This window comes from Myotis daubentonii, chromosome X, assembly GCF_963259705.1.
Source record: "Myotis daubentonii chromosome X, mMyoDau2.1, whole genome shotgun sequence".
NCBI lineage: Eukaryota > Metazoa > Chordata > Mammalia > Chiroptera > Vespertilionidae > Myotis > Myotis daubentonii.
In genome coordinates, this window is record NC_081861.1 from 97,811,998 (window position 1) to 97,884,086 (window position 72,089).

General features: G+C 43.9%; 3 protein-coding genes across 3 annotated transcripts; all 3 read left to right on the top strand.

The window, feature by feature from the left end:
* Positions 1-6,328: 6,328 nt before the first annotated feature.
* On the top strand, positions 6,329-6,844 carry LOC132224191 (CCHC-type zinc finger nucleic acid binding protein-like). Its single transcript, XM_059679296.1, has one exon. It carries the CDS (start codon positions 6,329-6,331, stop codon positions 6,842-6,844), a length of 516 nt encoding a protein of 171 aa, XP_059535279.1.
* Positions 6,845-22,450: 15,606 nt separating this feature from the next.
* LOC132224213 (CCHC-type zinc finger nucleic acid binding protein-like) lies at positions 22,451-22,966 on the top strand. Its single transcript, XM_059679314.1, has one exon. The coding sequence runs from the start codon at positions 22,451-22,453 to the stop codon at positions 22,964-22,966; it is 516 nt and encodes a 171-aa protein (XP_059535297.1).
* Positions 22,967-38,702: 15,736 nt separating this feature from the next.
* On the top strand, positions 38,703-39,218 carry LOC132224195 (CCHC-type zinc finger nucleic acid binding protein-like). The gene has a single exon (XM_059679300.1). The coding sequence runs from the start codon at positions 38,703-38,705 to the stop codon at positions 39,216-39,218; it is 516 nt and encodes a 171-aa protein (XP_059535283.1).
* The last annotated feature ends 32,871 nt before the right edge of the window (positions 39,219-72,089 follow it).

Here is a 72,089-nt window from a genome sequence, read left to right on the forward strand (position 1 = left end):
ACACAACAAGGCACCATGTACCAGGCACTATACACAAATATATTCACAATATTAATAACCCCAAATAAAGGTGACCACCCGAATTAAGAGAATTAGTGGATAAGGAAGAAGGAAAAGAAAAAGATAAAAGAGAAAAAAGAAAAGAAATGTTGGGACCAAAAAAAGGAGTGCAAAAAAGGAATTGGGTAAAAGGAGGGGGGGAAATAAAAGTGAGAAAAGAAAAGAAAAGAAAAAAAAGCGAAAAGAGAGAATGAAGTTGAAGAAGGGAAGAGACTTTTTATATGAGGAAGATACTCCTATAGAACCGCTACTAATCCCAACAACTTCCAGCAACAGCTCCCTGGAGATGAATCCAAACTAGAAACAACCAAAAATATAACGATGAAAATAGAATGGAGAACACTACTCCCAAAATAAAATAAAGAGAAAATAAAATGGCACTTTAAAAAATGGTAAAATGGTAGCAGTAATAATACTGGTAAAAAATCAGAAGGTAGTAATTAAAAGGGTAAAATCAGGTGATGGAAAAAGAAGAAAAAAATTGGTTTCTTAGGTAAAAGGTGAAAAAAGAAGAAAAAAAAAAAGCAGTAGTTAAGGTCCTTCAGTTCTTCTATTCTTCAGTGTGGCTCGCCTTAGACCTGCCAGGTATTCAGGAGAGTGTTGAGTTTTCCTGCGATACACTGTTCCTCTGTGTTGTAAACCACAGTCCTTATTTTAAAGCAGGCCATATTTGTTTCCCAGACTCCCTTATTTTGTGTTTAGCAAAGAGTCAGTTTGTGGGTCAGCCTCTGGGTGGCAGTGTTCTGGGGTTGGCCTCTGAGGCTATAGGGCCTCTCTGTCCAGTGGAAGATCACTGCCCAGAGCTGGCTGCGTAATACTTAGTTACCGGCGCTGTGTTGTTGCTGGGATTGAAAATTCCTCTATAGGCAAGACCCTGTTAACTCCCAGGGACTGATCAGGTTATTTTAATCCTTGATTTCATTCAGGGTGGAATCTGGGTGTGGCTGTGCTCCTTGCCTGGGGGCTGGGGGGCGGAGTCTCACTCTCCTGAGAGAATGGCTGCCCCATTCCTCGGCTCAGAGGTGTCTCAGCACTCAATTCACCACCACCTCTCCCGGCCCCCCTTCTCTCCTCAGTCTCTCCCCAGATTCCACTCCTCCGCACACTCTCCCTCTCTTCAGCACAGGTGAGTGTCTGTATCCGAGATGTCCCATGAACAGGATTCAGTGAAAACAAACAAACAAACGCCGGCCGGAGAAACGGGGAAGGCTTGGTTTCTGTAAGCTTCTTCTCTTACTGGGACTGCATGGCCTGGTCAGCTCTTCAGGCTGTCCCCTTTAGGCTCAGTCCTCCGTGATCACAGAACACAGCTCTCAATTCCCCGGGCGGCTCCAGGAATCCCGGGGTTCTCCAATCCTCCATCAGGGGCTGTGCCTGTCCCAAGGGGCGCGGCATTCTGCCACGCTGTCTCCCTCCGACACTCTGGCCTCAGAAGTCTGGCAAACTTTCCTGCCCAAATCCCTGTTTTTTTGTACCTTTCCAGGGGAGTTATGCTCTTCCCGGCTAAAAATTGTCTCACCAGCTGAGCAATTTCTCCAATTCGGGGTGGGTGTTATTAGTTTCTGCTGCTCACTCCATTTGCTCCGGGACACGACCTGGGATGCATCTGCCTATATCGCCGCCATCTTCCGTCTCCTAGAATCTACTCCTCCAAATTAAACTTACTTTTGATGACTTTAAGGCAAGGGGAATTTCATACAGCCTTCATCTCTCAATGTTCAGGAATTCCCAGACAAATTTGAGGCTGAGCACTTGGAAAATACTTCTGCTCTTCCTTTTTGACTCTGTGTACTTTCCAAATGGATCACAGTCACTCTCCTTGGCTCAGTGTGGCACCATCAAAAGACTTAAGAGTTCCTGCCTTCTCCCTGGGGAGGAAAGAAGACTGAAATATACTTTCAGAGAACGAGGTTGCCCAAGGGACTGATTCTGTTTTGCCTGAATCTAAGCACTAACAGGAAAAGATGTCAGCTTGGGAGCTGCACAGAACAAAGGTGGCAATTTGGACTAGCCGCACACTTGCTAGCCAAAGTCCCTCCCCCCAGCTCAGCATATAATGAGCAGAAAAAAATCCTCCACTCCCAGCTTTTCCCTGAAGGTGTAATGTGCCTATAGGCCCAATTTTCAAACTCAATAATTTGGTCCTCTGCTTCTCCTAGTCTACGGTTGGAACCTTCTATTGTGTTTTTTATTGTAGCTGTATCACTTTTGATTTCCTCTTGATTCTTACATAAGTTGATTTTCTCATCTAGCTGGTTTAGGAACTATATGATCCTTACTCTGAATTCTTTTTTTCCGACCTATTGCTTGCCTCTGTTTCATTTAGTTCCTTTCCTGTTAACTCCTCTTCTTTCCTTTGGGGGTTGTTTCTTTTTCTTCCCATTTTTGCTCTCTCTTTCTGACCCTGGGCACACTGCTTGGGGTTTGGGAGGTTGAGTAACTCTCAGGGCAATGGTCCAGAAATCATTAGCCTATAAAGCTGGGTCTGCCTTGAATCTCACACCTATATTGTCTCTTCTGCATTTTGTTCCCTTTTCCCATGCATCTGGTACCTCTGTTGCCTGCTTCAGATGCTCAGGGTAGTGAGAGAGGGTGCACAGTTCCTCTGATGTGTGACTCCCTGTGAGTACCCAGAGCCCTCTGACATGCAATTCACTGTGCAGCCCTGACACCCGTTGGCAGCGCACTTGTGGCACAGTCCTGTGGCCCCTGGCTAGGCACACTGGCTTGCTTGGGGTCAACCTGGCAATACTTTCCCATGGCCGGGAGTCAGGCATGTGCTGGATTGCTTTAGGTAGCCCCTGCAAGTCTCTCCCAGGGGCCAGGGCAAGCAGGTGCATTTTGCTCTGTGTCACACAGTCCTGGCTTTCTTGTAGCCTGGTGTGAGACCTGTGCTGGGTTGCTCCAGTTCACCCCTCCTTATCATGGGGCCTGGGCTGGTTTCCCTGTGTCACTCAGATCGCTCTCCCATGTTACCCGGAGTGAGGTGCACATTGGGTTGTTCCAGATGGCCCTGGCAGGACTATCTCGGGTTCTGGGGTGGAATGGGCATGGGTTGCTCTGTGTTGCACATTCAGAGCTCCCCTATGGTGTGTCCTGGGTTGCTCTGGGTTGCCTCGACAGCAAGTCCTGGTGCTGGGGGTGGAGCGGGTGCAGGGTGGCTCTGGGCCAGCCTAGCAGCATGGTTCTTGGGTCCAGGGTGGTGGTGAGGAACAGGGTTCCTCCTGGCTTGCTCTCACTGTGGGATTCTAGGATGCTGTGTCCCAGTGGCTGGAGAGGAGGCCTGGTTCAGGAGCTCACTCTTGTGGCCCTCACCCTGCAGACTACTGGGAGCCTACCAGGAGGTACTGCAGCACTCACTGCCAGTGCACGGTGGTGCTTCCATGTGGTTTATGGCTGGCAAGCGGTGTTCTCTAGGCAAACTCTGACCTTCCTTATTGAAAACTGTCTCCTCAGCTGTGTCTAGTTTATTAATTCAGGGTGGATGTTCCCTGATTTAGTTGCTTTTCTGGCCTGGCCCTAAGAGGAGGGGCACAACACTGCTGCCTATTTGGCTGCCATTTTCTATCCTCTAGTGCTTTATTTAAGTTGTAATTTTTATCTGGTTGTAGGAGGCTGTAAGTACAGGCATTTACCTACACTGCTGTCTTGGTTATCCACCCAATGTAATTTTTAAAATGGTATAAAGTTTGGCTACATAAACAAACCTTGAATAAGATTGTGAAATATTTACACCTGGTTGTTTTTTGGTGGTGGGGTTGAGAGATGATATACCCCATACTTATCAGTGAGACTGAAAGCTTTTCCTTTAAGATCAGAAACAGGACAAGGATGACCATTCTCACAACTTCTGTTGAACAATATACTGGAGGTTCTAGCAAATACAAAATGTTAAGACAATCTCAAGAGATTAAAAAACACACATTTGACATAATTCAAGAACCCTTCATGATAAGAACACTCCACAAATTTGGAATGGAAAAGAACTTCCTCACCTGGTAGAGTATGTATATTTAAAAAACCATGGCTAGCATTATACTAGTGGTCTTAAAGCCTGAAAGCTTTCCCCCTAAGATCAGGAACAAGACAAGCAAGCCTGCTTTTATTACTTCTATTCAACATTTTACAGAACTTCTCGTGAGGGCAAGGAAGAGAAATAAAAGAAACCCAGAATGTCAAGGATGAAATCAAACTATCCCTACTTTCAGATGATAGAGTCCTGAATACAGAAATTTCTAAGGAATCCTCTAAAAAACTATAGGGACTATTAAATCAGTTCAGTTTAGCAAGGCTTCAGAAGTAAAGATCAACATACAAAAATAATTATCTTTCAATAAGATAAAAATAACCCAAAAATGAAATCAGTAAAATAATTTCCATTTAGAACAGCATAAAAAAAAGAATGAAATCTATAAAAGAAATTAACAAAAGAGCCCAGTCAGTTCGGCTCAGTAAATAGAGCATCCACCAGGCAGACTGAAGTGTCCCAGGTTCAATGATTCTGGTCAAGAGCTCATACCTCAGTTGCAGGATCAATTCCCGCCCCTGGTTGGGGCACTGGTGGGAGGCAACCAATTAATGTGTCTTTCTCACATCAATGTTTCTCTCTCTGTCTGTCTCTCCTTCTCCCTTCCACTGTCTGAAAAAATAATCAGTGGAAAAATATTCTCGAGTGAGTATTAACAACAAAACTAACAAAAGATGTGTGAAACTTATACACTAAATACTTCATAGTGTTTTATAACATATTAAATAAAAATAAATACAGCAATATCCTCTGCTCATGTACAGGATGACTTAATATTGTTGGGGTACTACTCCCCAAATTGATCTGCAGCTTCCAAAATATTTATCCAAGGGAGAGAGAGAATGGATTTCTTACTTCATGTCTCAGTTAAAACTGCTTGAAAAAGCAATGCTTTGTATACTACGGACATGTATTAATTTAATAAAAATATAAACTTAAAGGAAGATATAAACATGATAAATAATGAGGTTAATTATAAGCATATATCAAATTTTGAACCACAGAATTTTTACCTCTTGAAATCTTTCCTGCAATAGCATTTAACTGTTTAGTAATAAGACTTATTTCATCACTCTATGTGGGAACCACTCATGCTCTTTGGCCCTAAACTTTAATTTTTGAAAATGTTTTTCTTTGTCATTGCATTTATGGAACCAGTTGCATATCCCAATCAGGTCATATTGAAAATAAAGATCAACTACTACATTCATTATTCTTTTGTCTGTGTTTTACCAAATATATTTGTACTGGCTGTCTAAAAGATTCATATACAAATCATATAGCTAAGTAGTAACTTAAAGAAAAATATTGTGAATTTTAAAAATTACACAACCCAAAATCATTTCAAAATTGTCAAATACAAAGAAGAGAAAGAAGGAGAAAAAACAGTCATATTCAATAATATAACCCTCAAGTAGCTTTTCTTGATTTTTCAGTGTCTAATTTTCCATATTTATTTATCTAGAAAAATGGAAAACATATTCACAAATCTTTATGACGTTTGTATAAGATGTAAACAATTTGGAAAACAGAAAGGAAATCTGTCCAATATGTAAATTGTAGTTTTATAATTTATTTCCCAAGTAATTATGGGTGTTTTATACTGATTGCTCCACTCATGTTATGTTTAATATCTTAAATGGTGGTGATTATGTTGTAAATTAAGATTACTGCAATAAAACTGCATAATGAGTAAATGTTCTCACTGCAGCACTTTGCAGATTTTTTTCTATCTAATGTACCTCATCTTTATGGATATTTGTATTTTATTTTTTAAAACAAAAATGTTGGATTACTCTAATTGGGTATAATTTGTTTCTTTCATTTACTCCATTAGATACATCTCTCACATATTTTTCCTAAGACCTTAGCACATCCATAAAAACTTGTCATCGACTAGACCACAAAGAAGGCTTAAATCTTAATTAGAAGAAACTCTACCCATCACATTTTTTGAACAGGGAAAGAATCAAACTCAAACTTAATGACCCAAGCTTTTATTTAAAAAAAAAAAAAAATGGAAAACGGCACCCCTGCGCTTTTGGCTTCAAAGACAGGAAGTCAGGAGGCAATAGCAGTTGGAACTCCCGTGACACAAGAATGTGGCTCTACGCAAGCCTACTGTGACGTCATGGAAGCTCCTGGAGAAAAACAGCCACAGCTTTCTAAGTCACACTAAGGGGCGCTGTGTGGGAACCTCTGGGGCAGTGGTACACCGGTTCACTGGAAGATCTTATAGCCATGAGCAGTAAGGAATATTTCAAGGGTGGCCGCTCTGGCCACTGGGTCCGGGGATGCCCCAGAGGGGAACAAGCTCCAGGGAGAAGAGCTAGTGGCCGTGGCAGAGGTTGTCAGTACAGTTCTGCCACCCTGTCTGACATCTGTTACCGCTGCGGTGAATCTGGTCATCACGCTAAGAACTGTGACCTTCACGAGGACATCTGCTACAACTGTGGGAGAAGTGGCCACATCGCCAAAGACTGTGTCGAGCCGACGCGTTCAAGAGAGCAGTGCTGTTGCACTTGTGGCAAAGCAGGTCATCTGGCTCGTGATTGTGACCGTCAGGAAGAGCAGAAGTGCTACTCGTGTGGTGAATATGGTCACATTCAGAAAGACTGCGCCCAAATCAAGTGCTATCGGTGTGGCAAGAACGGCCATATGGTCATCAACTGTCCCAAGACAATGAAGATCAAGTGCTATCGTTGTGGAAAGTCTGGGCATATAGCCCGGGATTGCCCCACTGAAGATACAGCTTAAATTTTTCCTTTGTGGCCCCCCCCCTCCTTTTTGCTGATTGATAATTGTAGTATTTTCTCTGAAACCTCTTCATTGACCAACGATTGATAAATGAAAACTACTCCTAGGCCAGTTAACTTTAATCACCATCTTTAAAGGAGGAAAAGGTTTGTGGAAGTCTTATAATTAATGTTTCTGCACCACTAGTGAATGCGCTTATTGAACAGTAATTCTGAGCCTAAGGCAATTTCTAGGTCCTTTTGATGTATTTTTATTTAAGCTTTAATTAAGACCTACTGTGTGCCAGCTACTATTGCAGGAGTTTGGGATACATCAGTACATAAATCAGACCAAGTTTGAGGACACGGACCTAGAATCTATGAAGTAAAATATGTAGTGTCTCAGATGAAGATAAATTGCTACAGAGAAAAAGAACACCAGGTAAAAGGATAGAAATTATGTGTGTTGGCGGGGGGGCCACACGTGATTCTGTTTTAGAGAAAAAGGCACCCTGAGGAAGCGACATTTCCTCAGAGATTCATTGCATAAATAAAGCTGATTCTAGAAATGACTGTGATCTTGACAAAGTAACTCTAATTTATTATGTATTGATTGCTTTTAATTATCTGACTTCATTACCTTTTAAGTAACATTAAAAGAACTTTATCTGATCTTCCCTAGTTTAATTAAACCAGCAACATATGTATAATGTGTTTAAAGAGCTTATAGGGAAAGAGAGCAATGAGAAAAAAACCAACTAAATAAAACAAACCTAAGCAGCAAATTGTGGACATAAATATATTGATGGCAAAATTTGGATTTCTATACTTTAAAAATCTAAGACCATAAAAATTAAGATTGAACATAGATTGGGCCTTCAGTAATTTCCAGAATACACATATTCATAGATACAATATTATATTTATATTTAGGAGTTTCTGGAAAATGTGTTATCACAGATATGAAAAAGTTCAGTTTCATAGGCTGAAATCTATTTTTAAAAATAGTATCTGAAAAACAACTGAATTTCTATAAAATATAAAAGGCACTTTGAAACTGTAAATAAAACCTGGGATAGGGGGAGGATACTATTGTGCCATGGCCCGCCCCGTTCCTCCACCGCAGCAGCCACTGCCGCTCCCGCCGCCTATTGTAGTTTATTTCTAATATTATGCCATTGTGATCTGAGAAGATGCTTGAAATGATTTCAGTCTTCTTGAATTTCAAGAGGGTTTGCCCGTGTTCCAATATGTGGTATATTTTTGAAAATGTCCCATGTGCACTTGAGACGAATGTATATTCTGTGGCCTTGGGGTGAAAAGTTCTCAAGATGTTAAGTTCATCTGATCTAGTGAATCATTTAGGATTGCTGTGTTTTGGGGGTTTTTTGCTGATTTTTTGTCTGGAAGATTTATTCAGTGATGTCAATTAGGTATTAAATTTCCCTACTATGATTGCATTACTGTCGATCGCTCCCTTCATATTTTCTAGAAGTTTTTTTTTTTCTTTGTGTATGTATTTGGGTGCTTCTCAATGGGATGCATATATGCTTACCAGAGTTATTTCCTCTTGTTATATCAACCCCTTTGGTATTATGAAGTGGCCTTCCTTATCCCTTGTTATGGCCTTCACTTTGAGGTTTATTTTGTCAGGTATAAGTGTTCGTACCCCAGCTTTTCTTTAATTTCCATTTGCCTGAAAGATATTTTTCCATCCCTTCATTTTCAGTCTGTGTGAGTCCTTTGTTCTGCAGAGGGTCTCTTGTAGACAGCATATATATGGGTCATTTTTCTTATTCATATAGCCAATTTATGTCTTTTGATTGGAGCTTTTAGTCCATTTACATTTAAGTTTGTTATTGATAGGTACTTGTTTGTAGTCATTTCTGCTCTTTATGTCTGTGTTCCTTCTTCCCTTTTTATTTCTTCTTTTTACAACAGTCCCGTTAGCATTTCTTGCATTGCTGTCTTGGTGGTAATAAACTTCCTTAGACCTTTTTTGTCTCTGAAGCTCTTGATATCCCTTTCAATTTTGAATGACAGCCTGGCTGGACAGAGTATTCTTGGATTCAGTCCCTTGCTTTGCAGCACTTTGTATTCTTGATTCCATTACCTTCTGGACTGATGTGTTTCTATTGAGACATCCTTTGATAATCTAATGGGAGATCCTTTGTAGGTAACTCTCTGTTTCTCTTTTGTAGCCTTTAAGGTTCTCGCTTTTTCATTAGTATTTGCCACTGTAATTATGACGTGTCGTTGTTTGGGTCTTTTTGGGTTCATATAGTTCGGTACTCTGTGTGTTTTGTGTCTTTCTTTTCTTCCCTAAATTAGGGAAGCTTTCGGTCATTATTTCTTCAAATAAGTTTTTAAATCCTTGCTCCTCTTCTTGTCCTTCTGGCACCCCTATGATACATATATTACTTCATTTCATGTTTTACCAAAGCTCCTTTAGCCTCTCTTCCTACTTTCTAATCTTTTTTTTCTCAAATTGCTGTTGAGGTTGGTTGTGTTTTTCTGCCGTATTTTATTTTATTGCTTAAAGTATTACAAAGTGTATTACATATGTGTCCGTTTTTTCCTCCCTACCTAGACAGTGCCCTAGCCTCCCCTCTCCCCCAGTGTCTTATGTCCATTGGTTATGCTTATATGCATGCATACAAGTCCTTTAGTTCATCTCTTACCCCCCTACCTCCTGCCCCCCAACCCTCCCCGGCCTTCCCGCTGCAGTTTGACAATCTGTTTGAGGCAGCTCTGTCTCTTTATCTATTATTGTTCAAAAGTTTATAATGGTCTCTATTATCCATGAATGAGTGAGATCATGTGGTATTTTTCCTTCATTGACTGGCTTATTTCACTTAGCATAATGCGCTCCAGTTCCATCCATGACGTTGCAAATGGTAAGAGTTCCTTCCTTTTTCGAGCAGCATAGTATTCCATCGTGTAGATGTACCACAGTTTTCTAATCCATTCATCTACTGATGGGCACTTAGGCTGTTTCCAGATCTTAGCTATGGTGAACTGTGCTGCTATGAACATAGGCGTGCATATATCCTTTCTGATTGGTGTTTCTGGTTTCTTGGGATATATTCCAGAAGTGGGATCACAGGGTCAAATGGGAGTTCCATTTTCAGTTTTTTTAAGGAAACTCCATACTGTCTTCCATAGTGGCTGCACCAGTCTGCATTCCCACCAGCAGTGCACAAGTGTTCCTTTTTCTCCACATCCTCTCCAGCACTTGTCGTTTGTTGATTTGGTGATGATAGCCAGTCTGACAGGTGTGAGATGGTACCTCATTGTTGTTTTGATTTGCATCTCTCGCATGATTACTGACTTTGAGCATGTTTTCATATGTCTCTTGGCTTTCTGAATGTCCTCTTTTGAAAGGTGTCTATTTAGGTCCTTTGCCCATTTTCTGATTGGATTGTTTATCTTCCTTTTGGTAATTTGTACGAGTTCCCTATAAATTTTGGAGATTAGGCCCTTATCAGATATGACATTGGCAAATATGTTTTCCCACACAGTGGGTTTTCTTGTTGTTTTGTTGGTGGTTTCTTTTGCTTTGCAGAAGCTTTTTATTTTGATGTAGTCCCTTTTGTTCATTTTCTCTTTAGTTTCAAGTGCCCTAGGAGCTGTATCAGTGAAGAAATTGCTTCGGCGTATGTCTGAGATTTTGTTGCCTTTGGATTCTTCTCGAATTTTTATGGTTTAATGGCGTACATTTAAGTCCTTTATGCATTTTGAGTTTATTTTTGTGTATGGTGTAATTTGGTGGTCTAGTTTCATTTTCTTGCATATATCTGTCCAATTTTCCCAACAGCATTTATTGAAGAGACTATCCTGGCTCCATGGTATGTTCTTGCCTCCTTTGTCAAATACTAATTGAGCATCTTTTTTCGGGTCGATATCTGGGCTCTCTATTCTATTCCATTGATCTATATGCCTATTCTCGTGCCAGTACCAGGCAGTTTTGAGAACAGTGGCTTTGTTATACAACTTGATATGTGGTATTGAGATCCCACCTAATTTGTTCTTTTTCAGGATTGCTGCAGCTATTCGGGGTCTTTTTTTATTCCAGATGAATTTTTGGAGAGTTCGTTCTAGATCTCTGAAGTATGCCATTGGTATTTTAATGGGAAGTGCGTTGAATTTATAGATTGCTTTGGGTAGTATGGGCATTTTAATGATGTTGATTCTACCAATCCATGAACACGGTAGGTTCTTCCATCTGTTTACGTCTTCCTCTATATCTTTTTTCAACCTCCTGTAGTTTTCTGAGTAGAGGTCTTTTACCTCTTTAGTTAAGCTTATTCCTAGGTAGCTTAATTTTTTTTGGTGCGATGGTAAACAGGATTGTTTTTATAATCTCTCTTTCTGAAAGTTCACTATTGGTGTATAGAAATGCCTCAGATTTCTTGGGGTTAATTTTGTATCCTGCTACATTGCCAAATTCATGTATTAAGTCTAGTAGCTTTTTGATGGAGTCTCTAGGGTTTTGTATATATAATATCATGTCGTCTGCAAATAAGGACAGTTTTACTTCCTCTTTTCCAATTTGGATGCCTTTTATTTCTTACTCTTGCCTAATTGCAATGGCTAACACTTCCAGTACTATGTTGAACAGGAGTGGTGAGAGGGGGCATACCTGTCTTATTCCTGTTCTTAGGGGAAATGGTGTTAGTTTTTGTCCATTGAGTATGATGTTGGCTGTGGGCCTGTCATATATGGCTTTTATTATGTTGAGGTATGATCCTTCTACTCCCGCCTTACTGAGAGTTTTTATCAAAAATGGGTGTTGAATTTTGTCAAATGCTTTTTCTGCATCAATTGATATGACCATGTGGTTTTTTCTTTCAATTTGTTTATGTGATGTATCACGTTTATTGATTAGCGGATATTGTACCATCCTTGCATCCCTGGGATCAATCCTACTTGGTCATGGTGTATGATCTTTCTGATGTCCTGCTGGATCCGATTTGCTAAGATTTTGTTGAGGATTTTGGCATCTATGTTCATGAGGGATATTGGCCTGTAATTCTCTTTCATTGTGTTGTCTTTACCTGGTTTTGGTATTAGGGTGATGCTGGCTTCATAGAATGAGCTTGGAAGTGTTCCTTCTTCTTGAATTTTTGTAGTAGTCTGAGGAGGATAGGTTTTAGTTCTTCCTTGAATGTTTGGTAAAACTCCCCTGTGAAGCCGTCTGGTCGTGGGCTTTTGTTTGATGGAAGCTTTTTGATGACTGCTTCAATTTCTTCCAAAGTTATTGGCCTGTTGAGATTTTTAGATTCTTCCTGATTGAGTTTTGGAATGTTGTATTTTTCTAGGAATTTGTCCATTTCCTCCATGTTGTCTAGTTTGTTGGAGTAGAGCTGTCCATAGTATTTTTTAACAATCATTTGTATTTCTGTGGGGTCTGTTGTTATTTCGCCTCTATCGTTTCTGATTTTGTTTATTTGGGTCCTCTCTCTTTGCTTTTTGGTGAGTCTGGCTAGAGGGTTGTCAATCTTGTTTATCCTTTCAGAAAACCAGCTCTTTGTTTCATTGATTTTCTGTATTGTTTTTTTGGTCTCTAAGTCATTTATTTCTGCTCTAATCTTTATTATCTCCTTCCTTGTGCTCACTCTGGGGTTTTCTTGTTGCTCTCTTTCTATTCCTTTGAGTTGTAGAGTTAGATGATTTACTACCATTTTTTCTTGTTTTTTTGAGATAGGCCTGTAGAGCTATAAACTTCCCTCTCAGGACTGCTTTCGTTGTTTCCCATAGGTTTTGGATTGTTGTGTTTTCATTGTCATTATTTTCCTGGATGTTTTTAATTTCTTCTTTGATCTCATTGGTAACCCAATCAATATGTAATAGCATGCTATTCAGCTTCCAGGTGTTTGAGTATTTTGGGTTGTTTTTTTTTTCTATTATTATGCCATCGTGGTCTGCAAAGACGCTTTTTATGATTTCAATCTTCTTGAATTTGGGGATACTTTGCTTGTGACCCAATATATGGTCTATTTTTTTGAATATGTGTTATGAGCACTTGAGTAGAATGTATATTCCGTGGCATTGGGGTGGAGTGTTCTGAAGATGTCTATTAAGTCCATCTGATCTAGTGACTCATTTAGGATTGCTGTATCTTTGCTGATTGTTTGTCTAGAGGACTTACCTAGTGCTGTCAGTGGTGTGTTAAAGTCCCCTACTATGATTGTTTCGTTGTTGATCGCTCCTTTGATATCTTTCAGGAGTTTTTTTTTTATGAATTTGGGTGCTCCTGCATTGGGTGCAAATATGTTTACCAGGGTTATATCTTCTTGTTGTATTGATCCCTTTAGTATTATGAAGTGGCCTTCCTTATCCCTTGTTATGGCCTTCACTTTGAGGTCTATTTTGTCCGATATAAGTATTGCTACCCCAGCTTTCTTTTCCTTTCCATTTGCCTGAAAGATATTTTTCCATCCTTTCACTTTCAGTCTGTGTGAGTCCCTTCTAATGAGGTGGGTTTCTTGTAGACAGCAGACTTATGGGTCATGTTTTTTTTTATCCATTCTGCCACTCGATGTCTTTTGGTTGGAGCATTTAGTCCATTTACGTTTAAAGTTATTATTGAAAGGTATTTGTTTGTAGCCATTTCTTTTTTTGTGTGGCTGTTTTCTTTCTGAGCTTTTTATTTTTTTTTAAATATATTTTATTGATTTTTTTACAGAGAGGAAGGGAGAGAGATAGAGAGTCAGAAACATCGATGAGAGAGAAACATCGATCAGCTGCCTCGCGCACATCTCCCACTCGGGAAGTGCCTGCAACCCAGGTACATGCCACTGACCGGAATCGAACCCGGGACCCTTCAGTCCGCAGGCCGACGCTCTATCCGCTAAGCCAAACCGGCTTTGGCGCTTTTTATTTCTAATTTTTATACCAGTCCCTTTAGCAATCCTTGCATTGCTGGCTTGGTTGTGATAAACTCCCTTAGCCTTTTTTTGTCTGTGAAGCTTCTTATTTCCCCTTCAAGTTTGAATGATAGCCTTGCTGGATAGAGTATTCTTGGATTCAGTCCTTTGCTTTGCATCACTTTGTAAATTTCTGTCCATTCTTTTCTGGCCTGACGTGTTTCTGTTGAGAAATCATTTGACAATCTAATGGGAGATCCCCTGTATGTTACTTTCCGTCTCTCTCTTGCAGCCTGTAAGATTCTCTCATTGTCCTGAGCATTTGCCGTGGTAATTATGATGTGTCTTGGTGTGGGTCTTTTCGGGTTCACTTTGTTTGGGACTCTCTGGGCTCGTGTGACTTTTTTCTTTCCCACCTCAGGGAAGTTTTCGGATATTATTTCTTCTAATAGGTTTTCTAATCCTTGTTCATCTTTCTGTTGTTCTGGTACCCCTGTTATTTGTATGTTGTTTCGTTTCATGTTGTCCCAAAGCTCCCTTAGGCTCTCCTCCTGTCTTTTAATCTTTTTCTCCAATTGCAGTACAGTTTGGGTGTGTTTTGCTTCCTTGTCTTCTAGTTCACTAATTCGGTCCTCCGCTTCTCCTAGTCTACTCTTGATACTTTCAATGGTGCTTTTCATTGCAGCTATAGCACTCTTCATTTCTTCTTGGGTCTTACTTAAGTTGTTGATTTTTTCATCTGTTTCTTCTAGATTCTTCCATATGTTATTGATTTTTTCATCTGTTTCTTCTTGCTTCTTGCAGAGGTTGTCGATTTTTTCCTCCATCCGGTTTATGCACTCTAGGACCCTTATTCTGAATTCTTTTTCTGTCATGTTGCATGCCTCTGTATTACTTAGCTGCTTTTCCGGAGAGTCCTCCTTCTCTTTCCTTTGGGGGTTTCTTTGTCTACCCATGTTTGATCTCACTGACATATCTAGAAGTTGAGTCGTTCAGTGGTTGCTCCCTTCGTGGCAGTGACTCCTTGGTCTGTGGTTGCTCTTTGGGCAATTGCGGTAGAAGCTGCTCCTCAGTTGGCAGCAGCTCCTCTGGTGGGTGCTCTTCACGGCTGTGGTGGCTCTTCTGGCTTATAGGGCGAGGTTTCACGTACAGCCGCTGTTCCTCAGCAGAGGGTGTGGTGCTCAGGATGTTGCTGTTGCTTGGATCTGCTACGTTGATTTAAAGGCACAAAATACAACACAACAAGGCACCATGTACCAGGCACTATACACAAATATATTCACAACATTAATAACCCCAAATAAAGGTGACCACCCGAATTAAGAGAATTAGTGGATAAGGAAGAAGGAAAAGAAAAAAAGAAAAGAGAAAAAAGAAAAGAAAAGTTGGGACCAAAAAAGAGTGCAAAAAAGGAAGTGGGAAAAAGGAGGGGGGGAAATAAAAGTGAGAAAAGAAAAGAAAAGAAAAAAAAGCGAAAAGAGAGAATGAAGTGGAAGAGGGGAAGAGACATTTTATATGAGGAAAATACTCCTATAGAACCGCCACTAATCCCAAGAACTTCCAGCAACAGCTCCCTGGAGATGAATCCAAACTAGAAACAACCAAAAATATAACGATGAAAATAGAATGGAGAACACTAATCCCAAAATAAAATAAAGAGAAAATAAAATGGCACTTTAAAAAATGGTAAAATGGTAGCAGTAATAATACTGGTAAAAAATAAGAAGGTAGTAATTAAAAGGGTAAAATCAGGTGATGGAAAAAGAAGAAAAAAAATTGGTTTCTTAGTTAAAAGGTGAAAAAAGAAGAAAAAAAAAAAGCAGTAGTGAAGTTCCTTCGGTCCTTCTATTCTTCAGTGTGGCTCGCCTTAGACCTGCCAGGTATTCAGAAGAGTGTTGAGTTTTCCTGCGATACACTGTTCCTCTGTGTTGTAAACCACAGTCCTTCTTTTAAAGCAGTCCGTATTTGTTTCCCAGACTGCCTTACTTTGTGTTTAGCAAAGAGTCAGTTTGTGGGTCAGCCTCTGGGTGGCAGTGTTCTGGGGTTGGCCTCTGAGGCTATAGGGCCTCTCTGTCCAGTGGAAGATCACTGCCCAGAGCTGGCTGCGTAATAGTTAGTCACCGGCGCTGTGTTGTTGCTGGGATTGGAAATCCCTCTATAGGCAAGACCCTGTTAACTGCCAGGGACTGATCAGGTTATTTTAATCCTTGATTTCATTCAGGGTGGAATCTGGGTGTGGCTGTGCTCCTTGCCTGGGGGCGGGGGGGCGGAGTCTCACTCTCCTGAGAGAATGGATGCCAAAGTCCTGGGCTCAGGGGTGTCTCAGCACTCAATTCACCACCACCTCTCCCGGCCCCCCTTCTCTCCTCAGTCTCTCCCCAGATTCCACTCCTCCGCACACTGTCCCTCTCTTCAGCACAGGTGAGTGTCTGTATCCGAGATGTCCCATGAACAGGATTCAGTGAAAACAAACAAACAAATGCCGGCCGCAGAAACGGGGAAGGCTTGGTTTCTGTAAGCTTCTTCTCTTACTGGGACTGCATGGCCTTGTCAGCTCTTCAGGCTGTCCCCTTTAGGCTCAGTCCTCCGTGATCACAGAACCCAGCTCTCAATTCCCCCGGCGGCGCCAGGAATCCCGCGGTTCTCCTATCCCCCGTCAGGGGCTGTGCCTGTCCCAAGGGGCGCGGCATTCTGCCACGCTGTCTCCCTCCGACACTCTGGCCTCAGAGGTCTGGCAAACTTTCCCGCCCAAATCCCTGTTTTTTTTGTACCTTTCCAGGGGAGGTATGCTCTTCCCGGGTAAAAACTGTCTCACCAGCTGAGCAATTTCTCCAATTCGGGGTGAGTGTTATTAGTTTCAGCTGCTCACTCCATTTGCTCCGGGACACGACCTGGGATGCATCTGCCTATATCGCCACCATCTTCCGTCTCCTAGAATCTACTCCTCCAAATTAAACTTACTTTTGATGACTTTAAGGCAAGGGGAATTTCATACAGCCTTCATCTCTCAATGTTCAGGAATTCCCAGACAAATTTGAGGCTGAGTACTTGGATAATACTTCTGCTCTTCCTTTTTGACTCTGTGTACTTTCCAAATGGATCACAGTCACTCTCCTTGGCTCAGTGTGGCACCATCAAAAGACTTAAGAGTTCCTGGCTTCTCCCTGGGGAGGAAAGAAGACTGAAATATACTTTCAGGGAACGAGGTTGCCCAAGGGACTGAATCTGTTTTGCCTCAATCTAAGCACTAACAGGAAAAGATTTCAGCTTGGGAGCTGCCCAGAACAAAGGTGGCAATTTGGACTAGCCACACACTTGCTAGCCAAAGTCCCTCCCCCCAGCTCAGCATATAATGAGCAGAAAAAAATCCTCCACTCCCATCTTTTCCCTGAAGAGGGGAATGTGCCTGTATGCCCTATTTTCTAACTCAATAATTTGGTCCTCTGCTTCTCCTAGTCTACTGTTGGAACCTTCCATTGTGTTTTTTATTGTAGCTGTATCACTTTTGATTTCCTCTTGATTCTTACATAAGTTGATTTTCTCATGTAGCTGGTTTAGGAACTATATGATCCTTACTCTGAATTCTTTTTTTCCGACCTATTGCTTGCCTCTGTTTCATTTAGTTCCTTTCCTGTTTACTGCTCTTCTTTCCTTTGGGGGTTGTTTCTTTTTCTTCCCATTTTTGCTCTCTCTTTCTGATCCTGGGCACACTGCTTGTGTTTTGGGAGGTTGAATAACTCTCAGGGCAATGGTCCAGAAATCATTAGCCTATAAGGCTGGGCCTGCCTTGAATCTCACACCTATATTGTCTCTTCTGCATTTTGTTACCTTTTCCCATGCATCTGGTACCTCCGTTGCCTGCTTCAGATGCTCAGGGTAGTGGGAGAGGGTGCACAGTTCCTCTGATGTGTGACTCCCTGTGAGTACCCAGAGCCCTCTGACATACAATTCACTGTGCATCCCTGACACCCGTTGGCAGCGCACTTGTGGCACAGTCCTATGGCCCCTGGCTAGGCACACTGGCTTGCTTGGGGTCACCCTGGCAACACTTTCTCATGGCCCGGAGTCAGGCATGTGCTGGGTTACTTTAGGTAGCCCCTGCAAGACTCTCCCAGGGGCCAGGGGAAGCAGGTGCATGTTGCTCTTTGTCACACAGTCCTGGCTTTCCTGTAGCCTGGTGTGAGACTTGTGCTGGGTTGCTCCAGTTCACCCCTCCTTATCATGGGGCCTGGGCTGGTTGCCCTGTGTCACTCAGATCGCTCTCCCATGTTACCCGGAGTGAGGTGCACATTGGGTTGTTCCAGATGGCCCTGGCAGGACTATCTCGGGTTCTGGGGTGGAATGGGCATGGGTTGCTCTGTGGTGCACATTCAGAGCTCCCCTATGGTGTGTCCTTGGTTGCTCTGGGTTGCCTCGACAGCAAGTCCTGGTGCTGGGGGTGGAGCGGGTGCAGGGTGGCTCTGGGTCAGGCTAGCAGCATGGTTCTTGGGTCCAGGGTGGTGGTGAGGAACAGGGTTCCCCCTGGCTTGCTCTCAATGTGGGATTCTAGGATTCTGTGTCCCAGTGGCTGGAGAGGAGGCCTGGTTCAGGAGCTCACTCTTGTGGCCCTCACCCTGCAGACCACTGGGAGCCTACCAGGAGGTACTGCACCACTCACTGCCAGTGCACGGTGGTGCTTCCATGTGGTTTATGGCTGGCAAGCGGTGTTCTCTAGGCAAACTCTGCCCTTCCTTATTGAAAACTGTCTCCTCAGCTGTGTCTAGTTTATTAATTCAGGGTGGATGTTCTCTGATTTAGTTGCTTTTCTGGCCTGGCCCTAAGAGGAGGTGCACAACACTGCTGCCTATTTGGCTGCCATTTTCTATCCTCTAGTGCTTTATTTTAGTTGTAATTTTTATCTGGTTGTAGGAGGCTGTAAGTACAGGCATTTACCTACACTGCTATCTTGGTTATCCACCCAATGTAATTTTTAAAATGGTATAAAGTTTGGCTACATAAACAAACCTTGAATAAGATTGTGAAATATTTACACCTGGTTGTTTTTTGGTGGTGGGGTTGAGAGATGATATACCCCATACTTATCAGTGAGACTGAAACCTTTTCCCTTAAGATCAGAAACAGGACAAGGATGACCATACTCACAACTTCTGTTGAACAATATACTGGAGGTTCTAGCAAGTACAAAATGTTACGACAATCTCAAGGGATTAAAAAACACACATTTGACAAAATTCAAGAACCCTTCATGATAAGAACACTCCACAAATTTGGACTGGAAAAGAACTTCCTCACCTGGTAGAGTATGTATATTTAAAAAACCATGGCTAGCATTATACTAGTGGTCTTAAAGCCTGAAAGCTTTCCCCCTAAGATCAGGAACAAGACAAGCATGCCTGCTCTTATTACTTCTATTCAACATTTTACAGAACTTCTCGTGAGGGCAAGGAAGAGTAATAAAAGAAACCCAGAATGCCAAGGATGAAATCAAACTATCCCTACATTCAGATGATACAGTCTTGAATACAGAAATTTCTAAGGAATCCTCTAAAAAATTATAGGGACTATTAATTCAGTTCAGTTTAGCAAGGCTTCAGAATTGAAGATCAACATACAACAATAATTATCTTTCTATAAGCTAAAAATAATCCAAAAATGAAATCAGAAATATAATTTCCATTCACAACAGCATAAAAAAAAGAATGAAATCCTTAAAAGAAATTAACAAAAGAGCACAGTCAGTTCGGCTCAGTAAATAGAGCATCCACCAGGCAGACTGAAGTGTCCAAGGTTCAATGATTCTGGTCAAGGGCTCATACTTCAGTTGCAGGATCAATTCCCGCCCCTGGTTGGGCAACTGGTGGGAGGCAACCAATTAATGTGTCTTTCTCACTTCGATGTTTCTCTCTCTGTCTGTCTCTCCCTCTCCCTTCCACTGTCTCAAAAAATAATCAGTGGAAAAATATTCTCGAGTGAGTATTAACAACAAAACTAACAAAAGATGTGTGAAACTTATACACTAAATACTTCATAGTGTTTTATAACGTTCTATCTAATAAAAGAGAAAAATGGTAATTGGCGTACGACGATACACTTTTCATTGGCTAATCAGGGCTATATGCAAATTAACTGCCAACTAAGATTGGCAGTTAACTGCCAACAAGATGGCGGTTAATTTGCATATGTAGGCACAATGCAGGGAGGCGAAAGGGAAAGCAGGAAGAAGCCCCCTGCCACTGACAGTGATAGGAAACCCAGGGGGGAGCTAAGAGCTGGGGGGCAGGGCAAAGGCGGCCCTGGGGCCGCCTTTGCCCTGCCCCCCAGCCATGATCGAAGAATCAGGCGCCTTTGCCGCCCTGGCCAGTGATAGCAGGAAGTAGGTGTGGAGCCAGCGATGGGAGCTGGGCACGGTCGAAGCTGGCAGTCCCGGGAGCTAGGGGTCCCTTTCCTGGGAATAAAGCGGAGCCCATGATCGCGGGGCCGCTGCAGCTGCGGGTCCCCGCTGCCCGAGCCGGACGTCTCAGCCCGAGGCGTTAGGCCTTGGCAGGGGCCGAGCCTGCAACCACGGGGAGCTGGAGGTCCCCTGCCCAGGGCTGACACCTCTGCCGGAGGCCTCAGTCCTGGTCAAGGGGCCAATCCGGTGATTGGTGATCGGAGGGTGATGAGGGTCAACACCTCTGGCCGAGGCATCAGGCTTGGGTGGGGGGGCGGAGCCGGGGATTGGGGGGATATGATGGTCCCCTTGCCCAGGCCTGAAGCCTGGGTCAGAGGCGTCAGGCTTGGGCGGGGGGTGGAGCAAGCGATCAGAGGGAGATGAGGGTCCCCTGCCCAGGCATGATTCCTAGGCCAGAGGTCTCAGGCCTGTGCGGGGGTCAGAGCCAGTGATCGGGGGGAGATGGGGGTCCCCTGTCCAAGCCTGACACCTCTGGCAGAGGCGTCAGGCCTGGGCCAGGGGCCAATCAAGCGATCAGAGGGTGATGGGGGTCTACGCCTCTAGCCGAGGCATCAGGCCTGGGCTGGGGGCAGAACCAGTGATGGGGGGAAGTGAGGGTCCCCTGCCCAGGCATGACGCCTCTGTCAGAGGCGTCAGGCCTGGGCAAGGGGCCGATCCTGCCATTGGAGGGTGATGGGGGTCAACGCCTGAGGGCTCTCAGTATATGAGAGGGGGCAGGCTGGGCTGAGGGACACTCCCCCCCCACACACACACCCAGTGCACGAATTTCGTGCACCGGGCCCCTAGTATTAAATAAAAATAAATAGAGCAATATCCTCTGCTCATGTACAGGATGACTTAATATTGTTGGGGTACTACTCCCCAAATTGATCTGCAGCTTCCACAACATTTATCAAAGGGAGAGAGAGAATGGATTTCTTACTTCATGTCTCAGTTAAAACTGCTTGAAAAAGCAATGCTTTGTATACTATGGACATGCATTAATTTAATAAATATATAAACTTAAAGGTAGATATAAACATGATAAATAATGAGGTTAATTATAAGCATATATCAAATTTTGAACCACAGAATTTTTACCTCTTGAAATCTTTCCTGCAATAGCATTTAACTGTTTAGTTATAAGACTTATTTCATCACTCTATGTGGGAACTACTCATGCTCTTTGGCTCTAAACTTTAATTTTTGAAAATGTTTTTCTTTGTCATTGCATTTATGGAACCAGTTGCATATCCCAATCAGGTCATATTGAAAATAAAGATCAACTACTACATTCATTATTCTTTTGTCTGTGTTTTACCAAATATATTTGTACTGGCTGTCTAAAAGATTCATATACAAATCATATAGCTAAGTAGTAACTTAAAGAAAAATATTGTGAATTTTAAAAATTACACAACCCAAAATCATTTCAAAATTGTCAAATACAAAGAAGAGAAAGAAGGAGAAAAAACAGTCATATTCAATAATATAACCCTCAAGTAGCTTTTCTTGATTTTTCAGTGTCTAATTTTCCATATTTATTTATCTAGAAAAATGGAAAACATATTCACAAATCTTTATGACGTTTGTATAAGATGTAAACAATTTGGAAACAGAAAGGAAATCTGTCCAATATGTAAATTGTAGTTTTATAATTTATTTCCCCAGTAATAACGGGTGTTTTATACTGAATGCTCCACTCATGTTATGTTTAATATCTTAAATGGTGGTGATTATGTTGTAAATTATGATTACTGCAATAAAATTGCATAATGAGTAAATGTTCTCACTGCAGCACTTTGCAGATTTTTTTCCATCTAATGTAGCTCATCTTTATGGATATTTGTATTTTATTTTGTAAAACAAAAATGTTGGATTACTCTAATTGGTTATAATTTGTTTCTTTCATATACTGGATTAGACACATCTCTCACATATTTTTCCTAAGACCTTAGCACATACATAAAAACTTGTCATCGACTAGACCACAAAGAAGGCTTAAATCTTAATTAGAAGAAACTCTACCCATCACATTTTTTGAACAGGGAAAGAATCAAACTCAAACTTAATGACCCAAGCTTTTATTTAAAAAAAAAAAAAAAATGGAAAACGGCACTCCTGCGCTTTTGGCTTCAAAGACAGGAAGCCAGGAGGCAATAGCAGTTGGAACTCCCATGACACAAGAATGGGGCTCTACGCAAGCCTACTGTGAAGTCATGGAAGCTCCTGGAGAAAAACAGCCACAGCTTTCTAAGTCACACTAAGGGGCGCTGTGTGGGAACCTCTGGGGCAGTGGTACACCGGTTCACTGGAAGATCTTATAGCCATGAGCAGTAAGGAATATTTCAAGGGTGGCCGCTCTGGCCACTGGGTCCGGGGATGCCCCAGAGGGGAACAAGCTCCAGGGAGAAGAGCTAGTGGCCGTGGCAGAGGTTGTCAGTACAGTTCTGCCACCCTGTCTGACATCTGTTACCGCTGCGGTGAATCTGGTCATCACGCTAAGAACTGTGACCTTCACGAGGACATCTGCTACAACTGTGGGAGAAGTGGCCACATCGCCAAAGACTGTGTCGAGCCGACGCGTTCAAGAGAGCAGGGCTGTTGCACTTGTGGCAAAGCAGGTCATCTGGCTCGTGATTGTGACCGTCAGGAAGAGCAGAAGTGCTACTCGTGTGGTGAATATGGTCACATTCAGAAAGACTGCGCCCAAATCAAGTGCTACCGGTGTGGCAAGAACGGCCATATGGTCATCAACTGTCCCAAGACAATGAAGATCAAGTGCTATCGTTGTGGAAAGTCTGGGCATATAGCCCGGGATTGCCCCACTGAAGATACAGCTTAAATTATTCCTTTGTGGACCCCCCCTCCTTTTTGCTGATTGATAATTGTAGTATTTTCTCTGAAACCTCTTTATTGACCAAAGATTGATAAATGAAAACTACTCCTAGGCCAGTTAACTTTAATCACCATCTTTAAAGGAGGAAAAGGTTTGTGGAAGTCTTATAATTAATGTTTCTGCACCACTAGTGAATGCGCTTATTGAACAGTAATTCTGAGCCTAAGGCAATTTCTAGGTCCTTTTGATGTATTTTTATTTAAGCTTTAATTAAGACCTACTGTGTGCCAGCTACTATTGCAGGAGTTTGGGATGCATCAGTACATAAATCAGACCAAGTTTGAGGACACGGACCTAGAATCTATGAAGTAAAATATGTAGTGTCTCAGATGAAGATAAATTGCTACAGAGAAAAAGAACACCAGGTAAAAGGATAGAAATTATGTGTGTTGGCGGGGGGGCCACACGTGATTCTGTTTTAGAGAAAAAGGCACCCTGAGGAAGCGACATTTCCTCAGAGATTCATTGCATAAATAAAGCTGATTCTCGAAATGACTGTGATCTTGACAAAGTAACTCTAATTTATTATGTATTGATTGCTTTTTATTATCTGACTTCATTACCTTTTAAGTAACATTAAAAGAACTTTATCTTATCTTCCCTAGTTTAATGAAACCAGCAACATATGTATAATGTGTTTAAAGAGCTTATAGGGAAAGAGAGCAATGAGAAAAAAACCAACTAAATAAAACAAACCTAAGCAGCAAATTGTGGACATAAATATATTGATGGCAAAATTTGGATTTCTATACTTTAAAAATCTAAGACCATAAAAATTAAGATTGAACATAGATTGGGCCTTCAGTAATTTCCAAAATACACATATTCATAGATACAATATTATATTTATATTTAGGAGTTTCTGGAAAATGTGTTTTCACAGATATGAAAAAGTTCAGTTTCATAGGCTGAAATCTATTTTTAAAAATAGTATCTGAAAAACAACTGAATTTCTATAAAATATAAAAGGCACTTTGAAACTGTAAATAAAACCTGGGATAGGGGGAGGATACTATTGTGCCATGGCCCGCCCCGTTCCTCCACCGCAGCAGCCACTGCCGCTCCCGCCGCCTATTGTAGTTTATTTCTAATATTATGCCATTGTGATCTGAGAAGATGCTTGAAATGATTTCAGTCTTCTTGAATTTCAAGAGGGTTTGCCCGTGTTCCAATATGTGGTATATTTTTGAAAATGTCCCATGTGCACTTGAGACGAATGTATATTCTGTGGCCTTGGGGTGAAAAGTTCTCAAGATGTTGATTAAGTTCATCTGATCTAGTGAATCATTTAGGATTGCTGTGTTTTGGGGGTTTTTTGCTGATTTTTTGTCTGAAAGATTTATTCAGTGATGTCAATTAGGTATTAAATTTCCCTACTATGATTGCATTACTGTCGATCGCTCCCTTGATATTTTCTAGAAGTTTTTTCTTTTTTTTGTATGTATTTGGGTGCTTCTCAATTGGATGCTTATATGCTTACCAGAGTTATTTCCTCTTGTTATATCAACCCCTTTGGTATTATGAAGTGGCCTTCCTTATCTCTTGTTATGGCCTTCACTTTGAGGTTTATTTTGTCAGGTATAAGTGTTCGTACCCCAGCTTTTCTTTAATTTCCATTTGCCTGAAAGATATTTTTCCATCCCTTCATTTTCAGTCTGTGTGAGTCCTTTGTTCTGCAGAGGGTCTCTTGTAGACAGCATATATATGGGTCATTTTTCTTATTCATTTAGCCAATTTATGTCTTTTGATTGGAGCGTTTAGTCCATTTTCATTTAAGTTTGTTATTGATAGGTACTTGTTTGTAGTCATTTCTGCTCTTTATATCTGTGTTCCTTCTTCCCTTTGTATTTCTTCTTTTTACAACAGTCCCGTTAGCATTTCTTGCATTGCTCTCTTGGTGGTAATAAACTGCCTTAGACCGTTTTTGTCTCTGAAGTTCTTGATTTCCCTTTCAATTTTGAATGACAGCCTGGCTGGACACAGTATTCTTGGATTCAGTCCCTTGCTTTGCATCACTTTGTATTCTTGATTCCATTACCTTCTGGCCTGATGTGTTTCTATTGAGACATCCTTTGATAATCTAATGGGAGATCCTTTGTAGGTAACTCTCTGTTTCTCTTTTGTAGCCTTTAAGGTTCTCGCTTTTTCATTAGTATTTGCCATTGTAATTATGACGTGTCGTTGTTTGGGTCTTTTTGGGTTCATATAGTTCGGTACTCTGTGTGTTTTGTGTCTTTCTTTTCTTCCCTAAATTAGGGAAGCTTTCGGTCATTATTTCTTCAAATAAGTTTTTAAATCCTTGCTCCTCTTCTTGTCCTTCTGGCACCCCTATGATACGTATATTACTTCATTTCATGTTTTACCAAAGCTCCTTTAGCCTCTCTTCCTACTTTCTAATCTTTTTTTTCTCCAATTCCTGTTGAGGTTGGTTGTGTTTTTCTGCCCTATTTTTTTTATTGCTTAAAGAATTACAAAGTGTATTATATATGTGTCCGTTTTTTCCTCCCTACCTAGACAGTGCCCTAGCCTCCCCTATCCCCCAGTGTCTTATGTCCATTGGTTATGCTTATATGCATGCATACAAGTCCTTTAGTTCATCTCTTACCCCCCTACCTCCTGCCCCCCAACCCTCCCCGGCCTTCCCGCTGCAGTTTGACAATCTGTTTGAGGCAGCTCTGTCTCTGTATCTATTATTGTTCAAAAGTTTATAATGGTCTCTATTATCCATGAATGAGTGAGATCATGTGGTATTTTTCCTTCATTGACTGGCTTATTTCACTTAGCATAATGCGCTCCAGTTCCATCCATGACGTTGCAAATGGTAAGAGTTCCTTCCTTTTTAGAGCAGCATAGTATTCCATCATGTAGATGTACCACAGTTTTCTAATCCATTCATCTACTGATGGGCACTTAGGCTGTTTCCAGATCTGAGCTATGGTGAACTGTGCTGCTATGAACATAGGCGTGCATATATCGTTTCTGATTGGTGTTTCTGGTTTCTTGGGATATATTCCAGAAGTGGGATCACAGGGTCAAATGGGAGTTCCATTTTCAGTTTTTTTAAGGAAACTCCATACTGTCTTCCATAGTGGCTGCACCAGTCTGCTTTCCCACCAGCAGTGCACAAGTGTTCCTTTTTCTCCACATCCTCTCCAGCACCTGTCATTTGTTGATTTGTTGATGATAGCCAGTCTGACAGGTGTGAGATGGTACCTCATTGTTGTTTTGATTTGCATCTCTCGCATGATTAGTGACTTTGAGCATGTTTTCATATGTCTCTTGGCTTTCTGAATGTCCTCTTTTGAAAGGTGTCTATTTAGGTCCTTTGCCCATTTTTTGATTGGATTGTTTATCTTCCTTTTGTTAATTTGTACGAGTTCCCTATAAATTTTGGAGATTAGGCCCTTATCAGATATGACATTGGCAAATATGTTTTCCCACACAGTGGGTTTTCTTGTTGTTTTGTTGGTGGTTTCTTTTGCTTTGCAGAAGCTTTTTATTTTGATGTAGTCCCTTTTGTTCATTTTCTCTTTAGTTTCAAGTGCCCTAGGAGCTGTATCAGTGAAGAAATTGCTTCGGCGTATGTCTGAGATTTTGTTGCCTTTGGATTCTTCTAGAATTTTTATGGTTTAATGTCGTACATTTAAGTCCTTTATGCATTTTGAGTTTATTTTTGTGTATGGTGTAAGTTGGTGGTCTAGTTTCATTTTCTTGCATATATCTGTCCAATTTTCCCAACAGCATTTATTGAAGAGACTATCCTGGCTCCATGGTATGTTCTTGCCTCCTTTGTCAAATATTAATTGAGCATCTTGGTTCGGGTCGATTTCTGGGCTCTCTATTCTATTCCATTGATCTATATGCCAATTCTTGTGCCAGTACCAGGCAGTTTTGAGAACAGTGGCTTTGTAATACAACTTGATATCTAGTATTGAGATCCCACCTTATTTGTTCTTTTTCAGGATTGCTGCAGCTATTCGGGGTCTTTTTTTATTCCAGATGAATTTTTGGAGAGTTCGTTCTAGATCTCTGAAGTATGCCATTGGTATTTTAATGGGTAGTGCGTTGAATTTATAGATTGCTTTGGGTAGTATGGGCATTTTAATGATGTTGATTCTACCAATCCATGAACACGGTATGTTCTTCCATCTGTTTACGTCTTCCTCTATATCTTTTTTCAACGTCCTGTAGTTTTCTGAGTAGAGGTCTTTTACCTCTTTAGTTAAGCTTATTCCTAGTAAGCTTAATTTTTTTGGTGCGATGGTCAACGGGATTGTTTTTATAATCTCTCTTTCTGAAAGTTCACTATTGGTGTATAGAAATGCCTCAGATTTCTTGGGGTTAATTTTGTATCCTGCTACATTGCCAAATTCATGTATTAAGTCTAGTAGCTTTTTGATGGAGTCTCTAGGGTTTTGTATATATAATATCATGTCGTCTGCAAATAAGGACAGTTTTACTTCCTCTTTTCCAATTTGGATGCCTTTTATTTCTTCTTTTTGCCGAATTGCAATGGCTAACACTTCCAGTGCTATGTTGAACAGGAGTGGTGAGAGGGGGCATCCCTGTCTTGTTCCTGTTCTTAGAGGAAATGGTGTTAGTTTTTGTCCATTGAGTATGATGTTGGCTGTGGGCCTGTCATATATGGCTTTTATTATGTTGAGGTATGATCCTTCTACTCCCGCCTTACTGAGAGTTTTTATCAAAAATGGGTGTTGAATTTTGTCAAATGCTTTTTCTGCATCAATTGATATGACCATGTGGTTTTTTTCTTTCAATTTGTTTATGTGATGTATCACGTTTATTGATTTGCGGATATTGTACCATCCTTGCATCCCTGAGATCAATCCTACTTGGTCATGGTGTATGATCTTTCTGATGTCCTGCTGGATCCGATTTGCTAAGATTTTGTTGAGGATTTTGGCATCTATGTTCATGAGGGATATTGGCCTGTAATTCTCTTTCATTGTGTTGTCTTTACCTGGTTTTGGTGTTAGGGTGATGCTGGCTTCATAGAATGAGCTTGGAAGTGTTCCTTCCTCTTGAATTTTTTTAGTAGTCTGAGGAGGATAGGTTTTAGTTCTTCCTTGAATGTTTGGTAAAACTCCCCTGTGAAGCCATCTGGTCCTGGGCTTTTGTTTGATGGAAGCTTTTTGATGACTGCTTCAATTTCTTCCAAAGTTATTGGCCTGTTGAGATTTTTAGATTCTTCCTGATTGAGTTTTGGAATGTTGTATTTTTCTAGGAATTTGTCCATTTCCTCCATGTTGTCTAGTTGGTTGGAGTAGAGCTGTCCATAGTATTTTTTAACAATCATTTGTATTTCTGTGGGGTCTGTTGTTATTTCGCCTCTATCGTTTCTGATTTTGTTTATTTGGGTCCTCTCTCTTTGCTTTTTGATGAGTCTGGCTAGAGGGTTGTCAACCTTGTTTATCCTTTCAGAAAACCAGCTCTTTTTTTCATTGATTTTCTGTATTTTTTTTTGGTCTCTAAGTCATTTATTTCTGCTCTAATCTTTATTATCTCCTTCCTCGTGCTCACTCTGGGGTTTTCTTGTTGCTCTCTTTCTATTTCTTTGAGTTGTAGAGTTAGATGATTTACCACCATTTTTTCTTGTTTTTTGAGATAGTCCTGTAGAGCTATAAACTTCCCTCTCAGGACTGCTTTCATTGTGTCCCATAGGTTTTGGATTGTTGTGTTTTCATTGTCATTATTTTCCTGGATGTTTTTAATTTCTTCTTTGATCTCATTGGTAACCCAATCAATATGTAAGAGCATGCTATTCAGCTTCCAGGTGTTTGAGTATTTTGGGTTGTTTTTATTTCTAATATTATGCCATCGCGGTCTGCGAAGATGCTTTTTATGATTTCAATCTTCTTGAATTTGGGGATACTTTGCTTGTGACCCAATATATGGTCTATTTTTTTGAATATGTGTTATGAGCACTTGAGTAGAATGTATATTCCGTGGCATTGGGGTGGAGTGTTCTGAAGATGTCTATTAAGTCCATCTGATCTAGTGAGTCATTTAGGATTGCTGTATCTTTGCTGATTGTTTGTCTAGAGGACTTATCCAGTGCTGTCAGTCGTGTATTAAACTCCCCTACTATGATTGTATTGTTGTCGATCTCTCCTTTGATATCATCCAGGAGTTTTTTTTTTATGAATTTGGGTGCTCCTGCATTGAGTGCATATATGTTTTCCAGGGTTATATCTTCTTGTTGTATTGATCCCTTTAGTATTATGAAGTGGTCTTCCTTATCTCTTGTTATGGCCTTCACTTTGAGGTCTATTTTGTCCGATATAAGTATTGCTACCCCAGCTTTCTTTTCCTTTCCATTTACCTGAAAGATATTTTTCCATCCTTTCACTTTCAGTCTGTGTGAGTCCCTTCTAATGAGGTGGGTTTCTTGTAGACAGCAGATGTATGGGTCATGTTTTTTTTTATCCATTCAGCCACTCGATGTCTTTTGGTTGGAGCATTTAGTCCATTTACGTTTAAAGTTATTATTGAAAGGTATTTGTTTGTAGCCATTTCTTTTTTTGTGTGGCTGTTTTCTTTCTGAGCTTTTTATTTTTTTTAAATATATTTTATTGATTTTTTACAGAGAGGAAGGGAGAGAGATAGCGTGTTAGAAACATCGATGAGAGAGAAACATCGATCAGCTGCCTCGCGCACATCCCCCACTGGGGAAGTGCCTGCAACTCATGTACATTCCCCTGACAGGAATCGAACCCGGGACCCTTCAGTCTGCAGGCCGACGCTCTATCCGATAAGCCAAACCGGCTTTGGCGCTTTTTATTTCTTATTTTTATACCAGTCCCTTTAGCATTCCTTGCATTGCTGGCTTGGTAGTGATAAACTCCCTTAGCCTTTTTTTGTCTGTGAAGCTTCTTATTTCCCCTTGAAGTTTGAATGATAGCCTTGCCGGATAGAGTATTCTTGGATTCAGTCCTTTGCTTTGCATCACTTTGTAAATTTCTGTCCATTCTTTTCTGGCCTGATGTGTTTCTGTTGAGAAATCATTTGACAATCTAATGGGAGATCCCTTGTATGTAACTTTCCGTCTCTCTCTTGCAGCCTGTAAGATTCTCTCTTTGTCCTGAGCATTTGCCGTGGTAATTATGATGTGTCTTGGTATGGGTCTTTTCGGGTTCAGCTTGTTTGGGACTCTCTGGGCTTGTGTGACTTTTTTCTTCCCCACCTCAGGGAAGTTTTCTGATATTATTTCTTCTAATAGGTTTTCTAATCCTTGTTCATCTTTCTGTTGTTCTGGTACCCCTATTATTCGTATGTTGTTTCGTTTCATGTTGTCCCAAAGCTCCCTTAGGCTCTCCTCCTGTCTTTTAATTTGTTTCTCCAATTGCAGTACAGTTTGGGTGTGTTTGGCTTCCTTGTCTTCTAGTTCACTAATTCGGTCCTCCGCTTCTCCTAGTCTACTGTTGATACTTTCAATGGTGTTTTTCATTGCAGCTATAGCACTCTTCATTTCTTCTTGGGTCTTACTTAAGTTGTTGATTTTTTCATCTGTTTCTTCTAGCTTCTTCCATATGTTATTGATTTTTTCATCTGTTTCTTCTTGCTTCTTGCAGAGGTTGTTGATTTTTTCCTCCATCCGGTTTATGCACTCTAGGACCCTTATTCTGTATTCTTTTTCTGTCATGTTGCATGCCTCTGTTTTACTTAGCTGCTTTTCCGGAGAGTCCTCCTTCTCATTCCTTTGGGGGTTTCTTTGATTACCCATGTTTGATCTCACTGACATATCTAGAAGTTGAGTCGTTCAGTGGTTGCTCCCTTGGTGGCAGTTACTCCTTGGTCTGTGGTTGCTCTTCGGGCAGTTGCGGTAGCAGCTGCTCCTCAGTTGGCAGCAGCTCCTCTGGTGGGTGCTCTTCACGGCTGTGGTGGCTCTTCTGGCTGGTAGGGCGAGGTTTCACGTACAGCCGCTGTTCCTCAGCAGAGGGTGTGGTGCTCAGGATGTTGCTGTTGCTTGGCTCTGCTACGTTGATTTAAAGGCACAAAATACAACACAGCAAGGCACCATGTACCAGGCACTATACACAAATATATTCACAATATTAATAACCCCAAATAAAGGTGACCAGCCGAATTAAGAGAATTAGGGGATAAGGAAGAAGGAAAAGAAAAAGATAAAAGAGAAAAAAGAAAAGAAATGTGTGGACCAAAAAAAAGGAGAGCAAAAAAAAAATTGGGCTCCTCACAGCCACTTGGCCTGGAGGTCAAACCCTCCCTGGAATTAGCTACAACAATCAACATTTATCTATAAACTGCGAACAAAGACCACTACGGGGTGCACCAAGGAAGCATAACAAAATGCGGAGACAAAGAAACAGGACAAAATTGTCAATGGAAGAAATAGAGTTCAGAACCACACTTTTAAGGTCTCTCAAGAACTGTTTAGAAGCTGCCGATAAACTTAATGAGATCTATACGAAAACTAATAAGACCCTTGATCTTATATTGCGGAACCAACTAGAAATTAAGCACACACGGACTGAAATAACGAATATTATACAGACGCCCGACAGCAGACCAGAGGAGCGCAAGAATCAAGTCAATGATTTGAAATGCGAGGAAGCAAAAAACATCCAACCGGAAAAGCAAAATGAAAAAAGAATCCAAAAATGCGAGGATAGTGTAAGGAGCCTCTGGAACAGCTTCAATCATACCAACATCAGAATTATAGGGGTGCCAGAAGATGAGAGAGAGCATCAGACTACTACAAAAGAAATGGACTTACAGGTCCAAGAAGCGCGGAGAAGCCCAAACAAAAGGAATCCAAAGAGGACCACACCAAGACACATCATCATTAAAATGCCAAGAGCAAAAGATAAAGAGAGAATCTTAAAAACAGCAAGAGAAAGAAACTCAGTTACCTACAAGGGAATACCCATATGACTGTCAGCTGATTTCTCAACAGAAACTTTGCAGGCCAGAAGGGAGCGGCAAGAAATATTCAAAGTGATGAATACCAAGAACCTACAACCAAGATTACTTTATCCAGCAAAGCTATCATTCAGAATTGAAGGTCAGATAAAGAGCTTCACAGATAAGGAAAAGCTAAAGGAGTTCATCACCACCAAACCAGGATTATATGAAATGCTGAAAGGTATCCTTTAAGAAGAGGAAGAGGAAGAAAAAGGTAAAGATACAAATTATGAACAACAAATATGCATCTATCAACAAGTGAATCTAAGAATCAAGTGAATAAATAATCTGATGAACAGAATGAACTGGTGATTATAATAGAATAAGGGACATAGAAAGGGAATGGACTGAATATTCCTGGGGGGGAAAGGGGTGTGGGAGATGTGGGAAGTGACTGGACAAAAATCGTGCACCTATGGATGAGGACAGTGGGTGGGGAGTGAGGGCGGAGTGTGGGGCGGGAACTGGGAGGAGGGGAGTTATGGTGGGGGGGGGGAAGGAACAAATGTAATAATCTGAACAATAAAGATTTAATTAAAAAAAAGGAATTGGGAAAAAGGAGGGGGGGAAATAAAAGTGAGAAAAGAAAAGAAAAGAAAAGAAAAGAAAAGAAAAGAAAAGAAAAGAAAAGAAAAGAAAAGAAAGCGAAAAGAGAGAATGAAGTGGAAGAGGGGAAGAGACTTTTTATATGGGGAAAATACTCCTATAGAACCGCCACTAATCCCAACAACTTCCAGCAACAGCTCCCTGGAGATGAATCCAAACTAGAAACAACCAAAAATATAACGATGAAAATAGAATGGAGAACACTAATCCCAAAATAAAATAAAGAGAAAATAAAGTGGCACTTTAAAAAATGGTAAATGGTAGCAGTAATAATACTGGTAAAAAATAAGAAGGTAGTAATTAAAAGGGTAAAATCAGGTGATGGAAAAAAAAGAAAAAAAATTGGTTTCTTAGTTAAAAGGTGAAAAAAGAAGAAAAAAAATTGCAGTAGTGAAGGTCCTTTGGTTCTTCTATTCTTCAGTGCGGCTCGCCTTAGACCTGCCAGGTATTCAGGAGAGTGTTGAGTTTTCCTGCGATACACTGTTCCTCTGTGTTGTAAACCACAGTCCTTATTTTAAAGCAGGCCGTATTTGTTTCCCAGACTGCCTTATTTTGTGTTTAGCAAAGAGTCAGTTTGTGGGTCAGCCTCTGGGTGGCAGTGTTCTGGGGTAGGCCTCTGAGGCTATAGGGCCTCACTGTCCAGTGGAAGATCACTGCCCAGAGCTGGCTGGGTAATAGTTAGTCACCGGCGCTGTGTTGTTGCTGGGATTGAAAATCCCTCTATAGGCAAGACCCTGTTAACTGCCAGGGACTGATCAGGTTATTTTAATCCTTGATTTCATTCAGGGTGGAATCTGGGTGTGGCTGTGCTCCTTGCCTGGGGGCTGGGGGGCGGAGTCTCACTCTCCTGAGAGAATGGCTGCCCCAGTCCTGGGCCCAGGGGTGTCTCAGCACTCAATTCACCACGACCTCTCCCGGCCCCCCTTCTCTCCTCAGTCTCTCCCCAGATTCCACTCCTCCGCACACTGTCCCTCTCTTCAGCACAGGTGAGTGTCTGTATCCGAGATGTCCCATGAACAGGATTCAGTGAAAACAAACACACAAACGCCGGCCGGAGAAACGGGGAAGGCTTGGTTTCTGTAAGCTTCTTCTCTTACTGGGACTGCATGGCCTGGTCAGCTCTTCAGGCTGTCCCCTTTAGGCTCAGTCCTCCGTGATCACAGAACACAGCTCTCAATTCCCCGGGCGGTTCCAGGAATCCCGCGGTTCTCCTATCCCCTGTCAGGGGCTGTGCCTGTCCCAAGGGGCGCGGCTGTCTGCCACGCTGTCTCCCTCCGACTCTCTGGGCTCAGAGGTCTGGCAAACTTTCCTGCCCAAATCCCTGTTTTTTTTGTACCTTTCCAGGGGAGGTATGCTCTTCCCGGGTAAAAACTGTCTCACCAGCTGAGCAATTTCTCCATTTCGGGGTGGGTGTTATTAGTTTCAGCTGCTCACTCCATTTGCTCCGGGACACGACCTGGGATGCATCTGCCTATATCGCCGCCATCTTCCGTCTCCTAGAATCTACTCCTCCAAATTAAACTTACTTTTGATGACTTTAAGGCAAGGGGAATTTCATACAGCCTTCATCTCTCAATGTTCAGGAATTCCCATACAAATTTGAGGCTGAGCACTTGGATAATACTTCTGCTCTTCCTTTTTGACTCTGTGTACTTTCCAAATGGATCACAGTCACTCTCCTTGGCTCAGTGTGGCACCATCAAAAGACTTAAAAGTTCCTGGCTTCTCCCTGGGGAGGAAAGAAGACTGAAATATACTTTCAGGGAACGAGGCTGCCCAAGGGACTGATTCTGTTTTGCCTGAATCTAAGCACTAACAGGAAAAGATGTCAGCTTGGGAGCTGCCCAGAACAAAGGTGGCAATTTGGACTAGCCACACACTTGCTAGCCAAAGTCCCTCCCCCCAGCTCAGCATATAATGAGCAGAAAAAAATCCTCCACTCCCAGCTTTTCCCTGAAGAGGGGAATGTGCCTGTATGCCCTATTTTCTAACTCAATAATTTGGTCCCCTTCTTCTCCTAGTCTACTGTTGGAACCTTCCATTGTGTTTTTTATTGTAGCTGTATCACTTTTGATTTCCTCTTGATTCTTACATAAGTTGATTTTCTCATCTAGCTGGTTTAGGAACTATAGGACCCTTACTCTGAATTCTTTTTTTTCCGACCTATTGCTTGCCTATGTTTCATTTAGTTCCTTTCCTGTTAACGCCTCTTCTTTCCTTTGGGGGTTGTTTCTTTTTCTTCCCATTTTTGCTCTCTCTTTCTGACCCTGGGCACACTACTTGGGTTTTGGGAGGTTTAGTAACTCTCAGGGCAATGGTCCAGAAATCATTAGCGTATAAGGCTGGGCCTGCCTTGAATCTCACACCTATATTGTCTCTTCTGCATTTTATTCCCTTTTCCCATGCATCTGGTACCTCCGTTGCCTGCTTCAGATGCTCAGGGTAGTGGGAGAGGGTGCACAGTTCCTCTGATGTATGACTCCCTGTGAGTACCCAGAGCCCTCTGACATGCAATTCACTGTGCAGCCCTGACACCCGTTGACAGCGCACTTGTGGCACAGTACTTTGACCCCTGGCTAGGCACACTGGCTTGCTTGGGGACACCCTGGCAATACTTTCCCATGGCCCGGAGTCAGGCATGTCCTGGCTTGCTTTAGGTAGCCCTTGCAAGACTCTCCCAGGGGCCAGGGAAAGCAGGTGCATGTTGCTCTGGGTCAAACAGTCCTGGCTTTCTTGTAGCCTGGTGTGAGACTTGTGCTGGGTTGCTCCAGTTCACCCCTCCTTATCATGGGGCCTGGGCTGGTTGCCCTGTGTCACTCAGATCGCTCTCCCATGTTACCCGGAGTGAGGTGCACATTGGGTTGTTCCAGATGGCCCTGGCAGGACTATCTCGGGTTCTGGGGTGGAATGGGCATGGGTTGCTCTGGGTTGCACATTCAGAGCTCCCCTATGGTGTGTCCTGGGTTGCTCTGGGTTGCCTCAACAGCAAGTCCTGGTGCTGGGGGTGGAGCGGGTGCAGGGTGGCTCTGGGTCAGCCTAGCAGCATGGTTCTTGGGTCCAGGGTGGTGGTGAGGAACAGGGTTCCTCCTGGCTTCCTCTCACTGTGGGATTCTAGGATGCTGTGTCCCAGTGGCTGGAGAGGAGGCCTGGTTCAGGAGCTCACTCTTGTGGCCCTCACCCTGCAGACCACTGGGAGCCTACCAGGAGGTACTGCACCACTCACTGCCAGTGCACGGTGGTGGTTCCATGTGGTTTATGACTGGCAAGCGGTGTTCTTCAGGCAAACTCTGCCATTCCTTATTGAAAACTGTCTCCTCAGCTGTGTCTAGTTTATTAATTCAGGGTGGATGTTCTCTGATTTAGTTGCTTTTCTGGCCTGGCCCTAAGAGGAGGTGCACAACACTGCTGCCTATTTGGCTGCCATTTTCTATCCTCTAGTGCTTTATTTTAGTTGTAATTTTTATCTGGTTGTAGGAGGCTGTAAGTACAGGCATTTACCTACACTGCTGTCTTGGTTATCCACCCAATGTAATTTTTAAAATGGTATAAAGTTTGGCTACATAAACAAACCTTGAATAAGATTGTGAAATATTTACACCTGGTTGTTTTTTGGTGGTGGGGTTGAGAGATGATATACCCCATACTTATCAGTGAGACTGAAACCTTTTCCCTTAAGATCAGAAACAGGACAAGGATGACCATTCTCACAACTTCTGTTGAACAATATACTGGAGGTTCTAGCAAATACAAAAAGTTACGACAATCTCAAGGGATTAAAAAACACACATTTGACAAAATTCAAGAACCCTTCATGATAAGAACACTCCACAAATTTGGAATGGAAAAGAACTTCCTCACCTGGTAGAGTATGTATATTTAAAAAACCATGGCTAGCATTATACTAGTGGTCTTAAATCCTGAAAGCTTTCCCCCTAAGATCAGGAACAAGACAAGCATGCCTGCTCTTATTACTTCTATTCAACATTTTACAGAACTTCTCGTGAGGGCAAGGAAGAGAAATAAAAGAAACCCAGAATGCCAAGGATGAAATCAAACTACCCCTACTTTCAGATGATACAGTCTTGAATACAGAAATTTCTAAGGAATCCTCTAAAAAACTATAGGGACTATTAAATCAGTTCAGTTTAGCAAGGCTTCAGAATTAAAGATCAACATACAAAAATAATTATCTTTCTATAAGCTAAAAATAATCCAAAAATGAAATCAGAAAAATAATTTCCATTTACAACAGCATAAAAAGAAGAATGAAATCCTTAAAAGAAATTAACAAAAGAGCCCAGTCAGTTCGGCTCAGTAAATAGAGCATCCACCAGGCAGACTGAAGTGTCCCAGGTTCAATGATTCTGGTCAAGGGCTCATACCTCAGTTGCAGGATCAATTCCCGCCCCTGGTTGGGGCACTGGTGGGAGGCAACCAATTAATGTGTCTTTCTCACATCGATGTTTCTCTCTCTCCCTGTCTCTCCCTCTCCCTTCCACTGTCTGAAAAAATAATCAGTGGAAAAATATTCTCGAGTGAGTATTAACAACGAAACTAACAAAAGATGTGTGAAACTTATACACTAAATACTTCATAGTGTTTTATAACATATTAAATAAAAATAAATAGAGCAATATCCTCTGCTCATGTACAGGCTGACTTAATATTGTTGGGGTACTACTCCCCAAATTGATCTGCAGCTTCCACAATATTTATCAAAGGGAGAGAGAGAATGGATTTCTTACTTCATGTCTCAGTTAAAACTGCTTGAAAAAGCAATGCTTTCTATACTATGGACATGTATTAATTTAATAAAAATATAAACTTAAAGGTAGATATAAACATGATAAATAATGAGGTTAATTATAAGCATATATCAAATTTTGAACCACAGAATTTTTACCTCTTGAAATCTTTCCTGCAAAAGCATTTAACTGTTTAGTTATAAGACTTATTTCATCACTCTATGTGGGAACTACTCATGCTCTTTGGCTCTAAACTTTAATTTTTGAAAATGTTTTTCTTTGTCATTGCATTTATGGAACCAGTTGCATATCCCAATCAGGTCATATTGAAAATAAAGATCAACTACTACATTCATTATTCTTTTGTCTGTGTTTTACCAAATATATTTGTACTGGCTGTCTAAAAGATTCATATACAAATCATATAGCTAAGTAGTAACTTAAAGAAAAATATTGTGAATTTTAAAAATTACACAACCCAAAATCATTTCAAAATTGTCAAATACAAAGAACAGAAAGAAGGAGAAAAAACAGTCATATTCAATAATATAACCCTCAAGTAGCTTTTCTTGATTTTTCAGTGTCTAATTTTCCATATTTATTTATCTAGAAAAATGGAAAACATATTCACAAATCTTTATGACGTTTGTATAAGATGTAAACAATTTGGAAAACAGAAAGGAAATCTGTCCAATATGTAAATTGTAGTTTTATAATTTATTTCCCCAGTAATAACGGGTGTTTTATACTGAATGTTCCACTCATGTTATGTTTAATATCTTAAATGGTGGTGATTATGTTGTAAATTAAGATTACTGCAATAAAACTGCATAATGAGTAAATGTTCTCACTGCAGCACTTTACAGATTTTTTTCTATCTAATGTAGCTCATCTTTATGGATATTTGTATTTTATTTTTTAAAACAAAAATGTTGGATTACTCTAATTGGTTATAATTTGTTTCTTTCATTTACTGGATTAGATACATCTCTCACATATTTTTCCTAAGACCTTAGCACATACATAAAAACTTGTCATCAACTAGACCACAGAGAAGGCTTAAATCTTAATTAGAAGAAACTCTACCAATCACATTTTTTGAACAGGGAAAGAATCAAACTCAAACTTAATGACCCAAGCTTTTATTTAAAAAAAAAAAAAATGGAAAACGGCACTCCTGCGCTTTTGGCTTCAAAGACAGGAAGTCTGGAGGCAATAGCAGTTGGAACTCCCGTGACACAAGAATGGGGCTCTACGCAAGCCTACTGTGACGTCATGGAAGCTCCTGGAGAAAAACAGCCACAGCTTTCTAAGTCACACTAAGGGGCGCTGTGTGGGAACCTCTGGGGCAGTGGTACACTGGTTCACTGGAAGATCTTATAGCCATGAGCAGTAAGGAATATTTCAAGGGTGGCCGCTCTGGCCACTGGGTCCGGGGATGCCCCAGAGGGGAACAAGCTCCAGGGAGAAGAGCTAGTGGCCGTGGCAGAGGTTGTCAGTACAGTTCTGCCACCCTGTCTGACATCTGTTACCGCTGCGGTGAATCTGGTCATCACGCTAAGAACTGTGACCTTCACGAGGACATCTGCTACAACTGTGGGAGAAGTGGCCACATCGCCAAAGACTGTGTCGAGCCGACGCGTTCAAGAGAGCAGTGCTGTTGCACTTGTGGCAAAGCAGGTCATCTGGCTCGTGATTGTGACCGTCAGGAAGAGCAGAAGTGCTACTCGTGTGGTGAATATGGTCACATTGAGAAAGACTGCGCCCAAATCAAGTGCTACCGGTGTGGCAAGAACGGCCATATGGTCATCAACTGTCCCAAGACAATGAAGATCAAGTGCTATCGTTGTGGAAAGTCTGGGCATATAGCCCGGGATTGCCCCACTGAAGATACAGCTTAAATTTTTCCTTTGTGGACCCCCCCTCCTTTTTGCTGATTGATAATTGTAGTATTTTCTCTGAAACCTCTTCATTGACCAACGATTGATAAATGAAGACTACTCCTAGGCCAGTTAACTTTAATCACCATCTTTAAAGGAGGAAAAGGTTTGTGGAAGTCTTATAATTAATGTTTCTGCACCACTAGTGAATTCGCTTATTGGACAGTAATTCTGAGCCTAAGGCAATTTCTAGGTCCTTTTGATGTATTTTTATTTAAGCTTTAATTAAGACCTACTGTGTGCCAGCTACTATTGCAGGAGTTTGGGATACATCAGTACATAAATCAGACCAAGTTTGAGGACACAGACCTAGAATCTATGAAGTAAAATATGTAGTGTCTCAGATGAAGATAAATTGCTACAGAGAAAAAGAACACCAGGTAAAAGGATAGAAATTATTTGTGTTGCTGGGGGGGCCACACGTGATTCTGTTTTAGATTAAAAGGCACCCTGAGGAAGCGACATTTCCTCAGAGATTCATTGCATAAATAAAGCTGATTCTCGAAATGACTGTGATCTTGACAAAGTAACTCTAATTTATTATGTATTGATTGCTTTTAATTATCTGACTTCATTACCTTTTAAGTAACATTAAAAGAACTTTATCTGATCTTCCCTAGTTTAATGAAACCAGCAACATATGTATAATGTGTTTAAAGAGCTTATAGGGAAAGAGAGCAATGAGAAAAAAACCAACTAAATAAAACAAACCTAAGCAGCAAATTGTGGACATAAATATATTGATGGCAAAATTTGGATTTCTATACTTTAAAAATCTAAGACCATAAAAATTAAGATTGAACATAGATTGGGCCTTCAGTAATTTCCAAAATACACATATTCATAGATACAATATTATATTTATATTTAGGAGTTTCTGGAAAATGTGTTTTCACAGATATGAAAAAGTTCAGTTTCATAGGCTGAAATCTATTTTTAAAAATAGTATCTGAAAAACAACTGAATATCTATGAAATATAAAATGCACTTTTAAACTGTAAATAAAACCTCGGATAGGGGGAGGATACTATTGTGCCAAGAAAGAATTGAAACTCTAATGAAAAATAATTTAGAAAAATAACAATGATGACAATACTACACATCAAAGCTAGATTGAAACAGAATTGATAGCAAAAAAAATATTGTAGAGGGTAAAATTTTTGATCCTAAAACTTAAATGGTACAAGAAATGTAACTAAAGTCACATAAACATTTAAACTTGTAGATAATTTTTTGAGTTTATTTGTGCCCAACAATTGCTGGGAAGCAAAATCTCAACAGATTGAAATTATGCTTCAGGGAATGATGGTTTTTTGGGTTTTTTTTAACCTTATTTTATACATTACAATAAAAAGAGAAGATATAAATTGGTTACATGAAATCCAATGCTGATAGATTAGGGAGGCAGGAGAAAGCAAAGTGGAGAAACCTCTGGGACTGGATAAAAAGTGAAATGATAGACATAAGTTTCTTTTACATAGTTTGGTATAGGATAGTACACAGTCAACAATTAACTCAATAACAATGAGGTAGTTTGTGGTTTCTGCAGATTGGTCTCTTAAAAATGTATCTCCATATTTTCTATTTTTTATATCTCTTGCTACCATACTGTTACAGAACTTTGTGTTGTCCCAGTATCTAAGTAAGGGAGGTATGTAATGCATGTTTATCAGAAGCATAAAGATCTATCATCTACTAACTGACCTTTGACATATATATCAGAAGGCAAATGGTACTTGATCTAGGAAACTTTTTCTGATTTTTCTGGAGAAGAGAAGACCATTGGCATCCATCAGTAGCTACTCCCAGAATTTATTTAAAGAATTGGAGTTGAGTTCTGCAAGGAGTAGACTGTAGTGGAGACCCAGATTGTCTTTTAGGACTGAAGGACTTATTTTCCCAGATCCTGGAAGTGCTTCCAGTAGTTAGTTTTTCCAACAGATATGCCATACATATGCTGTTGCCCTTCTTTGGGAAATACCTAAACTGAAAAGAGCTGCTTTGGCCAAGATTATTCTCTTTTGGGCCAGCTCATACCTAATGACTGGTTTAGCAAGTCTATAAAGACCCCAACTTGCAAAAAAAAGAAGAGTTTACCTATTTTCAGGATTCCTTGTAATCTCAGCCAAGAACTTTATTGAATATTTTATCAAAACTACATCTTTCCAATTTAATTAGAATTTTTAACTTTTAGAAACCTTAATTTCCAATCATAACCAAAAAATGTAAGCAGCCAGCATTCCCTAAATTGACTTTTTAAAAATTTGATTTTTTTAGAGCGAGGAAGGGAAAGAGAGGTGGGCGGGAGAGAGAAAGAGGGAGAGAAACATCTATCGGTTGCATCCTACACATAACCCAACCAGGGATGGAACCTGCAACCTGGGTATGTGCCCTGACCTGGAATAGAACCCACCACCTCTTGGTGTATGGGACGATGCTTTAACCAACTGAACCACACCAGCCTGGGCTCCCTAGATTGACTTTAATGAACACAGTTATAGTCTTTAGAAACCCAACTTCCTCTATTGACAAACACACTTACTTTCAAGAAACTTACAAAGTATGAGACATTTATTAACAGCTTCAGATCCACTCCACAGCCTATCAGCAACAAAAGCCAAAAGCAGGTAAACCTGTGACTTGTCTAGGAATTAATGTTTCAGTATTTCATGTTTCAAAATACCTAGATATTCAATAGCTTTTATCAAATTTACTAATTTAGAAATGAATAGCTGAAATAAATTGATTTGCTTAGATATGGCTAAGGTGCTGTTTGTTTTTAAAATAAATCTTTATTGTTGAAAGCATTATATATGTCCCCCTTTTCCCTCCATTCCTCTCTCCCCCCGCCCCCCAAGCCTTCACTACCCTATTGTCTGTGTCTATGGGTTATGCATATATACATACTAGAGGCCCGGTGCACAAAAATTTGTGCACTCGGAGGGGGGAGGGGGAGGGGGGGCCCTCAGCCCGGCCTGTGCCCTCTCGCAGTCTGGGACCCCTCGGGAGATAACGACCTGCTGGCTTAGGCCTGCTCCCAGGTGGCAGAGGGCAGGCCCAATCCCTAGGTGCAGCCCCTGGTCGGGCTCAGAGCAGGGCCCATTGGGGAGTTGGGGCACCGCCCCCTCTCATGCACAGAGCAGGGCGGGTCGGGAGGTTGCGATGCCACCCTCAGTCATGCTCAGGATAGGGCTGATTGGTGGGTTGGGGCACCTCCCCCTGTCACACTCAAGGCAGGGTCAATGGGATGGTTGCGGCGTCACCCCCTATCACGCACAGAGCAGGGCCAATCAGGGGGTTGGGGCGCTGCCCCCTGTCACGCACAGAGCAGGGGTCATCAGGGGGTTGGGGCTCCATACCCTGTCACGCACAGAGCAGGGCCCATCAGGGGGTTGGGGAGCTCCCCCCTGTCACGCACAGAGCAGGGCGGATCAGGGGGTTGGGTCGCTGCCCTCTATCACCCACAGAGCAGGGCCAATCAGGGGGTTGGGGCGCCGCCACTGTCACACTCAGGGCAGGGCCGATGGGGAGGTTATGGCTCTATCCCGTCACACACAGAGCAGGGCCCGTGGGGGGGTGGTTGGGGCGCCACACCCTGTCACACACAGAGCAGGGCCGATCAGGGGGTTGGGGCGCCACACCCTATCACACACAGAGCCACAGGACGATCAGGGGGTTGGGGAGGTCCCCCCTATCAGGCACAGAGCAGGGTTGATCAGGGGGTTGGGGCACCTTCCCCTGTCACAAACAGAGCAGGGTGGATAGGGAGGTTGTGGCCCTGCCCCCTGTCACACACAGAGCCACAGGGTGATCAGGGGGGTTGGGCGCTGCCCCCGTCACACTGATCCTGGTGCCGGGAGGCCTCGCGGCTCCGCTGATCCTGGTGCTGGGAGGCATATTACCCTTTTACTATATAGGATAGAGGCCTGGTGCACGGGTGGGTGCCGGCTGGTTTACACTAAAGGGTGTCCTGGATCAGGGTGGGGGTCCCCACTGGGGTGCCTGACCAGCCTGGGTGAGGGGCTGATGGCTGTTTGCAGCTGCTCACATACCCTTCAGGGTGGGGGTCCCCACTGGGGTGCCTGGCCAGTCTGGGTGAGGGGCTGAGGGCTGTTTTCAGGCTGGTGGGTGACTGAAGCTCCCCAACTGCTCCTTTTTTCCTTTTTTCTTTTTATTCTGGGCCAGCTTTAGCTCTGGCTGCAGCTCTGAGGCCTCTGCTGCTGAAAGCAGGTATCTGGTTTGTTTGGGTTCTATAATCGAAACACTATCAACTCCAGCTCTGAGATCCCGGCGGGCTGAAAGCAGGTTTCTGGGGTTTTGTTTAGCTTCTATATTTGTAACAATGTTTCAAATTGCAAGTTCAGAGGCCGGCAAGGCAGGCAGGGAACGTTGGAGTCCTCCATCACTGAAGCAAGCAAGGCTCATGTTCGCTTCAAGCTGCCTGACTGTTGGCCGCCATCTGGGCTGGCAGTTAATTTGCATATCTTGCTGATTAGCCAATGGGAAGGGTAGCGGATGTACGCTAATTACCATGTTTCTCTTTTATTAGATAGGATGAGTTCATTGGTTGATCTCTTCGCCCCCCCCTCCCCCCACATCCACCCTCCCCTGCCTTCCTTCTGAGGTTTGACAATCTATTCGATGTTTCTATGTCTCTGGGTCTATTTTTGTTCATCAGTTTATGTTGCTCATTAGATTCCACATATGAGTGAGATCATAGGTGCTGTGTGTGGGGTTTTTTTAACCTCAACAACTGGGTTGCGCCCAATTGTTGATGATGTACTGACAAATTTATTCACCCATTTTTGGAATGTTTCTTTCCTTTGGGTACAGTTTTCTAGTTTATAGATAGCACATAGCTTAGGGTCACCTCTGAAAGCTATAAAGTTTTGGCTATATGGGACCTCTGTCCATTTTCCTTGGGAATGATAAAACAGGTCTAGCTGCAGCATCAGCTAAATAATTTCCTTTTGCTGCCATGGTGACAACTTTAGAATGTTCTGGAATTTTAATAATTGCCCGTTGTTTTCATTTCTGTATGACATATAATAATTCTGCAACCTATTTCCCATTCTTTATGGGCTACCTTAGAAAAATCAAGAAGCCTCACTGCTTCCACAACAACCTAAAGTTGTGAGCTACACTAACTGCATAGCTACTATTAGTGTAAATATTGGCTATTTGATCTTTGGCCAGTTGACATGCTTGAGTTAGAACAATTAGGCTTATTGGGCAGTTTTTATTCAGTTAAATAAGAACCTTCAATTATGTCTGCCATGGAAGTTACTGCACATTCAGCTCAGTAACTTTCCTGCTTATTGTTTAAAGATACATCTGTAAAGCAAATTAAGTCAGCATTATTAAGGAGTTTCCTATAAACTATTCCTAAAATAAGAAGGTCCTCAATAAGCAAAACCCAATGGTGGATGTCTTTATCTTATAAAGAAAGTAGCAACGTTGCTGGGTTAAGACTGTTACATTGAGCCAAACCGGTTTGGCTCAGTGGATAGAGCGTTGGCCTGTGGACTGAAGGGTCCCAGGTTTGATTCTGGTCAAGGGCATGTACCTTGGTTGTGGCACAATCCCCAGTAGGAGGTGTGCAGGAGGCAGCTGGTCGATGTTTCTGGCTCTCTATTCCTCTCCCTTCCTCTCTGTAAAAAATCAAATATATATATATATATATATATATATATATATATATATATATATATATTTTAAAAAGACTGTTACATTGAGTTTAAGTGAAATTAGGTAGAAAAGGCAAGAGCCAATTAGGTGGCAGAAGTGTTGAATTGTAATAGGCAATTAAATAGACATGAGCAGAGCAAGGACACTGGGCTGAATATAAAAGGTCAACAGGGTGGAGAACCCTGGGTACCTAGCAAAAGACAATTGTAGGATTGAACCACACTCCAAGGATTACCTTCAATCCCCTGCCATATAAGTGGTCATGGCCTCAGTTATATTTAAGCTCCAGGTCCAGAAAAGCAACAAAACCAGATTAATGACCCCACAACTGATCTCAGGACCAACTACATTGGATAATGACCCCCTGTTCTGGGGTCAACCAATCAATTAAGAGAGATAGGACCCTAAAAACTATTAAATATTCTATTAAACTTTTAACCTGGGACCTCCCCCAAAATTTCCACCCTTAAAACCCTTAGAACAGTCTGGATATCATGTGATTGATATCAGTGATTGAGTGCTGACCTATGAACCAGGAGGTCATGGTTATATTCTTTGTCAGAGCACATGCCAGGGTTGTGCACTCAATCCCCAGTGTGGGGCATGCAGGAGGCAGCTGATCAATGATTTTCTCTCATAATTGATGCTTGTATCTCTTTCTCCTCCTCCCTTCCCTTTTAAAATCAATAAAAATATATATTTTAAAAAACCCTTAGGACAAAGGACTGAGTGTGCTCTCCCTCCCAGGGGTGCCCCCATGCCTTTCCCTTTCCCTTCCCCTTTCTCCCTCCCTCCAAGCATGTTACTATTATCTTCCTCACTCCCAAGCTCCTAGGGCCCTTCCTTTGCCTCCATAACTCGTTTCATCAGCCGAACTTTTTTTACAAATTATTTATTCTATCTCTATAAATTAATCTAATAAAAGACAAACATGCAAATTGACCGTACCTTCGCTAGGCGTTAAGCCATGCCCACCAGCCAATCAGAGCGACTACATGCAAATTAACCCAACCAAGATGGCTGCCAGCAGCCACGGAACTGGAGTGAGCAAGAGGCTTGGTTGCTCGAGTGATGGAGGAAGCCAAGCTTCCCGCTTGCTGCGGCCTGCTCTGAACTCCACCAAGGCAACAAAGTTTCAATTATAGAAGATAAATAAACCCCAGATACCTGCTTTCAGCCAGCCGTGGTCACAGAGCTGGAGCGAGCAGGAGGCTTGGGTTGCCCCTGGTGATGGAGGAAGTCAAGCTTCCCTGCCCGCCCTGGCTGGCTCTGAGCTCCACTCAAGACTACAAAGTTTCAATTATAGAAGGTAAATAAATCTCAGAATAAAAAAAGAAAAGTAAAAAGGAGATTCTGGGAGCTTCCATTGCCAGGGGGCTTGGCCAGCCTGAAAACAGCCCTAAGTCCCTAACCCAGACTGGCCAGGCACCCCAGTGGGGACCCCCCACCCTAAAGGGGGTGTGACCAGCCTGAAAACAGCCATCAACCCCTCACCCAGGCTGGCCAAACCTCCATGGGATGAAGGTCCCCACTGAGGGGGGCTTGACCAGCCTGCAAACAGCCATCAGCCCCTCACCATGGCTGGCCAGGCACCCCAGCAGGACCCCCACCCTAATCTGGGACACCCTTCAGGGCAAACCAGCCGGCCCCCACCCATGCACCAGACTTCTATCCTAAATAATAAAAGGGTAATATGAAAACTGACCTTAACAGCAGAACGACTGGGAATGACTGGTCACTATGACACACACTGACCACCAGGGGGCAGATGCTCAATGCAGGAGCTGCCCCCTGGTGGTCAGTGCACTCCCACAGGGAGAGCTCTGCTCAGCCACAAGCCAGGCTAATGGCTGCCAGTATAGTGGTGGTGGTGGGAGCCTCTCCCGCCTCCTCAGCAGTGCTAAGAATGTCCGACTGCAGCTTAGGCCTGCTCCCCGCTGGCAAGTGGACATCCCTAGAGAGCTCCCAGGCTGCCAGAGGGGTGTCTGATTGCCAGCTTAGGCCCAATCCCCCCAGGAGCGGGCCTAAGCCAGCAGGTGGTCATCCCCCGAGGGGTCCCAGACTGCAAGAGGGCACAGGCCAGGCTGAGGGACCACCCCCCCCACCCTAGTACACAAATTTTTATGCACTGGGCCTCTAGTTTCGTAAATAAACTAGGAGGCCCAGTGCACAAGATTCATGCACTGGGGGCAGTGTCCCTCAGCTTGGCCTGTGCCCTCTCGCAGTCTGGGACCCTTTGGGGGATGTCCACCTGCTGGTTTATGGGATTGGGCCTAAGCTGGCAGCCAGACATCTCTCTTACAGTTGGGGGCTCTCACAGTCCGGGACCCCTCTCTCCTTACCGCCTGCCTGCAGCAGAGGTGGGAGAAGCTCCTGCACTCACCAGAAATTGCTAAACTCAGGTCCGGTCTGACCCCATTTGTCTAATACCCAGTACCATTCCTGCTGCCTGCAATATAATGGTGTGTGACTCAAATTGTTCTTACTGTGTCCCGAATTGTTTCATTACTGGTAAGCTAATCACTGGTGACACCTTGGCTTAAAAGACATGACTATGTCCTCTTTCCTCCCTGCATCTTTTTCTCTGACCATGAGGTGTCTCTCTCTCTCTCTCTCTCTCTCTCTCTCTCTCTCTCTCTCTCTCTTCAGATTATCACACTATATGGGCACAGGTGGAACATTTGAAAACCGTTAGGATGCTCACCACTAAAAGACTTCTATAACAGAATAAGTTGATCACGGACCAAAAAAGTTTGCACTAGGCACCCCACTGAGTACAAGACAACATCTATACACACCAAAACACTATAAAATCACATAAAGCCCTTCCCCACAACTTTTTCTTATCAGGCTACTAGTTTCAATGGAAAGAGAGAAATCCTTGTCCTTTGGCTGCAAGAATAATCTGTGGAGTTTATGCCTTGCTGTGGTCTGTAGACAAAGGTTCATTAAGAGACTGAGAATAACAATTAGCCTGCAGGTAGAGGTGGATCTCTGGTTGCTTTGAGTCTTTGCTTGATCTGCTTCCGGACCTGACACTAGGAAAAGCAGGCATTGGTGTGCATCTTGGTCCTTTTCAAATGCACCCAGCCCCAGCAGAGAAAGCCACAAACTATGGGTTAATGATAACTATAAACATGGTACTTAGGGCCAGTCACAAACAGCATCTGACATAGTCCTGCACTAGAGATCCTTTAAAAGACTGGGAGTCATAGAAGATCTACCTAATCCTTAGAAACAAACACAAAGAGGCAGCCAAAAAAGAGAGACAAAAACAACTCCCAAATGAAAGAATAGGGATAATTCTCCAGTAGAAGAGTCAAATTAAATGAAGATAAGAAATGTATCAGATATAGAATTCCAAGTAAGGATTACAAGGAAGTTCAACAGCATGAGAAAAGATATGAAAAGTGACCAGTTGTAAATGAAGAATTACAAAGCATTAATAAAGAACACATTGAAGGAATAAACAACAGGTCAGAGGAAGCTGAAGGTTGGATCAGTGAATTAGATAACAGGGTAGAGAAAAATCACTCAATCAGAGAACCAAAAAGAAAAAAAACAATTTAAAAATAGGAGCACAGTTTAAGGGAGCTCTTTGACAGCATGAAACATAACAACATTTGCATCACACAAGAAGGCTAGAAGGTGAAGAAAGTGAGCAAGGGTTAGAGAACCTATTTGAAGTAATAATGGCAGAAAACTTTCCTAACTTGGTGTAGAAAAAGTCACACAAGTTCAGGAGGAACAGAGAGACCCAAGCAAGAAGAATGAAAATAATAATTAAAATGACAAAAATTAAAGACAAAGAATTTTAAAGTCAGCAAGAAAAAAAACAATGTGTTACCTACAAAGGAGCTCCCATGAGACTCTTAGCCAATTTCTGATCAGAAACTGTACAGGCCAGAAGGGAATGACATGAAATATTCAAAGGTAATGGAAAGCAAGAATCTGAAACCAAGACTACTGTATCTGGCAAGCTATGATTCAAAATAGATGGTGAAATAAAGAGCTTCCCAGACACAACAAAAAAGGTTAAAGGAGTTTATCACCACCAAATCAGCATTACAAGAAATTTTAAAGGAATTGTTGTAATAAGAAGGAATAGAGAGAGAAAGAAACATAGGCATGAAGAATTAAAATGGCAATTAATAAGTACCTATCAATAATAATCTTAAATGTAAATGGGTTAAATGCTCCAATCAGAAGACATAGGTTACCTGAATGGATAAGAAATCATGACCCAAATATATGCTGTCTACAAGAGACCCACATTAGAACAAAAGGTTCACACAGGATGAGAATGAAAGGATGGAAAAAAATCTTCCATGCAAATAAAAAAAGCTGGTGTAGCAAAACTCATATCAGAAAAAACAGGCTTCAAAATGAAGGCCATAACAAGAGACAATAAAAGTATATAATACTAAAGGGATCATCCCACAAGAGGATATAACCCTAGTAAACATATATGCACCCAATATAGGAGCCCATAAATATATAAAAAATATTCTGGAGGACTTTAGGGGAGATATCTAAAACAATACAATCCAAGTAGAGGAATTTAACACCTTACTAACTTCACTGGATAGATCTTCCAGACCAAAAAAAAAAAAAAAAAAAAAAAACCCCAAAAAACAAAAAAAAAAACCACAAACAAGGATAGTCACTCTAAGTGACATACTAGATAAGATGGATTTAATTGACATTTACTGAATATTCCACAACAAAGATACAGAATAAATATTCTTCTCAAGTGCACATGGGATATTCTCAAAGATAGACCACATGTTAGGACACAATACAAGTCTCTCCAACTTCAAGAAGATTAAAATCATATCAAGCATCTTCTCAGATTACAATGGCATGAAATTAGCAATCAACTACAGTAAAAACACTCTAAAAATTTTAAACATATGGAGGCTAAGTAAGATGCTATTAAACAATGAATGGGTTACCAGTGAGAACAAGAAAAAAATAAAAAGCTTTCTGGAAACAAGTGAAAATGAACAAGCACCAAACCAACATCTATGGGACACTGTGAAAGGTGTACTAACAAGGAAGTTCATAGCACAACAGACATACCTAAAAAACCAAGAAAATTAATAATAAACTTTTTAGCTCTATAACTTAAAGAATTAGAAAGAGAGAACATCAGGAAAAGCGCAAAGTAAGTAGAAGGAAGGAAATAATAAAGATTGGTGGGGAAATAAATGATATAGAGACTGAAAAGACAGCACAAAAATCAATGAAACTAGAAGATGCTTTTTTGAATGGATAAATAAGATTGATGAATCTTTAGCCAGACTCATCAAGAAACTAAGAGAGAGGACCCATATAAATAAATCATAAATGAAAGAGGTGAAGTAACAACTGACACCACAGAAATACAAAGGATTGTAAGAAAATACTATGAACAACTGTATGCCAACAAGATGGACAATGTGGAAGAAATGGACAAATTTCTAGAAAAATACAATCTTCCAAATCTGAATCAAAAAGACTTAGAAAATTTGAATAGGTCAATAACAAGTATTGTAATTGAAAAAGTAATAAAAAACATCGAGCAAACTAGACCCCTGGTTGACACACCTTCATATGGGAGTTTTATAAAATATTCAAAGAAGAAATAACACCTATCCTCCTCAAACTTTTCCAAATAACTCAAAAGGAAGTTACAATTCCAACCTCTTTTTATGAGAAATCATCCTAATTCCCAAGTCAGATAAAGGCACTACAAAGAAAGAGAATTACAGGCCAATATCCCTGATGAACATAGATGTCAAAATCCTCAACAAAATATTAGCAAATGGCATCCAGCAATCCTATCTAATAAAAGACAAAAGGGTAATTGACTGTACCTTTGCTATGCTTCCCATTGGCTAATCAGGGTGATATGCAAATTAACCGCCAACCAAGATGGCGGCTGGCAGCCACGCAGCTGAAGAGAGCAGGAGGCTTGCTTGCTCCAGTGATGGAGGAAGCCAAGGTTCCCTGCTTGCTGCGGCCCAGCTCTAAGCTCCAAAAGCAACAAAGTTTCAATTATAGAAGCTAAACAAACCCCAGATACCTGCTTTCAGCTGGGGGTGGCCTCAGAGCTGGAGCCAGCTCTCAGCTCCAGTGACAGCAACGAAGTTTCAATTATAGAAGGTAAATAAATCCCAGAATAAAAAAAAAGAAAAAAGGAGAGTCCAGGAACCCCAGTGGGGACCCCAACACTAAAGGGGGTGTGGCCAACCTGAAAACAGCCATCAGCCCCTCATCCAGGCTGGCCAGGCACCCCAGTGGGGACCCCCACCCTGAAGGGGGTGTGACCAGCCTGCAAACACCCATCAGCCCCTCACCCAGGCTGGCCAGGCACCCCAGCAGGATCCCCACCCTGATCCAGGACACCCTTCAGGGCAAACCAGCCGGCCCCCACCTGGGCACCAGGCCTCTATCCTATATAGTAAAAGGGTAATATGCAAACTGACCCTAACAGCAGAAAGACTGGGAATGACTGGTCACTATGACACACACTGACCACCAGGGGGCAGATGCTCACTGCAGGAGCTTCCCTCTGGTGGTCAGTGTGCTCCCACATGGGGGAGCTCTGCTCAGCCACAAACCAGGCTGATGGCTGCCAGTACAGCAGTGGTGGTGGGAGCCTCTCCCGCCTCCTCAGCAGTGCTAAGGATGTCTGACTGCAGCTTAGGTCTGCTCCCCGCTGACAAGTGGACATCCCCCAAGGGCTGCCAGAGGGATGTCTGATTACCGTCTTAGGCCCAATCCCTCGGGGAGCAGGCCTAAGCCAGCAGGTGGTCATCCCCCAAGGGGTCCCAGACTGCGAGAGGGCACAGGCTGGGCTGAGGGACCTCCCCCCACCCCTGAGTGCACAAATTTTTGTGCACCGGGCCTCTAGTCTAATCTAATAAAAGAGAAACATGCAAATTGACCACACCTCTGCTACACCCAAGCTATGCCTACCAGCCAATCAGAGTGACTATATGCAAATTAACCCAACAAAGATGGCGGCTGGCAGCCACAGAGCTGAAGCAAGCAAGAGGCTTGGTTGCCCCAGTGATGGAGGAAGCCAAGCTTCCTGCCTGCCCTGGATGGCTGTGGCCTCTGCTCAAGGCAATAAAGTTTCAATTATAGAAGGTAAATAAATCCCAGATACCTGCTTCCAGCCAGCCTCCACTGGGAGCTTGGGTGGCTGGGGGCCATGGCCAGCCTGCAAACAGCCATCAGCCCCTCACCCAGACTGGCCAGGCACCCCAGCGGGACCCCCCCACCCTGAAGGGGGTGTGGCCAGCCTGAAAATGACCCTCAGCCTCTCACCCAGGCACCCCAGTGGGAACCCCTACCCTGAAGAGGTTGTGGCCAGCCTGAAAACAGCCCTCAGCCCCTCACTCAGGCTGGCAATGCACCCAGCAGGACGCCCATCCTGATCCGGGACACCCTTAAGGGCAAACCAGCTGGCCCCCACCCATGCACCAGTCTTCTATCATATATAATAAAAGGGTAATATGCAAACTGACCTTAACATCAGAATGACTGGAAATGACTGGTCACTATGACACACACTGACCACCAGGGGGCAGATGCTCAATGCAGGAGCTGCCCCTTGGTGGTCAGTGCACTCCCACAGTGGGAGCTCTGCTCAGCCACAAGCCAGGCTGATGGCTGCCAGTACAGCAGTGGTGGTGGGAGCCTCTCCCGCCTCCTCAGCAGTGCTAAGGATGTCCGACTGCAGCTTAGGCCTGCTCCCCGCTGGCAAGTGGACATCCCCTGAGGGCTCCCGGCCTGCCAGAGGGATGTCTGATTGCCAGCTTAGGCCCAATCCCCCAGGGATTGGGCCTAAGCCAGCACGTGGTCATCCCCCAAGGGGTCCCAGATTGTAAGAGGGCACAGGCTGGGCTGAGGGACCCCCCTGAGTGCACAAATTTTTGTGCACTGGGCCCCTAGTATATTATAAAGTTCATACATCATAATCACGTGGGATTTATTTCAGGGATGCAAGTCTGGTACAATATTCATGAATCAATAAATGTGATTCATCACATAAATAGATTGAAAGACAAAAATCACATGATCATAGCAATAAACACAGAAAACGCATTTGACAAAATTCAACACCACTTTTAGAGAAAATCTCTGAGCAAATTGGGACTAGAGGGATCATACCTCAAGATAATAAGCTCTTATATGACAAAGCTACAGGCAACATAATACTCAATGGGCAAAACTAAAATGATTTCCCCTAAGAACAGGAACAAGACATGGATGTCCGCTTTCACCACTCTTAATCAATATAGTATTGGATGTCCTAGCCACAGTGATCAGACAAGAAAAATGAAGAAAGTAAATCTATCCAAATTGGAAAGGAGAAAGTAAAATTGTCATTCGCAGATGACTTAATATTGTACAGAGAAAACCCTAAATAGTCCACCAAACAACTGCTACATTTAAGAAATGAATTCAGCAATGTAGGAAGATGCCAAATTAATACCCATAATTGGTTGCATTTTTATACACCAATACTGAACTCTCAGAAACAGAAACTAAAAAACAATGTCATTTATCATTGCAATAAAAAAGTTAAGGTACTTAGGGATAAACTTAACCAAGGAGGTAAAAAACCTGTACTCAGAAAACCAAAGGACATTGAAAAAAGAGAGAGAGGAAGATATAAAGAAGCAGAAGAATATACTATGTGTGCGGATTGATAGCATTAACATCATTAAAATGTCCATACTATCCAAAGCAATCTACAGATTCCATGCAATCCCTTGGAAAATACCTGTAGCATATTTCATAGATTTAGAACAAATAGTCTGGCAATATATATGGAACCAAAAAGGCCTCAAATAGCCTCAGCAATCTTGAGAAAGAAGAATAAAGTTGGAGGGATCACAATACCAGATATCAAGTCATACTACAAAGCCACTGTAATCAAAACAGCGTGGCACTGGCACAAGTACAGGCATATAGATCAATGGAACAGAACAGAAACCCCAGAAATCAACCCAAGCCAGTATGCTCAATTAATATTTTACACTGTAGGCAAGAGAATACTATGGAGTAAATACAGTGTTTTCAAAAAATGGTGCTGGGAAAATTGGACAGGAACATGCAAAAAAAAAGAAAAAGAAACTAGAACACCAACTTATATGATACACAAGAATAAACTCTACGTCGAAGCAATTTCTTCACTGATACAGCTCCTAGGGCACTTGAAACTAAAGAGAAAATGAACAAATGGGACTACATCAAAATAAAAAGCTTCTGCACAGCAAAAGAAACCATCAACAAAACAACGAGAAAACCCACTGCGTGGGAAAACATATTTGCCAATGTCATATCTGATAAGGGCCTAATCTCCAAAATTTATAGGGAACTCATACAACTTAACAAAAGGAAGATAAACAATCCAATCAAAAAATGGGTAAAGGACCTAAATAGACACCTTTCGAAAGAGGACATTCGGAAAGCCAAGAGACATATGAAAACATGCTCAAAGTCACTAATCATCCGAGAGATGCAAATCAAAACAACAATGAGGTACCATCTCACACCTGTCAGATTGGCTATCATCAACAAATCAACAAATGACAAGTGCTGTAGAGGATGTGGAGAAAAAGGAACACTTGTGCACTGCTGGTGGGAATGCAGACTGGTGCAGCCACTATGGAAGACAGTATGGAGTTTCCTCAAAAAACTGAAAATGGAACTCCCATTTGACCCTGTGATCCCACTTCTAGGAATATATCCCAAGAAACCAGAAACAACAATCAGAAAGGATATATGCACGCCTATGTTCATAGCAGCACAATTCACCATAGCTAGAATCTGGAAACAGCCTAGTGCCCATCAGTAGATGAATGGATTAGAAAACTGTGGTACATCTACACAGTGGAATACTATGCTGCTGTAAAAAAGAAGGAACTCTTACCATTTGCAACGGCATGGATGGAACTGGAGAGCATTATGCTAAGTGAAATAAGCCAGTCAATGAAGGAAAAATACCACATGATCTCACTCATTCATGGATAATAGAGACTATTATAAACTTTTGAACAATAATAGATACAGAAGCAGAACAGCCTCAGATTGTCAAACTGTAGCGGGAAGGCCGGGGAGGGGTGGGGGGCAGGATGGAGGGGTGTAAGAGATCAACCAAAGGACTTGTATGCATGCATATAAGCATAACCAATGGACATAAGACACTGGGGGTTAGGGGAGGCCAGGGGATTGTCAAGGGCGGGGGGAAAAAAGGGACACATATGTAATACCCTTTGTAAGACTGTAAGCAATAAAATAAAATTTTAAAAAAATAAACTCAAAATTGATAGAAGATTTAAATGTAAGTTGCGAAACCATGAAATCCTAGAAGAATCCATAGGCAGCAAATCTCAAACATCTTTCATAGCAATTTGTTTCCCAATACATCTTCTGGATAAAGTGAAAGAAAAGACAAAATAAACAAATGGTACTACATCAAAATAAAAAGCTTCTGTACAGCAAAGAAACCATCAAGAAAATGGAAAGGGAGCCCACTATATAGAAGAACATATTTGGTAATGATACAATTGATAAGGGGTTAATCTCCAAATTATATAAGGAACTCACACAACTTAACAAAAGAAGACAAACAATCCAATTAATAAACAGGCAAAGGGAGAATGTCATAAAAAAAATATGGTGGCTGGCAGGATGGAGGTGAGGGAGAGGATGTGAGTGCGTGAGGGGATGAAAGGAGAGTGTGTGGATGAGCGTGGTGTGTGTGAGGGAGGGACAGTTAAATCTAGCAGGAGCAGCAGGGGCTGGCAGACCAGGATCTCTTGTACAGGGTGAGACTACAACCGCTGTGGGCACTCCCCAGACTGCAGGACTTGGGCATGGAACCCACGCCATTTTGAATGGGAGAGCTTCCTCTTCTAGGAACTCATCATCATCACCACCCAGACAGGCCTTGTACACTGCCCGCGACGCAGCAGCCACTCCAGCCAAAATCTTGCTGCCCCACCAGCAGATGCGTGGACCCTAGGACCTCCAACTCCAAAGGTGCACTGCTCCTGCAGTAGTAAAGGGTGTCCCAAAATTCAAGCAAGAAGTAATTTTGATAGAATACACAGGTTTATAATTAAAAATTGTAAATTTTTTATTGACTCATAAAGAATACAGCATAGGGTTATGTATGGAATAGAATGTTAGGTAAATAGCCTCCACGGCTTTGCTGGCACATACACACTCTTTTGTTAAAATTTTCCATGACCTAAATGCGGCTGCTCAGGCAATAACAGTTAATGGTGCTTGCTATCGCGACATGATAATCCAGTTTTTTGTGCCTACATTGCAAGATATGGATGTGGACGATATGTGGTTTCAACAAGACAGTGCCAGATGCCACACAGCCCGAGAAAAAATTCAATTACTGCACGAGTCATTTCCTGGTCGTGTAATTTCCCGTTTTGGTGTTCAGAATTGGCCGCCCAGGTCATGCAATTTAATGCCATTGAACTTTTTTCTTTGGGGTTTTTTGAAGTCTAAGGTTTATGCCAATGAGCCCACGACCACCCATGCCTTGAAGGAGGAAATTGAGCGCTGTATCAATGAAATTCAGCCACATTTATGCAAAACGGTCATGGAAAATTTCAACACAAGAGTGTGTATATGCCAGCAAAGCTGTGGAGGCCATTTACCTGATATGCTATTCTTTACATAACCCTATACTGTATACTTTATGAATTAATAAAAAAATTACAATTTTTAATTATAAACCTGTATATTCTATCAAAATTACTTCTTTCATGAATTTTGGGACACCCTTTAAATGCAATGTCCCCCGTCCCCAGTGGCAGACCTCTGGACACCGCATTTGCGCGTTTCCAGTGCACAGACATCCAGGGCACACCATCTCATAGGCAGCTCTTGGGAGCCACTATGAGATCCTGCTGGGTGTAATTTTGTACAGACAAGGGCATGCTGCCCCGCAGTAGAAATTCTGAATTCTCTCTTCCTGAATAACTGCCCATAGACAACTGAGGGCCCCTGGAGTTGCACAACTTCAGCTCTAGGGGCCCTCAGAGTGCGTCAGAGTTCTGTGCCAGCAAACACACTATTACAGTCATGCATTTCCAAAGAGCAGGCACCCTGAGCCCATCTATTCACAGGGCACTCTTGGGAGCTGCTGTGAGCCCCAGCTGGGTGCAATCTTGGACAAACAGGGGAACACACCCTTGGGCAGTAGAAATTCTGAATTCACTCATCCTGGATACCTGCCCACAGATACCTCAATTACACGGCTTCAGTGCCAAGGCCCTTCAGAGTGCTTCAGTGTGCCACTCTGGCAAATACACCTCGGGTGCCCCTGTGAGCTGCCACTGGGAGTGCACGCCTACCCACCACAGGTGCAGCAGCAAAACCTGAGTCTTCCCACCCCACAGCTGCAGAACTCTGGACACTGCAGTTTCATGCTTTTCCAGCATGCAGACCTCCCAAGACCACTGCTTCACAAGCAGCCCTTGGGCACCTCTGTGAACCCCCACTGGGCATACACTTATACAGATAGAGACACACCTCTTGGCTGAAGAAAGGTTGAATTCCCTCTTCTGGGATACCTGCCCAAAGACACCACAATCCCATGGCTTCAGATACAAAGGCCCTAAAGAGTGGGTCTGTACACCCTGCTGGCAAATGCACCATGGGTACCCCGGTGAGCTGCCACTGGGGGCATGTGTATCCAACCACAGGAGCAGCAGCAAAAGCTGAGTCAGCCCACCCCACAACTACAGAACTCTAGATGCTACAGTCACACCTTTCCAGAGAACAGACCTCCTGAGCCCCATCTCCCCAAAAGATGGTTCCTGGGTATCACTGTGAGTCTACGTTGGGCATGCGTGACTTCAACCAAGGGCATAAAACAGCAAAAATTGGGACACCCCCTCCATGGATGCTGATTCTAGACACCGCAGTTGCACCTTTCTAGCTCACAGGGTACAAGAGAACCCAAATAGCTCAAGAAGGGAGCTACACTAGATTACCAAGCCCAGGAGACCTGAGAGATCACACCAGGAGCACCATCCCCAAAAGAACCTGGGTAGCAAAGCAATTAGATCTACAATTAAAATGTCACAGCAAAACATGGGAAGACAAAAAAAAGAAGTCCTCAAAGGAAAGAAAAAGAGAAATCACCAGAAAGGGAGTTAAATGAAATTGAGGCTAGCAACATATCAGAGAAAGAATTCAGAGTAATGGTTATAAGGATGCTCAGACAGCTGGATGACAAATACAAACATTTCAATGACAAATACACACAACTCAATGAGAATTATAAGGAGCTGAATGAGAATGTCACCAACATGAAAAGGAACCAAGAGGAAATGAAGAACAACATAGCTGCAATAAAGAACACAATGTAAGGCTTAAACAGTAGACAAGAAGAGGATGAGGACAGCATCAGCGAATTAGAAAACAAGGTAGGAAAAAACAAACAAACCTAGCAGCAACTAGAAAGAACATTTAAAAAGCAAGAGGAGAGCCCAAGGGAGCTTTGGGACAATGCAAAACGAAACAACATTCGCATAATAGGGGTACCAGAAGGAGAGGAAGAAAAGAAAGGAATAGAAAACTGTTTGAAGACATAATGACAGAAAACTTCCCTGATACTGGCAAGAAAAAACTGCACAAGTCCAAGAAGCACATAGAGCCCTAAACAAGATAAACCGCAAAAGATCGACAACAAGACACATCATATTTAACATGGCAAACACCAACAACAAACTAAGAATCTTAAAGGCTGCCAGAGAGAGACAGAAAGTTACCTACAAGGAATATCCTACTGTAATATAAACTGATTTCTCAACAGAAACACACCAGGCCAGAAGGGAATGGAATGGAATATACAAAGTGATGCAAAGCAAAGGACTGAATATAAGAATACTATACCCAGCAGGGCTATCATTCAAAATTGAAGGTGGGGCCAGGAGCTTCACAGACAAAAAAGGGCTAAGAGAGTTTATTACTAACAAGCCAGCAATGCAAGATATGCTAAAGGGACTGCTGGAAAAAGAAGAAACAGAAAGATAAGAAGGAACACAAACATTAAGAATAAAAATGACAACAAACAAGTACTTATCAATAATAACATTAAATGTAAATGGATTAAATGCTCCAATCAAAAGACACAGGGTAGCTGAATGGATAAGAAAACACCACCCATATATTTTCTGTCTGCAAGACCCATCTCAGAACAAGGGATTCACACAAACTGAGAGTGAAGGGAAGGAAAAATTTTTCAGGCAAGTGGAAATGAGCAAAAAGCTGGGGTTGTGATACTTATATCTGACAAAATAGAACTCAAAGTGCTCTGACCAGTTTGGCTCAGTGGATAGAGCGTCAGCCTGCAGACTCACGGGTCCCAGGATTGATTCTGGTCAAGGGCATGTACCTTGGTTGCGGGCACATCTCCAGGGGGGGTGTGCAGGAGGTGGCTGATTGATGTTTCTCTCTCATCGATATTTCTAACTCTCTGTCCCTCTCCCTTCCTCTATGCGAAACATCAATAAAATATATTTTTTTAAAAAAATAGAACTCAAAGTAAAGGCCACAGCAAGAGATAAGGAAAGCCACTAAACAATACTAAAGGGAGCAATTCAACAAGAAGATATAACTTTGGTAAACATATACGTACCCAATACAGGAGCACCCAAATACATAAAAAAAAAAAATTCTGGAAGATATCAAAGGAGAGATAGATAGCAACACAGTCATTGTAGGGGACTTCAATAGCCCACTGACACCACTGGATAAATCCTCTAAACAAAAAATCAGCTAAGAAACAGCAATCCTAAATGACTCACTAGATCAGATGGACTTAATTGACATCGTCAGAATATTTCACCCAAAGCTACAGAATATATATTCTTCTCCAGTGCACATGGGACATTTTCAAAGATAGACCACATATTAGGACACAGGCAAAGTCTCTTCAAATTCAAGAAAATAGAAATTATAACAAGTATCTTTTCAAATCATAATGGCATAAAACAAAAATCAACTACAATAAAAACAATGAAAAAAAGGAAACAACTGGAGGCTACATAGCATGCTATTAAACAATGACTGGGTCACCAAAGAGATCAAAGAAGAAATAAAAAGCATCCTGGAGACAAATGCCAATGAAAGCACAATTCATAATCTATGGGACACAATGAAAGCAGTCCTGAGATGGAAGTTCATAGCTTTACAGGCCTACCTCAAAAAAACAAGAAAAATTGGTAATAAATTATCTAACCTTGTAATTTGAAGAATTAGAAAGAGAGCAACAAGAAAAGCCCACAGTATCCAGAAGGAAGGAAATAATAAAGATCAGAGCAGAAATAAACGACATAGAGACCCAAAAAACAATACAAAATATCAATGAAACCAAGAGCTGGTTCTTTGAAAGGATAAACAAGATTGTTGAAGCTCTCAGCAGGCTCACCAAGAAATGAAAGAAGTGAAATGACAACTGACCCTACTGATATACAAAGGACTATAAAAAAAATACTATGAACAACATTTCGGCAACAGTAATCAAAAAGCTTCCAGCAAATAAAAGCCCTGTACCAGATTACTTCACAGGGGAGTTTTACCAAACATTCAAAGAAGAACTAAAACCAATTCACTCAGGCTATTCCAAAAAATTCAAAGAGTCAGGCATAGTTCCAAGCTCTTTCTATGAAGCCAGCATTACCTTAATCCCCAAACCAGATAAAGACACCACAAAGAAAGAGAATTACAGGCCAATATCCCTGATGAACATAGGTGCTAAAATCCTCAACAAAAATCTAGCAAAATGGATCGAGCATTACATTAGAAAAATCATACACCATGACCAAGTGGGATTTATTCCAGGGATGCAAGGCTGGTACAATATCAGCAAATCAATAAACGTGATACATCACATATACAAAGTGAGAGACAAAAATCACATAATCGTATCAATTGATTCAGAAAAGGCATTTGACAAAGTCCAAAACCCTTTTCTGATAAAAACGCTCATCAAAGTGGGAATGGAAAGATCATACCTCAACACAATAAAAGCCTTATATGACAAACCTGCAGATGACATGATAGTGTACATAGAAAACCCTAAAGATTCCATCAAAAAATTATTAGACCTAATAAATGAATCTGGAAATGTAGCAGGATACAAAATTAATGCCACAAAATCTATGGGATGTTTATACACCAACAGTGAACTTACAGAAAGAGAAATGAAAAAAACACACACAATCCTATTTACCATTGCACAAAAGAATTAAGATACCTAGGAATAAACTTAACTAAGTATGTAAAAGACTACTCAAAAAACTACAGGACATTGATAAAAGAGAATGAGGAAGACATAAACAGATGGAAGAACATACCGTGTTCATGGATTGGTAGAATCGACAACATTAAAATGTCCATACTACCCAAATCAATCTATAGATTCAATGCACTCCCCATTAAAATACCAATGGCATATTTCACAGATCTAGAAAGAACTCCCCCAAAATTCATCTAGAATAATAATAATAATAAAAGAACAACACAAAAACCCTAATAGCTATAGTGATCCTGAGAAAAAGAACAAAGTAGGAGGCATCTCAATATCAGATATCAAGATGTTTTACAAAGCCACTCTTCTCAGAACTGCCTGGTACTGGCACAAAAACAGACATATAGATCAATGGAATAGAATAGAGAACCCAGAAATTGACCCAAACCAACATGCTCCATTAATATTTGACAAAGGAGGCAAGAACCTACAATGGAGTCAAGACAGTCTCTTCAATAAATGGTGCTGGGAAATTAGGTCAGACATATGCAAAAAAATGAAACTAGACCACCAACTTACACCATACACAAAAATAAACTCAAAATGGACAAAGGACTTAAACCTAAGATGGGAAACCATTAAAATATTAGAGGAATCCACAGGCAGCAAAGTCTCAGATATATGCTGAAGCAATTTCTTCATCAACACAGCTCCTAGGGCAGGGGTGAGCAAACTTTTTGACTTGAGGGCCACTATGGGTTCTTAAACTGGACCGGAGGCCTGGAACAAAAGCATGGATGGAGTGTTTGTGTGAACTAATATAAATTCAAAGTAGACATCATTATATAAAAGTGTCCGGTCTTTTTTTTTTTTTTTAGTTTTATTCATTTCAAACAGGCCGGATCCGGCCCGCAGGCCGTAGTTTGCCCACGGCTGTCCTAGGGCAATGGAAACTAAAGGCAAAATAAACAAATGGGAGTACATCAAAATTAAAAGCTTCTGCACAGCAAAAGAAACCATGAGCAAAACAAGAAAACCCAATGCATGGGAGAACATATTTGCCAACGATATCCAACCTTTACAGGGAACTCATACAACTTAACAAAACGAAGACAAACAACCCAACCAAAAAATGGGCAATGGGAGAAGGGAAACCAAGATGGCGGCATAGGTAAACACCTGAAATTGCTGCCTCCCACAACCACTTCAAAACTACAACTAAAGACAAAACAGACATCACCTAGAACCACAGGAAGGCTGGCTGAGTGGAAATTCTACAACTAGAAGGAAAGAGAAAAGCACACTGAGACTCAGGAGGTGCGGAAGTAAAGTGCAGAGGTACGGAGGCACGCAGAAAGGGAAATGGAGGACACGGTTGTCTTTTTCAATTGGGAGGGAGTCTCAAGCTCCCGACAGCCCTGACTCCAGTTCTGGGCGAGTCTCTGGGGACCCAGACTCATACGGGGAGAAACTGGACTGCCTGGAAGTGGGCGGAACTTGAGGGCCATAGGCTTTAGGCCTGGGTAGGGGCTGAGCCAGAAATTAGAGGGAGAAGGGCAGCCCCTGCCCAGGTCCTGGGGCTTTAGAACTGGGAAGACGAAGAGCCAGTGATTGGAGGGAGCTGGGAGGCCCCTGCCCATGCCTAAAGGGTGGGCAAGAGGCTTTAGGACTGTGCAGGGGCCAAGCTAGTGACCAGAGGGAGATGGGGGGACCCTTCCCAGTCCTAAAGCTTCTGCCAAAGTCTTAAGGCCAGGGCAGAGGCAGATCCAGCGATCGGAGGGAGATGGGCGACCCCTGCCAAGGCTGAAAGGCTTTCGACATGGGTAGGGGTGGTGTCGGCAATCAGATGGTCAGGGGGTCACCTGCCTAGGAGTAAAGCCTCGGCCAGTGGATTTAGGCATAGATAGGTTTGCAGCCAGCGATCTGAGGATCTGGGATCACCTGCCCAGACCTAAATCCTCGGCGAGAGGCTTTAGGCCAGGGCCGGGGTAGATCCAGTGATCAGAGGTTGATGGGGAGCGGGGAGGGGGTGCCCTGCCTAGGCCTAAATCTTTGACCAAAGGTTTTAGTCCTGGGCAGGGTCGAGCCAGCGAAATGAGGGAATTGGGGAGCCCCTGCTCATGCCAAAAGATTTGGCCAGAGGTTTGAGGACTGGGCAGGTGTAGAACCAGCGATCAAAGGGTCCAGGGTCACTTGCCAAGGCCTAAAGCCCTGAGGCTTTAGGCCAGGGCAGGCACGTAGCCAGCCATCAGAGGGAGACTGGGGTCCCAGGCCCAGGCTTTGAGGCTTTATCCCTGGGCAGGGGCAGAGCCAGCGATTGGAGAGAGCCTGTGGTCCCGTGCCCAGGGTGAAAGCCTAAGCCAGAGGCTTTAGGCCTGGGCAGTTGCCAAGCCAGCAATTGGAAGGAGATAGGGGGACCCTTCCCAGGCCCGGAGCCTTTAGACATGGGCATGGGAAGAGCCAGTGATAGGAAGTGTTAGGTGGGAGAGAGCCCAGGATCAGATGCATATGATGAGACAATGGACTTCCCCTGGAATTTCTCACAGATCAACGTGCCAGACACAGATACCAGCTTCTTCTCCCTGAATCCACATACCCCCACACAGATAGGGACTTCTTCTGAATACCCCCGCCCATCCCCTGCTGCAGAGAATTCCTCAGCTCATGTCCCCGCCCCTCACCCAACTGCAGTATTAAAAAAGCACCCCCCTCCCTGCTGGTGTGAATCCACGTGCCCTGTCCTGGGGGTACGTGGGTCTCCCGGGGACGCAGAATAAACCTTTTCCTTTCCTTTCTTTTATGATTCACTGGACTCTATTTCTTGCGCCGCCTCCTGAGCAACCTAACCTAACATTTGGTGCCTTGAAACCCGGGTGGCGCGAGCACTCCCTTTGGTCGTCCCTCCACGGCTCGGGGTGCACGCCTCTCCCTCCTCGTGGCTCTGGACCCACCAGGACCTCATCTCTTCAGCTCAGCAACTTTTCCCAGTTTGGCAGCATCAGTGGTGAGTCCCGCCCCGCCCCCGTGCCGGTCCCATGTGGCCGCCTGCCCACCAGAATCTCTGTCCTTAAACCGTGGCCACGTCAGAGATTGCCTCTCCGGACCCTTCCAGGAAGGCTCCTCCGGACCTGGGGGGGTAGCAGGGACGCCTCTACCCCACCCATGGTTCCTCATCCCGCTACAGGCCACGGGTATCTAGCACGGGGAATCCAAATTCCAAACCTGACCTGAGCACACTTCTAGGGTGCCGGCTCGTCGATCTGGTTAATGCAAACGGGACCCTGACTGTACCGTCACACCGACCTCAGTAATTTCTGCCAGTGAACTGGGAAATTTTCCCAAGTCTCTCTCTCTCAGTCTCTCTCTCAGCCTCTCTCCATCTCTCTGTGTCCCCGTCCCTCCCCCACAGTTCCTTCGGCCATCTCTCATCCCTCCGCCTTCCTCCTCCCTCCAGGCTGTCCCTGCGCCATGCAGTTGCCCGCACCTCTGAGCTCGCGGTGTGTGTGGTGCATGTGGGGGTGGGTTCATGTGCTGTGTGTGGGTGGCGGAGCGCCGTAATCATCATCATTGTCTCCGTGCTCTCCCACCCCCCCTTCATCAGAGGCCACCACAAATTCCCCCGGCGTAAGCCCCCGCTCTCCCACCAGCCTCGTGCCCCTGTCTGTCCACACTCTCCCCTCCTCCTCCCTGCTGGACCTTCCTCCAGCCATGCCTTCCGTGGACCCACTGATCCTGCCTCCCCTCTTCTGCCCGCCCCACTGCGGCCGAAACTCAAACCGCCTTTTACAACCCCAGTCCCTGCACGCCTCCGCCGCTGCGCAGTCAGTCTGTCTGCGCACCTCCGCAGCCGCTAAGGCCTTAGCCTCTGCAGGACCCTGAAACTCAAGTCCCCTGCCGCCCCGCCCCTGCCTGCTTTCCCATTCGGCACACACACACACAAACACACACACACACGTCCATAGGCTCTACCTTCCTTCTGTCCTTCCTCCTCCGTTCTGCCCCTGGGAGGTTGCAGCTTTTAAACTCATCTGCCTCCGAAACCGGTTTGGCTCGGTGGATAGAGCATCGGCCTGCGGACTGAAAGGTCCCAGGTTCGATTCCAGTCAAGGGCATGTACCTGGGTTGCGGGCACATCCCCAGTGGGAGATGTGCAGGAGGCAGCTGATCTATGTTTCTCTCTCATCAATGTTTCTAACTCTCTATCTCTCTCCCTTCCTCTCTGTAAAATATCAATTAAAAAAATGTTTTTAAACTCAACTGCCAATACCTCTCCCAAGCCCACCCAGGCCACCTCTCCCGTGCTCTCCCCTTCCCTTACAGGCCTGCCTTAGTAACCCGTACCCCACGCAGTGCCCCCTGTAATGTCTAACCGCCCGCCTTCCTCTGTGCACTCTGCCGAAACTCCGCCACCATGACTGCCAGCACTTTAATTCACAGGTGGCCAGCCAGTTCCCTTTGGGAGAGGTTGCAGCTGTGCTCTCTTCAGACCCTCTTAACCAGAAGCTTCCTTCTCACCTAGAGCCCAAATCCTAAGAACGTCAGCTCCAAAACAGCCTCTTCCATTTCTGTACCCATTCTACCACTGCCATAGTCCCGTCAGGAACTGAGGGCATAGTCTGAATCTATGCCCCCCACTCTCTAACCCGACCTTTAAGGTCTTTATTAGTCCTCATACCCAGGTCCGAGATCGAGTGAAAAATGGCCTTGAAGGTTCTTAATGCCCTGGAGGAGCAGGCACAGTCAGAATGGGAGGCCTGCCTTCCACAGGAGGTAGACCTGCAGACACGCCTTAGTTGTTTGTGGCCCTGAGGTTGACAGCAGCCGCCATGGCCCTAAGGGGGCTGTGAGCCGTGGGGGTGCAACGAAAGGAATGCCACCGGAGAATGCTTCAAATGTGGAAATGAAGGCCACTGGGCAATGCAGTGCCCCCAGCCCCGGGCTCCGACCAAGCCCTGCCCAGCGTGCGGTCAAAATGGTCACTGGAAGAGTGACTGCCCCTGGAAAAGTGGCGGGCCCTCTACGCCTCAGCGTGGGGGGACCACCCTTCCAGGAGGCCATGACGCACTGCCACTGGCCATGCTGGGACTGGCTGAAGACTGAAGACACCCAGACTCGACTACTCCGTTCACCCTAGCCAAGCCTCGGGTCACAATGAAGGTAGTAGGTCACCTTCCCGGTTGACACGGGGGCTGCCATCTCTGTCCTGCCCTCCTTTTTAGGGCCCCTTTATCCTTCCAAGATCTCGGACATGGGTATTGACGGCAAATCCACCTGCCCTCTGGCCATTGGACCCCTTCCCTGCCTCCTTGATGATAGCATGCCCCATGCCCCTGTCAGGACGAGACATCCTCTCCATCCTAGTGGCCACCTGCAGCTCACTCTGAGCCCTTCAGCTTCCCTGCTCCTTCCACTCCTGGCCCCCTCCCTTTACAGGGACACCGACCCTCCACTGCCATGCGTCCAGTCATGGGGCCCTGATGTCCCAGACCACGGTAGCCTAGCTCAGTCTTTGCCTAGCTCAGGCATCGCCTACCTCAGTCTTCGCTGTGAACGCCTTTTCTCCTTCTCTCCGCCACGACTGTCCCCTCCTCTGAACTGAAAACTGCTCTGACCTTGCCCCATCCCCCTTCACCCTTCCCAAAGGAAAAATGTGGCAGTTTTAAAATCCAAGCGGCTAGAGGCCTGGGAACAGGCTGCGCAACCTGCTCCCTCCCTCTCCCCGCCTTTTCTCCAGCCTTCAGGTCCCTGGCTTTCACTACTCCTTCCAATCCCTTTTCCCTTGGATAACAGCGCATTCTAACATTTCCTCCCACTTTCACTGCAATACCTACCTCTCTCAGGCTCACTGAGTGCCTCCCACCATCCCCGGAGAAGATTCGGCGACACCATCCAGGACCGGATGACCCATCATTCCTCACAGGCTCTTACCTGGCAAGGGAACCTCCAATTCTGCTCAGGTTTTTCATATTTTCAGGTGAAACGGGACATGGAATGATGAGGGAGTCATCAATTCTACTGTCTGGATGGGAAATCCTCTAGTGTCACTCTCTATTTACGAACCCTGGACCTACTCCTATGCCCACTCTCATCAACACAACTTTCCATCTACTCTCTGACATCAGTCCCTCCTCCTCTACATCCTGCTGTATTTCTGTCACTGGCTCGAACCCTCATCATAGCCACTCAATTCCAACCTATTGGACCATCTAACTAAACTCTCTCTAGAAATTCGTAGCTCCTGGCAGGACCTCCTGCCCATGGCCCTGACCAAACTCTGGCTACACCAAGGAGGCCCATTTCCTTGAGCCCTTTTGACTCTTCTTGCTCAATCACCGTCTCCTTACTGATCCCCCTCCCCTGGGTACGTATCTCCCATATCTGTCTTTAACCAGGCAATTGCTCCAAGAACATGAGAACAGGTTTCTGCCCAAGCCAGAGCCGACCGACCAGGACTCCCAAGACCAGCCCTTCACCCTGGTGACTCGGTCCTCCTTAAGAACCTACAACCACAAGCCTTGGAGCCTAGGTGGATGGAACTTCACACTGTAATCCTCACAGCCCCCACTGCGGCCAAGCTGCTTGGCGACCCCAGCTTGACGACCTGTCCTGGCACTGCCTCTCCAGACTCAAGAGGACCCCGGAGCAGCATGACTTCTATAAATGTGAGGTGTTGGGCCCCACTAAGGTCTGCCTTAACCGCCCTCCCCTCCTCCCTGCCGTGTGCATCCTACACCAACCCCCACCCGCTTATTTGTGGAGGTTCAAGGTCCGTGAAACCTACTACCAGAACGGCAAACAAGTCTCCCGGCAGCAGAACCCAGACAGGTGTAATCAAGATGTCAACACCTATGGGGTTGCCACGGGAGAGACTGTCTTACCACACCACAGCCAGACTCACCAAGGCCAGCCCAGGTACCTTCTTTTGGTGCAGTGGCACCTTAAGCAACTGCATGAACTCCTCTGACCCCGCGCCTTGCTTCCTGGTCACAGTAGTTCCCCAACTAACCTTGTATGGAGAGTCGGAGCTCACTGGTTGCTCCCTCCATCCCATCCCTGGACCCGCCGGGCTGCCTTCCTCACTGTCATGTTAGGGGTGAGTATCACTGCCTCAGTAGGCCTCAATGGGGGGCCCTCGGGAACAGTCTGGTCACTGCTCAGTACTTTAATGACAAGCTCCAGTTAGCCCTGGAGTCTACTACCACCTCTTTTAGCCTCCCTATAGTAGCAAGTGACATCAGTAGCCCAAGTAACCCTACAGAACCAGCGCACCTCAGACCTTCTGACTGCAGAAAAAGGAGGAACCTGCATATTCCTTCAGGAAGAATGCTGTTACTACATCGAGTCCGGAGTAGTGGAGCAAAACGTAAACGTACAGACCCTGACTAAACTGAGAGAAGAACTACATGCAGGACACTTCCAGGACAACTGTCCTTCCGGCTGGTTCCAAAGCCCCTTAGCCACCTGGGTCCTACCCATTATAGGGCCCCTGATTCTCATCTGTGTCTTTTTTCTCCTAGCCCCCTGCCTCCTCAAGTTCATCCGCTCCCGGATCATGGAGATGTCACGAGTGACTGTGAATCAGCTCCTGCTCCATCCCTACACTCGGCTCCTCTCCAATCTGCCTCTGCCTGACCCTGGCCTTTAAATCCGCCCCCCTTCGTCGCCCGTGGTCATCTGGAAGTAGCTAGAAAGAGTTGCCGTCCCTTATCACCAAAAGGCCGGGATGTTAGGTAGGAGAGAGCCCAGGATCAGATACATGTGATGAGACAATGGACTTCCCCTTGAATTTCTCACAGATCAACGTGCCAGACACAGATACCAGCTTCTTCTCCCTGAATCCACATACCCCCACACAGATAGGGACTTCTTCTGAATACCCCCGCCCATCCCCTGTGGCAGAGAATTCCTTCGCTCATGTCCCCACCCCTCACCCAACTGCAGTATTAAAAAAGCGCCCCCCTCCCTGTTGGTGTGAATCCACGTGCCCTGTCCTGGGGGTACGTGGGTCTCCCGGGGACGCAGAATAAACTTTTTCCTTTCCTTTCTTTTCTGATTCACTGGACTCTATTTCTTGCGCCGCCTCCTGAGCCACCTAACCTAACAGGAAGGAGCTGGGGGGCCCCTTCCCAGGCCTAAAGCTTCAACTAGAGGCTTTAGTCCTGGGCAGGGGCAGAGCCAGCTATAGGAGGGTCTGTGGGTCACCTGCCCGGGCCTCAAGCTTCAGCCAAAGGCTTTAGGCCTGGGCTGGGGCCGAGCCTGCAATTGGAGGGAATTGGTGATCCACTAACGAGGCCTAAAGCCTGGGCCAGAGGCTTTAGGACTGTGTAGTGGCCAATCCCATGATAGGAGGGAGCTGGGGTCCCCTGCCAAGGTCTAAAGCTTTGCCCAAAGGTTTTAGGCCTTGGCAAGGTCCGAGCTGGTGATTGGAGGAAGTTTGGGGGCCCTGGCCGAGGCATAAAGTCTCAGCCAAAGAACTTAGGCCTGGTGGTGTTGGAGCCAGCAATCAGGGGTAGGTTGGGGGGGGGGGGGCCCTACCCAGGCCTGAAGATTCGACCAAATGCTTTAGGCCTGGGCAGGGGCTGAGCCAGCAATTGCGGGGAGTTGTGGGGTCCCAGCCCTGGCCTAAAGCCTGGACCAGAGGCTTTAGGACTGGGCAGAGCAGAGCCAGTGATCTGAGTGTCTGGGGATCACCTGCCCAGGCCTAAAGCCTTGGACAAATGCTTCAGGCCTGGGCAGGGAAGGAGCCAGCGATAAGAGTGAGCTGGGGTTCCACAGGCCAGGCCTAAAGGTTGGCCAAAGATTTTAGGCAAGGGCAGGGGCCGAGCCATCAAAATGAGGGAGCTGGGGGGCCCAAGTCCAGGCCTAAAACTTCAACCAGAGGCTTTAGGCCTGGACAGGAGCAGAGCCAACTATAGGAGGGTCTGGAGGTCAACTGTCCAGGACTAAAGTTTTGGCCAGAGGCTTTAGGCCAGGGAAGGCATGGAGCCAGCCATCAGAGGGAGATAGGGGGCCCCTGCCTATGCCCTGAAGCTTTAGACCTGGGCAGGGGCAGAGCTGGTGATCAGAGGGTGCTGGGGCACTCCTGCCCAGGCCTAAAGCCTAGGCATGAAGCTTACGGTCTGGGCAGAGTTGGAGCCAGTGAACGGAGGGGAGTTTGGGGTCCCTGCCCAGGTTTTAAACTTTCCCAAAGGCTTTAGACCTGGGCAGGGGCTGAAATGGTGATTGGGTAGACTTGGGGATCCCCTGTCTAGAATTAAAGCCTGGGCCTGAGGCTTTAGGCCTCGGCAGAGGGGCAGCCAGTGATCTGAGGGAGCTGGCAGGCTTCTGACAAGGCCTAGAGCTTTGGCCTAAGGTTTTAGCCTGGGCAGGGGTTGAGCCAGCAATTGGAGGGAGATTGTGGTCCCCTGACCTGTCCTTAAGCCTGGCCAGAGGCATTAGGCCTGGGCAGGGGCGGAGGAGGCGAACGGAGGGTCTGGGTGTCACCTGCTGAAGCCTAAAGCCTTGGCCAGACACTATATACCTTATCAAGGCAGAAGTCAATGATCAGAAGGAGATGGGTGGCCCCTGCCCAGAACCCGAGTCTTTACGCCTTGCCAGGGGCAGAGCCAGTGATAGGAGGGAGTTGGAGGGCCCATTCCCAGGCCTAAAGCTTAGGCCAAAGTATTTAGGCTTGGGCAGAGACCACACCAGCAATTGGAGGGAGCTGGGGGTCCCCTGTCATTGTCTAAAGCCTGGGCCAGGGGTTTTAGGACTGGGCAGAGGCAGGGCGCTGATCAGAGGGTCTGGGTGTCACCTGCCTAGGCCTAAAGCCTTAGCCAAAAGATTTAGGCCTGGGCCGGGGCCGAGCCAGCAATTGGGGGGTGCTGGGGGTCCACTGCCCAGTCCCTGAGGTTATAGGCCTGGGTGGTGGTCAAGGTAGTGATCAGAGGGAGTTGGGGGGACCCTACCCAGGCCTAAAGCTTCTGCCAAAAGCTTGAGGCCCGAGCATCAGCTTAGACAGTGAAATGAGAGTGCTGGGGGGGGGGGGGGGCAAGCCAAGTCTAAAACTTCAACTGGAGGATTTAGGCCTGGTCAGGGGCCGAGCCAGCAAAATGAGGGAGCTGGTGGGGCCCATGCCCAGGCCTAAAACTTCAACCAGAACATTTAGGCCTCGGAAGGGCAGAGCCAGCTATAGGAGGGTCTGGGGGTCAACTACCCAGGCCTAAAGACTTGGCCAGAGGCTTTAGACCTTGGCAGGGGCAGAGCCAGCCATCAGAGGGAGATAGGGGTCCCCTGTCCAGGCCCCCATACTTTAGACCTCAGCATGGGCAGAGCTGGCAATTAGGGGAAGCTGGGGCGCTCCTGCCCAGACCTAAAGCCTAGTCATGAGGCTTAGGGCCTGGGCAGAGGTGGAGCCATTGATCAGAGGGAGCTGGGGGGCCCATGCCCAGGACTAAAACTTCAACCAGAGTCTTTAGTCCTGGGCATGGCAGCGCCAGCAAATAGAGAGAGATGGGGGGCCCCTGCCCAGGCCTAATGCTTCGGCCAAAGGCTTTATGTATGGGAAGTGCCTGAGCCAGCAATTGGAGGGAGCTGCAGGTCCCCTGCTCAGGCCTAAACAATGGGCCTGACTCATAAGGCCTGGGCAGGGGTTGAGCCAGTGATTGGAGGGAGACTGTGGTCCCCAGACCTGGACTAAGCCTGGGCCAGAGGCTTTAGGCCTGGTCAGGGACAGAGCCAGTGATCGGAGGGTCAGGGTCACCTTCCAAGGACTAAGGCCTCGGTCAGACGTTTTAGGCCTGGGAAGGGGTGGAGCCAGAGATCAGAGGGAGATTGGGGGCCTGGGCCCAGGCTTTGAAGCTTTAGCCTGGGCAGGGGCA

Coding starts and splice junctions, on each gene's coding strand:
- LOC132224213 (XM_059679314.1), top strand. CDS start 22,451: ATGAGCAGTAAGGAATATTTCAAGGGTGGCCGCTCTGGCCACTGGGTC.
- LOC132224191 (XM_059679296.1), top strand. CDS start 6,329: ATGAGCAGTAAGGAATATTTCAAGGGTGGCCGCTCTGGCCACTGGGTC.
- LOC132224195 (XM_059679300.1), top strand. CDS start 38,703: ATGAGCAGTAAGGAATATTTCAAGGGTGGCCGCTCTGGCCACTGGGTC.